The sequence below is a fragment of the Delphinapterus leucas genome, chromosome 10, assembly GCF_059928025.1.
Source record: "Delphinapterus leucas isolate spDelLeu-1000000601 "Yukka" chromosome 10, BTC_Dleu_Yukka2, whole genome shotgun sequence".
Lineage (NCBI taxonomy): Eukaryota > Metazoa > Chordata > Mammalia > Artiodactyla > Monodontidae > Delphinapterus > Delphinapterus leucas.
The window spans coordinates 27196260-27268348 of record NC_143138.1 but is presented as its reverse complement, the minus strand read 5'-3'; the positions used below and the strand labels follow the sequence as shown (position 1 = coordinate 27268348).

The 72089-nt window shown below is 40.9% G+C and overlaps 1 protein-coding gene across 1 annotated transcript; it reads left to right on the top strand.

Annotated features, from left to right (window-relative positions):
* Window positions 1-12248: 12248 nt before the first annotated feature.
* Window positions 12249-66963, top strand: TFAP2D (transcription factor AP-2 delta). The gene is made up of 7 exons (XM_022581465.2): window positions 12249-12838; window positions 16322-16382; window positions 26760-26925; window positions 27103-27221; window positions 40300-40441; window positions 46260-46373; window positions 65131-66963. The coding sequence occupies exons 1-7, from the start codon at window positions 12290-12292 to the stop codon at window positions 65348-65350; spliced, it is 1371 nt and encodes a 456-aa protein (XP_022437173.2). The 5' UTR covers window positions 12249-12289; the 3' UTR covers window positions 65351-66963.
* Window positions 66964-72089: the final 5126 nt, after the last annotated feature.

Here is a 72089-nt window from a genome sequence, read left to right as displayed (position 1 = left end):
TGAGATGGTTTGTGTTCAACCAAACACCAAGATCTGACTGTGAGTGTCAGGCCAGCCTGTAGCAACATCAGGGCCTAACTGATAATACTAGTCCAACTCTTGGACATTGGGCAGGGGGGTGTTGGGGGGGTGGGGGGGGAGGGTCAGTTTGTTTTTTGTTTTTTTATTCTCAGAGTGCCTGTGTTAGTCTGCAAAGTCTGCCACAACAAAATGTCAGTGACTGAGTGGCTTAAAGAACAGAAATTAATTTTCTTACAGTTCTGGAGGCTGGAAGTCCAAGATCAAGGTGTCAGCAGGTTTGGTTTCTCCAGGAGCCTCTCTCCTTGGCATACAGATGGCTGAGTTCTTATCATGTCCTTACACGGCCTTTTCTTTGCAGGTACACATTTCTGGTGTCTCTCCCTCTTCTTATAAGGACATGAGTCATATTGGATTAGGGCTCCATTCTTATGACCTCATTTAACCATTTTTTAAAAAAATATTTATTTACTTACTTGGCTGTGCCGGGTCTTAGTTGTGGCATGTGGGATCTCGTTCCCTGACCAGGGATTGAACCCCGGGCCCCCGGCAGCAGAAACTCAGCATCTTAACCACTGGACCACCAGGGAAATCCCAACCTTAATTACCTCCTTAAAGATGCCATCTTCAAATATAGTCACCTCGGGGGTTAAGTCTTCAATATATGAATTTTGGGGACACAATTCAGTCCATAACAGTGCACAATAGCCACATGTGCCTAGTTATTACTGCATAAGACAGCACAATTATTTCAGACAATCTGAAATTGATTGTGTCTATTTGCTAGAGTCACACTGACTGGAGATATTTCCCAGGAGAATCCAAAAGATTTTGCAAATTTCACTGCTAGTAATGGAGCTCTGGATTTTCTTTGGTCTTTCTTTTTCTTTATGTTTCTTTCCCCTATAATGTAATGTACTGACTTCATGGTAGAGTTCTGTAATCAGGTGTGAAGATGGCCCAATTTTCTGCATTGGTGTGGAGTTGCATGAGTTAAATAAAATGGGTGAAACATCTTTCTGCTTTTTAGCATTTCTTAATGCCCAGTCAATGAATCACTTCTTAAAAATAGATTTTATGGTGTCATAAAACACTAACTCTGTCATTTCAAGTCACCCTACTGACATTCTTTCCAACCAAGTAAGAGTCATAACACAGCCTCGGTCTCATGTTTGATATACCATCTTGGGAAGAGAAAAGATTACCTTTCTACACTTATTTCCTACTAAGCCAGTAGTCTTACTTATCTGTGGAAGTATGAGTTAGGTTCCATGTTCTTTGGGAAAAACACAGATTTTGGAGTTATCTTTGGTTTGCTAATTTTGTAAAGGGAGAAAAAATGTTAGCGTGAATAATTTGAAATCCTAGACTTCTTTAAAACTTGGGTTATTTCGGTCACCATAATCTATACAACAGTGGTAAACAAACATATGGTCAAGGTATACAATTTCTTCATCTCAAGAATTTTGAATTTTGCTGCCAGCTGTATCTGAGATACACTGGACCTCGTCAATGAAAAGTCCATTAAAATGATGTCTCTATAACATCCTGTATTACTACACCTCCTCTACCACCAGAGTCCAGATAATTAATGGAAGAGCTTCTTCCTCTAAGTCAAAACTGAATGTACCAAAGCAGAGAAACTACATGTGCTTAGTTTTGTCACCATCTAAATCTTAGCATTCAAATTGGAACACACTCCTGAAAGACTAATGCTGTTTCAACGTATTTAACTAGGGAAAGAAACCTGTTCTCTTTAACGGCTGGCACATAAATATATGAGAAGTAGATAGTGTTCAGTCATACGAAGAACCGTACACTGTATTATTTATCAGAATGTCTGCATTCATTACAGATATTTCTAATATATGGCACATATTTAATACATCACAGTCTATATGTGTTTCCAGGGTCTTGTACCAGAGAGAAATCTCAATGCTAGGTTTAATCTCTAATTCCTCCAAAAGGGAAGGCTTGAGAGGTGTCATTTTCACATCTGAAGATCACAAAACATTAACCCATACTGTCCCACTTCACTGAACTTCTTAAAATGGACATTCCGTGACATGATCTACTCCCAGCCAGGTTAGCAGGATATCCCTCAGGAGAAAAAGCTCCAAGTGGGCTGTCTTCTTTTCTGTGCTTATTTCTTCCTTCAGTTAAGACTCTCTACCTGAAGACAGAGAGAGAGAAAAGGAGTGAGTGGTTGAGAGAAGAAAAGGAAATTGATGGAGAGAGGATTACCAAGGGCAGGAATGGCGATAGGCTGTTTCTGGGACCGCAATCTCCATCCTTTGCAGAAAACATTAAGAGACAGAGGAGATTTAGTGTGTCTATAGGGCTTCCCTGGTGGCGCAGTGGTCGAGAGTCCTGCGCGTCCAGAGCCTGTGCTCCGCGACGGGAGAGGCCACAACAGTGAGAGGCCCGCGTACCGCAATAAATAAATAAATAGAGTGTGTCTATAGGTTCCCTCAAGGCTTTCTGTGAATCCAGAATGGAGAAGTGTCCCCTTCTGATTCTAGACTTCTAGAACACAGTCTTCTGACATGGAAATCAGTAGCAGTGTAGACATTTCTGTGAAGACAGACAAACCAGAATTTAGTGTTGGAAAGGATGGTCGTGGAAGAGACACAGTACTGCTCATCACGATTAAGGTTGATACAAACCTAATGAGGCAACTTGACCTACAAGCAAGAAGGTTATTTGCAGAAATAAATCATAACCAATCATTTTAAAGCACACTATCAGTTACGACGTGGTTCCATATACACATACCCGCATTTAATGTAACCTGGTTGCGAGAGAGAGCTAAATGGTTAAGTAACTTTTCTGAAGCCACAGAGCTAACCGGTGGCACGATCTACGTATTCTTCATCATCCTCTACTTGCTCAAAGGGAAATCAAAAGAGAGAAATGTATCTTAACAATTCTCCAAGGACCACATGAACCTTGTAACCAGAAAAGACTTTGGAGGAAGGGGCATTACCACAGGCCACCAAAAATGGCAGGGCCCAAGTAGAAAACAAATATTTTTAACGGAACGTCTTGTTGGGTAAGATGTGCAATAAAGTAGAACTGGTACAAATTTCTGGACAATATCCCTGGGCATTCCAGGCAGCAGACAGATAGCTGGGAAAAAAGGAATACGGTAAATATGGGTGGACCTGGAGTTTCAAAACAGAACTATTCAAGGGTAAGTAAAAGACAGACATGAGGTTTAAACAGCATGCACAGAGCGTGGAGATTCGGCAAGATTACATAATGAAGTCGAGAAAGTGTAAAAGCAAACACTAGCGCAGCCAAGTTGAAGAATAAAAGGGCGATTGCACCAGAGATTAAGATAAATAAAATAATAAGGCATTGTTCCAGTACATAAGGAAGAAAAGGTCAATGGAAAAATAAATGGGACCTCTGAGAGGCTGCTGGGGTAATTGACAGAAGAGGAAGACAAAGCTCTTTTAGTTTAAAAAAAAAAAAAAAAAGAGGAGGCCTTGGTTGCCTGATTGCCTCAAAGCTCCCCAAGGCTACTAGGAGGGAGAAGAAGCAGAGGCAGGGGCTTGGGGTCAGCAACCAGGCAGACCCACAGGGGTTGGTTAGAAGGTAGGTGATGTGACATGTGCTAGGGTGACCAGGACTCAAAGTATTGCACATGGAGAAGCACACACGCTCCCCCTCCCTCAACCATGTCACTGAGAAGATGCCCAGGATATTGAGCCAAAGGTGAGACAGAAGCCTTTGAAGATTAGCGGGGAGGGAGCTAAAACAGCAGAATCCCAGGAACGCATATGGGGACCCTGGGGCAAAAGTGGGGGGAGAGGGGGAGGAAGGGGAAGATGAAGAGGGGGGAGAGAGAAAGTGAGAAGAAACAAAATTCAAAAAAATTTAAAGACCAAAATGTTAATTAAGTCAGGAGGAAATACAAATTAGCCATAAAAGAAGCGGGAGGGTGCGGGTAGCGAGTGGTCCATTCCCTGGATCCTGAATGAGGGGCTTTGGACTGAGTGGATGCAAGCGTCTGAGTTCTAGCTCTGGCTCTGGCCTTGTTGCTTGCTTAGTTGTGTGACTTTATACATCATATGTCAGCAAAGGGTAGGATCCTGTGACCTCTGAAGTCCCTCCCAGCCGGGTTTTCTTTGGTGCCATCTGTCCAAGGTCTGCAAAAATGGACCCTAGGGAAGCAAGGATGTCCTACTAATAAAGGCTCTCTTCTGGGGCCTTCTTAACAATCCCCTCCTTCCAAATAATAATACCCAACATTTATTAAATGCTCCCCTCAGTCCAGGCTAATCACAGAGTTGATAGATAGATAGATAGATAGATAATAGATAGGCAATTTTTCCACTTAAGCCTCACAACAGCCAGAGGAGCTGTTAGTAACTTTTTTTTTTTTCCATTTTACAAGTGAGAAAATTAAGTAACTTGCTCAGGTAGAACCCGGGATTAAAGCTCAGGTTCTGTGGTTCCAAATCCAACAGTCCTATTGCCGCATCTCGGTTACGAGGGGGTCCCGGAGGCCAGCAGTGTATCCACAAAGCCACAGCCTCCGTGGGACTGGGAAGCACGTTTAAGAGGAGCCTGCCGGGTACCGCTGGCCGCCCCTGTGGCCTGGCTCCGGGTGTGCGCCGCAGCCTTAGAGCATCCATGCAGAGCCGGCCGGCCTCTGCCACTGTCTACCGGGGATAGAGCCAGAACCCGACCTGCCTGGGTAGGGCGGGCAGACTCTGGAAGCCCCACACGCAGTCCGTCACCAGGAAACTGAGGGGTCAGATCAAGGAGCCTGGATTTGCGGCCAGAGGCGTCAAGATGACCCTCCCTTACTGCAAAAGAAACCTGGGCCGGGCCTCAATGTGGGTACAATGTGGGTATGTTCTGTTAGGCATCTAGAAAGGAATGGAGATGTGGGATAAAAGGAGGAAATTAAAACCTGGAAAAGTTTAGATGCAGTAAAAGCCAGAAGATGTAGTAGGGGAAAAAAAAAATCTGGATTTGATGCCAAAAATCACTGAGTTAAAAGCTCGTGTGACCTAGGCTATCACTGAAACCTCTTTGACCCTCACTTTCACTGCTTGCCTACCTGCTGGGCGAGGGAGGGTCCAGGGCTTCAGGGTCCCCGTTTGCACTCATACCTACCTCATACTGACACTAATACACACTCTGCCTACCCCAGAATACTTAACTCCTAGGCATGCTGTAAGGATACAATGACACCATGCTCGTAAAGAGCTCGGAACGGATCTGACACGTTTAAGTGCTCAGTGTTAGCTGTTGCTGTCACTTTACTGTTATTCTTTGCTCTATAAAAAGAAAGTAATGGGGAGAGGGAGTGTTCTCGGCATCAGAGGAGTCAACGCTTGTAAAAGTGCTTTAGTAAACGAAGACTCCATTTACTGAAACGGCGGCCGGCCGACTTCCCAAAACCTCTAGTGCGCTGCAAGGCTAAACCACCGAGGGAGGAGAGAGCACGCAGCGCGGTCCTTTCCGAACTCATGCATTTCTTAGCTAAAAGAGGCAAGTTTCCCTTGGGAGAGCTAGGCCTCAGCTTCCTGTCACAAAGAGCACAGCCAGCCCAGAGGTCTCCAGGCGCCGCGCCCTCCCGGGCTCGCCCCGCTGCCTGGGGGTGAGCGCCCCCAGACCACGCGGGAACGACAAGGCAGGCGCTGCAGGCGCCCCGGCTGCGCTGCGGGGAGAGGGTGGGAGCCCCGGTCCAACTAGGCGGCTGCTGCAGAAGGGCGAGGAGTCGCCCTCTCGGATGAGGGCCTCCGTTCCAAGTTTCACTGTTATCAAAGGGAAGACTTCAGACGGGAGAGTTCTTCTGTTTAATTTTCGACTAATACGTTCGCGAGGCGTTTTAATTGCTTGCAAATGCATTTTCTCTGTACGATTACGGAATCCATGTTGCCTGTGGGCTGCAAGGCTAAGGCGGAATACAGATCCGCATTAGGCTTTTGACAATCAGCCCAGAGGGCGGGGCGGTAGGGTCCTGCCGGAGGAGGTTTTACCGAGGGGGAAAAAGAAACAAGAAAGAAAGAAAAAGAAAACGGAGTTTAAAAAAATCAATGACAACTCTTAAACTGAAATGACTGGGGAGTCTATCAGAAATGTTAATTTCCCCTAAATATCCCACAGCTCTTTTTAAGACTGGTCTGCCATTTCTCATTTGCAATTAAGGTAACGTTTTTCAAAAAGTGACCCTTCTGTTGTTGAAGGAAGAATGGGGATGCGGGTGGGGAATACCAAGAGGAAGAAGAGTTAGCAAATCCTAACTGGAAAGGAAAGGGGAGGGACCTTTAGAAAGACACCCAGAGTTGGCACCAGCTGAGGCTAACTGAAGTAAGAAAGGCAAGTTATTCATTTTTGGCTGGGGGGGGAGGCGGAGTCTGACCCCGAGCACCTACATACATACCCACGTTGCCATGACTTTTCTCCCTTAATATCCTGGTCCTGTAACTGGGTCAAGTTTTCGATTTCTGCCTCCTGCCCAGAATTTGCCTGATTTGGAGCACTCTTCTCTGTCCACCTTGGCTAATCAGGAAAACTGAATGAACCAGGGATTAGGATACTGCCTGGTGGACCCAGCATGTTTCCCTTTCCACCACCTGAAGGATTGATACCACCCACCCACTCTCCCACGGTTACTACTGGTAAATGCTAGGAGAATCACACCAGAGTAGGTCCTTGAATAAGAAGATGTTGCCAGGTCATTAAAAGCTTGAGTAACTGTGAAACTGGGGCTTCTTGAGCGAGGGCCCCCGAGGGCTCCCTGTGAGGTTGGCTCTTGGAAACCCCAGGCTGAGTTTGTCTTAGAAGACTAACCAGGGTGGAAGTGCTCATGGAGATTCACAAAGAAGTAAGGGCAGATAGAACCAGAATAAACACCACTAAGATAGGACACAGCAGTTGTTTACTTTTTTTTTTTTTTTTGAATCTCTAAAGTCACCTCTGCTCTTTATGTGCATCCGGAATAAGGAGTGAAAGGGGCTTGGAGGCTTGGAAGGGTTAGGAGAAGTACTGATGAACAGATCTACACCTCTTGGTCACTTTGTGGAAAGAACATAGTGGATTTTTCAGTGTTCCACTGTCCTCCTGTACAAGTACCCTTCCGAAGCCAGGGTCTTCGCGATCACAAAAATTGTCTCCTATTGTGCCAACTCATGTCTGGGCTCTGGAACTGTGTGCCCCACTGGAGCAGAACACACTAAATGTCATTCTTAGACAATGTACACACATGCTCTCTTAAGGCATAAGTTTAATGGATTCAATCTCATCTCTACCTTCCTCTAAAGAGGAAGGAAGAAAGAAAAGAAATGAGGAAAAACAGAGGGAGGAAAGGAAGATACTGTGGTTGATGTATGTGTATATCCAAGGAAGTATTTTTGGTTGAAAATGCCCAAATAATTACAGTCCTTAACCACTCTACTTCACTTAGAATTATGCAAGCAATTCTGTAGGAAAAGTCTGTTCAAGCAACAGGAGAACAAAAATCCATAGAAAATCCATTTGGAAGAGCAAAAGAAATCCCAAGTAGGAATAAGAAGAAACAGGAGGAGGAGAAACACATGTTTAATAAAACTAGGGATAGGCACTTGCTTGTTGTTACTTGTCCACAAAACTCAAACACGCCCTGAGTGGCAGATCCTTTCCATGGAGATGCTTGGGACTGGATGAAAACTGGGGTGACCAGTATGGTACCAGCCTAGAAGCCCAGGAAGGGACCTGAGCTTTCTACACCAGAGTCTGAACTGTAGGAAACCATTCAGAAACTCTCTTCTCTAGCTCTGGATCCTAACCAAAACAAACACGTTAGATATAAAGATTTCTCTGCTGATTCCTAAAGTGGCTGTGGTGGAACAATCCCTCCTGGAGTGGAGCGTGGACTCAGAAGGCAGAGCAGAAGCGCTGGGTGCTAAGAGAAACCCTCTCCAGCTTCTAGGGTTCCGGGCTGGCAGGGTTGCTCTGTGCTTTTATGAGCTATCTTGAGTGCACGGGAGCGGGTCCGGCTTCGGGCTCAGGCTGGGATGCTCACTACCGGTTTCCCCAGGGAGGGAGCCCCAGGCGATTGTCACTGTGTCTCCAACTCACCGTGGCCAGTTAATTCAATTACACCTCCCGCTGGAGAATGTGTGGCCAGTCGCTCTCCCGGAAAGGGCCAAAGCAGAGAAAGGGGAATTAGCTTTGCTGAAAAGCCCAGCCTTTGGGTCAAGCAGGATGGCACTTATTAATTGCTCAAGACTATTAATTGGATGGGAAGGGAAGATGGTGGGGGGGACTGTCTGACAGAAACAAACCCCGCGCGCGCTCATCACACACACACAGACACCAAGCACAGCACACACCTGCCTCAATGAGTTTCTTTAGAAAAGGGGCGCGCCAAGCAACCCCAGAGCAGATGGAAGGGAGCTGCTGACCAGTATGTACATATGGCGCTGATGATTTCCCCAACTTCTCTTTCACGGACAAACAGCTTTCTTTCGTTTTCTTTCTTTTTTTTTTTTTTTTTTTTAAGTTGGGATGAGGCGAGAGGGAGCAGTTGGCCAAATGGGGTTTCCCTACAGTTTAGACGCTGGTGTGGGAAGCTGGGGCACTGGGATGGGAGGAGAGCTTTCCAAAGAAGCCATAGGCCCTGGCAAAGTAGAATCCTAAGCTAAAGGAGATGCTGTTTACCCTCCCCGCTTCATCTCCTTTAAATACAAGGTTTTTTTCTCATCCCTCGTGATCTTTACTTTCCTCTAATACCACGGCGTGGGGGGTGGGCGGTCAAGAAGCACAGTAAATGAAGCCTGGACGCCTTTTGTCTTGGTACCTAGAAGTCACTCAGGAAAACCGGGTGGGGTTAGGGAATGGAAGGGAGAGGTACGTTTGTCAGTTCTTCGGTGATGTCCAGAAGGGTTCAGATGGCCGGGACAAATGGAGGTCATTCTGTGGATGTACTCAGCTCCAGGCCAGACCTCATTACCGGGAGTACCAGAAGTGCGGGGGCCGCGTGTGGACCTTCGCCCCAACAGGGCCAAACGCAGAGGCCAAATGCACTGGGACAGCAGTCAGAGCAGGCGGCCAAGACGTCCTGAGCCTCCTGGTCGTTCCCGAGGGAGAGGGTTTTGCGTCTGCTGCCTGGACCTAAGCCGGGCAAAGAAGGTCCCTTCGCCTTCAATGAAGATGTATCTGACAGTAGGGGAGTTGAGGGAGGGGTTTGCGGCTTGTCTGAGAAGGGGCCGTCCTTTCCCATTTGAGCTGGGATTTACTGGGAAACCAACAAGAGCCACCAGGAAAAGCGCGTCTGGCCATTCTCTAGATAACCTGCGGGCCCTGCACATTCTTCTGGGGGGAGGTTTGTACCTCCGCAGGGGCGGGCGTTCTTGGGGTAAGGTGTTGGGGGCAGGCCCCGGCTGCCACGGACGCGTATTTTGTCTGTGGGTGGAATATAGAGGCCTCTCTCCGTCCTGGCAAACAAAAGATTCCACTGCAAGCATTTTGGGAGTCAGCCTCTCAGTGGCAATGGCCTTTATCTTACCCCTCCTACTTAAAGATCAAGTTGGTCATTCTTCCTTTTCATCTTCGTTGAGCTGACTTCATTAGACCAAAATATGGAATTTCAAGAAGTTGGGAGGGGGGCACTTGCGCACCCTGAAAAGGGGAGCAAGTGTTGGCAGCTGATCCTTGCGCAGGACTGAAGCATCACGGATCTCCATTTCAGACAGTGCATTTCAATTCTTGTCGTGTGGCTTTGTCCATTTATATAAAGCAAAGAGTGCTGAGTGACAGCCCCAGTTAGCCTGCATGAGCAGATCCTAATAAACCCTCCCAAACCCCGACCTAAAAAAAAAGAAAAAGAAAAAAAAAAAAAGCCACATGCCTGCCTGTTTGCCTGCGGCTTATTATTAAGACACCTTCTCAGCTTAAACACTCAAAAGCTAACCAAATGAAATGGCAATTAAGACGAAATTACCCCTTCTATCTCTGAGATGAGTCTGGGGCCAGCCGGTTCTTAGGAGGTAGGCAGGGCTGGTGAGCGGACTCAGCAGAGCCTCAGTATTGCGGGCCTGTAGCCACTGCTACCCGCTCTAGGCGCTAGACCACTTGATGCGGGAAGATGAATTTTGAATGAAGTAAAACTCAAATACTGTTTGGAAGTCGAGAAATCCACCGAGGAGACAGAGATAAGTGTGCAGTGCCTCCTTCATGCCCTCTCTTTGTAAAATATTACTTTCAAACATTTAAGGGTTTGGGGGGGGGTAATGGTATTCAAATACCTGGTGCCCCTGCTAAATGGTCCATACAACACAGCCCCCCGCCCCCCATTCAGCAGTCTTTTCGAAAAAGAAGTAGTAAAACACAAAAAGAGGGGGAAAATAGGTTGGGTTGAGGAGTGGAAGACAACGTTTCACCTAAATGTAGAATCTTGTCACAAGTCTTTATTCTCTTATATTTTTCTTAAATATATTGCCAGTTACACTATTTCTTTATGATGGAAACTTGGGACTGTCCATCATGGTTATTTGTTTTAAAGCTGCTGAAAGTGTAAGCTACTGCCAGGTGTTGCCTTTCAAAAAAGGGAAAAGAACCCAAATTCATGTAAATATGGAAAGAGGAGTATTGTTCCCACTTGGGCAAAGGCAGATACCCCCAAGTCTGGGTGAAATTGATTTGGGTACTCGTTGGAAAAAGCAGCTTTCAGCATCCAGGGAGTGGAACCAATAGGCATGAACCCTTACTTGTGTAAAAGGAAGCTTTAATTAATATATATTTCTATCTCTAATATACACACATCGGGGCTAGATCTTTATCTTCACAATAAAATGTGTGCAAATGCTCTCTGCAGAGATGAGTCCCCACCTCAGTCGGTATAGAAAAGCATGATAAAGGTTGGAAAAAATGGATAAAAATGTTGAAAGAACCTCCAGTTCCTTATTAGGCGAAGATACAATATTTATTCCTTGTCTCCTGGGATAAATCTCTTCTGCCTATTGTCCGCCCAGTTCTCAGTGCTGATGCTTAATTTTCAAAACTTCTATATTACCAAGGGACCTACGACATCAGCCAAAGAAATACTCAGCAAGTACAAAATCTGTTCCAGGGAGCTGCTTTTGTGCAGAGGGAAAATTTTGTTCCTACAGGTTTTTAAGTGGGTACGAGGCAAGGAGCTATCTGATCTGGGCAAAGCCATTACAATTTAGATCTCTATCTATAGAACATTTTTTTTTCCTTAAAAAAAATTGGAAAATACAAGAAGTTTGGATTTTTTTTCCCGATTCTTTTTTTGGAGGGGGAAATTGCATCGTAAGCTTTCGGAGAAGCCCAACATGTCAACTACCTTTCCGGGACTAGTCCACGATGCCGAGGTATTATTACTTTTTTTTTTTTTTGAGCGCGCTTGTGTGTGGCGGCGGCGGCGTGGCGGCGGCGGTGGCAGCTTCCCCTGTCTCTAATTTATATCGGACCGTTACGTTTAATTATAATCTGGCTTTCGGGGGAAGTTAAGGAAGGAAAAGGGAAAAAGTTCGTTATGACATCTGTCGCCAGGAAGGGCAACTCTCTACCACGTTAAGAAACATTTGGCATAATGAGGGGAAAACATAATCCTAATAATAAAGAAAGGGAGGAGGGGGTGAGAAAAGAGATAGAGATGGGAAAAAGATACTCAGAAAGGCAAAGAGACTGATGGGGTGGGGGGCGGTAGGTGGACAAGGGGGTGGGGAACACGCACCCCTTTTGGAATGGGCTTATTCTAGGAGACTAAAGCAGAAAGGGGGGAGTCGGATTCCCTGCCCCAAATGGTTAAGAAAATGAGCAAGTTGGGCGATTTGCACAGACTGGATTTTTTTTTTAATATATAGATAAAAGATTTTGAGCAGCTCTGGCAGAACATTCCAGCGTGCACAGCCGCGGCATCTCGTCGTTGGCAGCGGGTTGGAGTGGGGAGGCGCTGCGCCTGTGGACGCTCTCGTTCTGCTGCCCGCAGCCCGGGAGTCAGTGGCAAATCTGGCTCCCGGGTCCGGCTCCCTGTGCAAGTTGGGCAGGGGCTGTGTGTGTGTGTGTGTGTGTGCGCGCGCGCGCGTGTGTGTGTGTCACCCGCACCTATATAGGGTGGGGGATATTTTTCCGAGCTCTCGGCTGTGAGGACGAGGCCGCCCACCCCCAGTCCGCCTGCTCGCACAGGCTCCCCGGCGAAGGCGCGCAGCCCGGCTGCGGCTCGTCACGAGCCCTGCGCGCTCGCGCCCCTCGGAGAGCCGGAGAAAAGCTCCCGGCTCCGGGACAGCCGCGCCTCGGTTGCAAAATGACAAACCTCAAGTTTTTCTGCTCTCCCTTTTCCCCCTCTTCCTTCCAGATACGTCACGACGGATCAAACAGCTACCGTTTGATGCAGCTTGGCTGTCTGGAGTCCGTAGCCAATTCCACTGTCGCCTATTCCTCCTCTTCCCCTCTAACTTACTCCACCACCGGCACCGAGTTTGCGTCCCCCTACTTCTCCACTAACCACCAATACACCCCGCTCCACCACCAGTCCTTCCATTACGAGTTTCAGCACAGCCACCCGGCCGTCACTCCCGACGCCTACTCTCTGAACTCGCTCCACCACTCGCAACAGTACTACCAGCAGATCCACCACGGGGAGCCCACCGACTTTATTAACCTGCACAATGCGCGAGCGCTCAAGTCGTCCTGCCTGGACGAGCAGAGGCGGGAGCTGGGCTGCCTCGATGCCTACCGCCGCCACGACCTGTCCCTCATGAGCCATGGCTCTCAGTATGGAATGCACCCAGATCAAAGACTCCTGCCAGGGCCCAGCCTGGGGCTGGCCGCCGCGGGAGCCGACGACTTGCAGGTAAATAAGCATGCGGCGAATTTGCGCCCTCCCCTCCTCTCCTCCCCCTCCCGCGCCGTTAATAATCCGACTGTAAGCCGTCTCCCCGCGCCACCTCTCTCTCTCTCTCTCACACACACACACACACACTCACTCACACACACGCACACACACACACCACTTAGGGAAAGTTATCAAAACAATTAAAGGAGGCGTGTGCCACTCTGTCCCTCTCATTGGAGCAGGCATTTCACCTGCACGCTCGGGAGTCCAGCTAGCTGCGGGCCCCCCACTTTCCGGCGTTCTGCACTGAGATCTTTTGTGAATCCACATTTCTGTCCCTGAGGCATGGGGTGGGGGAGATCACGTAGGCTGGGGTTGAGCCAACTGGACTCAGAGTAAGACCCGATGAGTTGATGACCAATCGTACCCTCAGTCTCGGAGCTTTGCTGCGTCTACCCGCGTGTTCCAGGCATTTGTCCCAGACTGAGCTTGTGGGGCGCATACTATGAATTGGGGGGGCTGGTTTGTTCTCAGAACATTTGGGGGACCCTGAGCGCCAGCGAAAATTTCACCAAATATCCTAGATCGTTGTGGACAGTAAAGAATCGCAAATGTAAGCCTCAAAAATTTACCCTAATGAAAGGCTCTGCACAGTGCACTTGGCCGGGGTGTGGGCTTGAGCCTGGTACTCGCTGCCCGAGGAGCACCCAATCCCGTCACCTGGCTGAACGATTCACAACTTTGTTTTCACTCTCCAAGCCATTAAGTTTTACAAAAGATGCAACTCCTTAGAAAGAAGGAAAGGAAACAAGGGAAGAGACAGGGTGAGAGAAAATGAATAGGAAGGGAGGAAGAAAGGAGAAAAGATAGGGAGGGAGCGAGGGAGAAAGTAATAAAGGGAGAAAGAGGAAGGAAGGAAAGAAGGAAGGAAGGAAGGAAGGAATTCAGATATGGTGAAGGCCATGACTCAATCAAATGATCTCTCCTACTTTCTTAATGTATTTTTGCACATTGTTTGCCAACAATAGAATATATGATTATGCAGACATACTGTCACAGCCACATTTCAAACAAATAAGTCCACACATGTCCCAAACAGAACCCAGAAGACACGAATTTGTGCATTCTTTTGGCTGAAAGTACAGCTCTGCCTGCGAGTCCACACGAAGGTGGCCACTTTCTCCAAGGTCCCCAAAATGAAAGGAGAGATACTGGAAGAGCACGAGTTGGAGACATAAGAGATCCCTCGTTGCGCACAGAAAATCTTTCCCCCTCACTTACCTCTGAGCAAGGGATTATTTAAAAATTAAAGTGAAAGCCCTTACAGTCCCAACAAAGAGCCCAAGCCACAAAATCCGTGCACGAGAAAAAAGGTTTGGCTCCATAAACCTTGCTTTCTACATTTACATTCACAAAATAATTTTATACGCTCAGGGCATTTTTACATTTTTCACAAGGATCTCCTTATGTCTCAAGAGGGAAAAAAATCTGCCATTCAATGCTTAGCTCAACTAAAACCTATTTACTCCTTTTAATAGCCACGTCTGCCGCTGATTTTTTTGTATCTGTACAAATTTTTTTCCTGTGCTAGGCACAAAGCCGGGCATTTTTCAAAAGAGGGGATTAGAACATTTGCAAGCACGAGACAAAGAGCGAATCCCGTGCAAAAGAACACCGTAGTTTATCCAATTTTCGACTTAGTGCCATTCAGCTGGTCATTTATGCAATGTCATCCGACCAAACAACATGTTTTACTTATGAGGGGGAAAAGTTTGTTAAGTGAAGAGACAAAGATTCATTTCCTCTAAGAAAATAAACATCTTAACGGTGCGCCAGAGACAGGGAGGGAAAGTGATTCACTTCCTTGGAGAACTTCCGGCCTCTACCTTTTCCATTTCAGATATTTTGAAAACTTTACTTTCACCCTATGTCTTTTAACATTCTTAACCTCCTTTTTGCCATTTTTTGCTCATAGTGAGGGAAAATTCATCATGAGAGAAACACTCCAAGACACTAGAAGAAATAGAGGAGAATGGTATATATTTATGCATCTATGTCTACAGAAGGGTGTATATACATTTTTGATATAGATATAGAAGCAAGTTGTAAGCCTGGCAAGTTATTTTCTTCCACTCCTCCTGGACTTAGTTGTCCGAATGAAAAAGAAAAAGAAAAAAAGTCATAGCTACTTTTAAAAAGAGAAATGGGGAGGGGATGTGTGGGAGAAACCCGTCTCTCTCCTTTTATTTCTTCCTTTTTAAAACATTCATCAGCATATGCCTCATTTCAAATGCAACAAATGTAAATATACTTTTCCCTGCACAGAATTTTAAGTGAAAGTCCAATGGTTTGGAGGGCGGTCTAAGTCTGCCTAACAGATGCAAACAGTCTTGTGGCTTCAGTTCCATCTTTGAGTCCCCTAAAAAGATTTGCTATGGCCAACAAAGGAAACTGTCACACCTTTTCCCATCACCGCTTTAATTTATGCTCAGTCTCCAACTTTTTTTTTTCATATTGATTTGATAATCACTTTAAGGCAGAACAGTTAAAATAAGAAAGAACTCGTGAGTAGGTTGAAAAGGGGGGTCTTACAGGCCTGCCTCAATATGGTGAAAATGGGGAAGCGAAAGGGAGCCAGGGCTGTAAAGGTTGTTTTGTAAAGTGGGTTTTTATTATGCACCGACTCTCTCCGCATTTACTTAACTCTTCACGGGCTGTTGGGTAGGTTAACACCCTTCAAGGCCTCTTTCAAGTCCAATACCTCGTTTGTTTGTAAAGGAAAATGAGCCTTTAACACATTTCGGCTCAGAAAAAAGAAAGAAGACAGAGAAAGAGAAATTTTTATTTTTCTTAATCAAAAATCAGCAGACCTTTTCCTCCTTCCCAGCTGGAATGATTCCTCAATCCATTAGGAGGCTGAAGATCTACAGTGAGTGACACTGAAGGTGTTTCCTCCATAAGACACACTTTGGGTAGCGTGATAGGATGCTCCTACATCTGGGGTAAAACAGAATCCTCATAAGATATCTTGAATCCTGCACTTGAAATAGCTCCTATGAGCTCCCAAGAAACCCACAGTGCCAGACTTGAAACTTCTGGTGTAATTTGCTCCACGCAGGAAGTGCCGTGGAAACTGTCTATATATATGCTGTGTGCCTTGATGGAGACTCAAAGGGTTTCTCATTCTCTTATGCCAGGATAAAAGGCACTCCTGTGCTTTGAAGTGTAATATTGTATGGTGCTGTAAAATGCATACCTTAAAATTTATACAACTTTTAGATTGTGGTTTTTCTGGCACTTTTTCCCCTTAAAATTGTGTGTGCTTCCAAACTTGCTTCAGCTCAGTGGTTGCATTTAAATGGGGTTATGCATTTAAATGGGGTTATGCATTTAAATGGGGTTATGGGGAGATGGGGTTCGGGGTGGGACAGGTTGAAAGACTTAACTAATGTATCTATTAGTATCTATATGAGTGATTTTCTTTCTTTTTCTTTTATTAAGGGCTCTGTGGAAGCCCAGTGTGGGCTCGTTCTCAATGGTCAAGGTGGAGTGATAAGAAGAGGTAAGTAACAACATATTAAAACTAAACATTCTTCTCTCATCTGTTACTTTGTCTTGAAAGTCCAGTGATGCTTTTAAACATCAGATCCCCATCTGATGATAGAGGAAACAATGACTCTTGGTCAATTACTCTTGTCCCACACAGGCATACCCACATTAAAAAGTTTCCCTTCCTCTACTGAGGCTTGAACCAGCCTGTGTCCAAAAGGCTGTGATAGAAGAGATTTGCTCTTCCTCAATGGAGCAGTGACAGAACCAAAGTTAGAGGCAAAAAAAAAAAAAAAAAAGGGAAAAAATCCTTCTCATACTCCCTTTTCCCATCACCACATCCTCGAGCAGAATTTCTGGTCTCTTTTAGCCCTAAATGTGCCAGCCACAGCCTGGGTGTTTGAGGTAATGGTGTTAGCTTGAGGCTTTGAAAGGTTAAATTCATTGGGCTTCAGGGAAGGCTAATGAAACACCAATATTGTAGCTGCCCTCATTTTTCTAAGTGTCCAGAACATTTCTTTCTTTAAGGGAGGGTGAGAGGAGGAGGTGGTGTTAACTGTACCGGATAAAGCTTTCTTGTTCCCATCTGTTGAGGGAAACATCTGAATCCAGAGTTACCCATGGAATTGGAAGGTGGGGGGTAGGCAAGAGTGGAGAGCTGTTGATTTTGGCTCAGACACTGATGGGAGCTGCATCTCAAATATTCCATTTTGACAAAAGGTTTTGAACTATGACATTTTAAGGGCCTCAAGGCAGTGCCAATTTTGCTGGCTTCCCCACTTCACTGTACCCAGAGCCTCTGAAGCTTATTTTCCTAGCAAGCTGAGTAACCCGAGGAGCACACAAGGCAAGGCGGACCAGCTGTTATCCCAACTTCATACGAATTAATAAGATGTGGCCTATTCACTAGGACTAATTCCAGCTCCAGGGCCGCAGTTGTCTCTAGTAACCGAACCACTAAAAACTGAGTCATTTCTGATGGCACCAAATAAATGTCCTTCAGTCCCTCTCCACCCCTTTCAAAGCTTGTTAAAAGACTCCAGTGTTTTTCCAAAGAAAAAAATGCATCTATAGGAAGCAACGGATTATTTCATGTTTAAACTGCAGGTTTTACAACCCAATGTCCAATGTGAAACTCCGTTTAAATTGAGGTGGGAAGAAAACAGAGTTTTCCTTTGGGAAACTGACTATTGTCAGAGTGGATATTTGGAACTTCCATTAAATGGAAAATGGCTATTTAAATCTGTTGTTTCACCCCATGGCGATTTGAAAATTATTATTTTTTAAACTACTACTGTTGCTCCACAGAGATTTTTAAAAATGAGCCGTATTAAGCTTGTCAGTCAGGCCAATACTCAGCCATTTTGAAATGACATGAAATAGGCTCAGACTAGTGAAAATTGAAATAAAATATACATATTATTGGAGAGAGGGATTAAAATACACAGTGAAAGAGGGACCAGGTGACGTGCTGATCCGGGTCCGTTGGGGTGTTCACACTAAAGGTGAGGCCAAGTACTCAGGGCGCACGGAGATGTCAGTGGTGCTGAAGGACAGCGCCACTAATTAGAGCCCGGAGCTGTCTCCTCCCAGAGCCCGGCTCGCTCTACTGCGTTTTTGCGTTCAGTTCCGCAGTTGCTCCAACATCACCTTCTCAAATGCTTGGCAATTACATCCGATCGTACAATAGCTGGCAGGGGGTGAGAATTATGAGGCCGAGGCGGACAGCTGGAAGGGAGGCGGCTGTGCAATCAGTTGAATTTTCGTTAAGAGATTTAGGGGATAGCCCTCACCACCCGCCCAAGAAAGGCCAAAGCTCTCCAGTCACTACAAGATGGAAACTGCGTTCCTGTCCTCTCAGGGCCATGGAAATGGTCTTCCTTAGGTAACGTTTGATTGCTCTTGTAGAATTCGGTGTCATTCACCTAAAAATAGGAGCCGAATTTATTTTAAACCAAACATTGATCTTTTAGAAGAACGGCGTGGCTCCAAGGAGAGAGGGGAGGTAACTTGGGGTTTACGTCTGTATTGTTTGACTAAAGCCTAATCCTTCCCCCCTCCATGCAAAGGCATTCAGAATTTAGCTGCTGAGTTTATTCCATTTCCATGTGTCTTAGAGAAAGGCCAATTAATTTAGTTGAGCCTCGGAGACCAGGGTTCGTGTCTCTGTGTGTCTGTTTACTGTGAAAGGATCAATGTTCATGACAATTTGCAAATGGATAGCAAGGAAGTCTTGCATTAAAAGGTGATGTTTGTCCTGCCGCCTGCCCAGCTCTTTCATCTCAGGACTCCCCGTTTTTGAAGAAACGCTAAGGAAGTCCCTTCTCTCTATTGTCACTGGTAGCACACAGGATTCTAACATCAATAGCTCGAGTCACCTTTGTTCATCGAAAATCCGGAGGGCTTTAACTCAAGCACTCTGCTATGTCGCCATGTTGTGCAATAGCTCAGATGGAAAGGTCTGTTTCTCTTCTAATCCATGCTTTACACGTGACTCACCATATGAAACATGATTTCTTGAAAAGCAAAACTTTTTGCCATTTTTCCTCTCCTGCTGAGCTCTTGGATGAACTTACATTTCTAATGATTTCCAGAATTTACTGTGGGAGGAAAAAAATAGATTTCACTTCTCAAGACCCCTGGATGCTCTTTTAGAAAAAAAGACAGTGCCTTAAATGCCCTACACGAATTCACCAGGGAGAGGCTGTCCTGTTTGCAGCGTGGTATGTGTGCTTGTCGGGGGGAGGTGTGTGTCTCAGTTCTTTAAATTTGGCCACTTCTGTTTGCAAAGAACAAAATACCATTTCCCTGACTCACTCTGGTAAGTGGCAGTTACACTGTTTTTGCCTATAATGAAGCCCTATAGCCAAAGAACGCGGAAGAGGGTCAGCGGCGAGGTAATTACCACCTAGATAAAATATTTGCCACCGCGTCGGAGGTGCAGCTCCCCCAGCGCTTACTCTCGGTTAATGGTGTGCGCGATTTTGCCCGTAGCTCCGCCACTCCAACCATCAGAACCAATAATCTTTACTTTACCCTGTGCTCGCGTATCGATAGCTTCTCTCGCCTCCGGCACTGGCTTTGATATGTTAATATTTCTGAGTAGCAAATTCTGCAGAGATCATATTAATGTTGTACGTACAGAGTGGAGCTTTGCCTTCGTTGAATATTCAGATACTGGGTTTCAAAAGGCATCTCTTGAAGAAATGAGGCTTCTATTTACAGGAGTCGTCTGTGTTTTTAATCATTAAAAAAAAAAAAGAAGGAGAAGAAGAAGAAAAAGAAAGGAAAACCCACTCTTCTTTTCCCCTTGAATCTTCCGAGGCTCCCTTATGGCCCCTTCCCCTTTGTCAGATGCTCATCCCTTTCATTTCTCGCTCTGAGAATTTAATAGTAGGACAACAATGTTGATGACGACGATGATGGTGATGATGCAACTAATAATGAGAGGATCCAGATTGGAAATGCAGGAGTAGGGGTTCAGTTGGCCCATGGCTTTCAGAAGAGGATGGAGATGAGATGAGAAGACCCAGCTTTTTCATATTTGGGTGGAAAGGGACATTTTGGCCCTGGTCTTTTTTTTGTGAAATCGGGATGGCAAACTCAAAAAAAAAAAGGAAGAAAAAAAAAAAAAGTGAAGAGGGGAAGCGCCCTTGTTTCGCTTTGTGATCACTCTGCCTTGCAGCCCCAGGCTAATTTCAGAAGCTTAAATACCGCCATAGCCTCTGGGCCACGCGGAGAGGGAGCGGACCCGGCCACGGGAAGGAAGGAGCGCTTACTGGATTGCCCGTGGCTACACAAAATACAAACTACTTTGAATCAAAACATTTTGGGGGAATTAATATGATCTGAACTGTGCACGTTTTAAGAGAGCTGGAGTGCGTCAGATCGCTTAGAGGTGACTGGCACGCCAGCGGAGGCATTTACGCTGCGGTGCAAACACTGTCAGCTCTGATTTAATTAAAAAAAAAAAATGCTTCCGTGAAAGGGGGCTTACCGTCAGTCGCCCAGTCTGCCATTAACCGGGTGGATGGACCCGACCACTCTTCGCGTCTGCAGCCTTCACGGCTGCCCACAGGCGGCTTGAGCAGAAGGATGAGATTTCCTTTGTTTTTTCGGGTTTCGCGAGGGCCCTGGGCTTTGGAACTGGAGTTAGAGAGAGACTTTGACTCTTTCAGCAGCTCCTGGAAGGAGTAAGATTAAAGGGGTGTGTGTGAGTGTGTGTGTGTGTGTGTGAGAAGCCCTATTCCTCTTCTTTTGTCAGAGCCCCTGGAATCTTTGTTTACTCAAATCACCAAAACTCATCCCTGTGGCTCATCCACTGTGAAAATATTGTCAGAAATACACCTGGGGCTTCGCCTGCCGTCTTAGTGCCCAAACACAGATGCTGCAGATGCAGAATTCAGTCTCCTTTATATGAAGTATAAAATTCATGTACCAAAGGATCTAGAGGCATGGTTTGTTGGAAATCTATTTTAGGGGGAGGGGGAGCTACTTTTCCATAGCCTACTGATGTCTCTCTAATTTCTTTATTGCTTTGGACATCACCAAAAGCCAAAGCATTCTCTGCACACACGTTACACACCGACCACTACCTTAAACCAGTAGGTCTCTCCGTGCAGACCTCCCTTTCTTTTGTTCTGCGTGGAATCTCGACCCGGATAAGCGCATTCAGACTTGGTAACCCAGGAATACCTGTAACGACATATCCTTCCCCCAAACAGTGCAACTAGCTGCGGATGCGGCGTCCGAGGCCTATTTGATTGCAGTTAGGCCCCTTGTCCCTTCACTGTTTGATTACAATTAACATCTGCTTTGCGTGGAGGGAGGGGATTACGTGGGGCGAGGGGTGGGTAACTGGGACTGAGAAGGGCGAGAGGCTAGAGAGAAAGCAGCCGAGAATGCTCCTACCCTACCCCGTTTACACGCGCACCTCACAGAAATGCAGCCGCAGAACAAACGGACAGGAAACTCCTGTAATCACTTACACATTTTTTAATGTGTCAGAAAAAAACGAGCGATCACTGGAGATGAAGAAGGGGAGAAAAAAAAAATCCCTGCCATTTGTATTTCTTTCATTTGAATTGTAAACATCTGTTTGGCTGTAAGGCGGACAGAGCATTTATTTTGCTCTCCAGATTTGGTCTAATGATGTCAACACCGAGACGGCGGCGAGTGGGGCGGCGCTGCGGCTTTGGAGAGGCTGCGCGCACGGGCCCGCGCCCGGAAGCCCGCGGGAAGTATTGATCGCACCTGCGTAGCGTGCGGGGCCTCTAGCCGTCCTCAGCTCTGCTCCGAGGCGGGAAGGCACCCGGAGGGGAAGAGTAGCTTAGAGGCAGCTTTAGGGGTTCCAGGGGAGCCAAAGTTCCTGAGAGAGGGCCCGGATTCTTACCTCTGCCTTAATTGCCTGGAAGGAGAAGAGGAAAAGAGGACCCAGGCATAGGCGCCTGGCTTTCCGATTCCGTAGCTGCGTAAAAAGTGGGCGGGTCTTGTCGCGCTCTGCAGCTTGCGCCCAGCGCCGCGGCGGTTGTTCAACACAATGGTAAGGTTGAGTGGCCTTAACTCGGGTTAAGGAGCACGCGTGCGTCCGTTTTCCGTTGTACCTCCTCACAATAAATAAGGGAAATAAATGGAGCTGGTGTGAGCATCCCCATTTTTGAGATGGGCAGACTGAGGCCCAGAATTACCCGCCTAAGGTCGCATGGGTCACTAGTTGGCCAACCTTTTACCTCTTTCCCTCCCCCACATCGTCCCCAGCACGCCAAGGCGGGTGCAGCCCCATCCCCGTGCTTTTTTGGCCTCACGGGATCTGACAAAGTCTGGCCGCTGGAGGATCTGCATCTCTGTATTTTGTGCTGGTTTTGTTCCCCACACAGGCTTTGGTTGACTTTTCACTGTAGTTGTGGCAAAGTTATCCCTTTTATGATAGCCACGTCCTAACAAGTGACCTTGAGTAGATGATTTCTTATGCTGTTACTATAGCTACCCATCTGCGTTTGCAGCATCGCTGGAAGTAGGAAGCTGTATCTCCAAATGCCGATTTTTAAAATAGTAAATCCCATGGAAGTATTGCGTCTGTGCACTATGAATGGAAAAGGGGTGTACTCTAGAGAAGTTCGGCATGAGGACCCTAGCTATGGCACCAGAGACACCCCTAACTGGAGTGCTGGGTCTAGAATGAATATTGCATAATTTCAATAAGAGCTGACATGCAACATAGGCACCAGGAGGAACTTCAGCTAGTGACACTGGGGAGGAACACTCTAAATGGCTTGACATAGTTGACCCTTTCATGACTTTCCTTTTCTGAAATCTCATCATTGCCATCTGTAGTCTGGAGCCCCTTAGAGATGTCCCACCTTCATTCCAAATGCAAAACTCTGGTTATGTTGACCTATTACTCTTTTCTTTCTCCTTAAAAAATAAACCACTGGGAAGAAAGACATCAGGTTCCCCACATGCTGCTGTAAACTCTACAAGTTGCCAAATCTTTAACCAGGACAAGAGAGTTCCCCAAGGCTGCAGCAATGCCAAGTATCAAAGTAACAGAAATTCCCTTTAAAGATGCTGTGACATAAAAAATAAAAGACTCTAGAGTTGATGGCTAATGCTGAATACAAAATAAATCCTCCAGGCGATTTGTGTGTGCATAAAGCATATTCTTAATATGCAGCCTGTGTGACTTACCTAATAAATGCTTATTTGAGCATAAGCCAGAAGGCTAACCTGGATGCAGGAGAGAAGACCCAGGGCCCAGAGAGTTCTCTCTTGGCTAGCTGGCAGACTCAGTGACTTCCCTGAGAGCAGCTGGCTTTCAGCACAGGGGGTTCACTTTGCCCAAAGGGGGCAGTTTTCCAGTTGGAGAAAGCCCAATATAACTCCTTCTTTTACAAAAATTATAATCTTCTGCAACTCCCTAAATTTGATTTTTAACCTACCGCAGATTAACAAAGATAGGAAAGTTCTAAAATTGTGCCCTTTCCTTTCCTGGAAAACAACACGTACACTGATAATGAACTTGAGACGGGTTGGGTGAGATTCTTGTGTTCTCCACTGTGTGTGTGCTGGCTAGCATGCAAGAGAGGAAGATTTATGTAAGAATATAAATTTGCTGATGATTCATAGTGACCATAGTTGAAAGCCCATTTTCAGGAGAAAATGTGTAAATTTTGAGTAAAAACATTATTACTTGTTTCCTTTCTTTTCTTTCTTTCTTTCTTTTTTTTTTTTGTTTTTTTTTTGTTTTTTGGCTGTGCGTGCAGCTTGTAGGAACTTAGTTCTGTGACCAGGAGTTGAAGCCGGGCCCCCAGCAGTGGAAACTCAGAGTCCTAACCACTGGGCCACCAGGGAACTCCCTTATTTTCTTAATATTTTTGCTTCAGATGACCTCACTATTGCCTAAGTCCTAAAGCTAACAGGGTCATGATTCTTACAACACAACAATAAAACCCAGATTCACTGATATCTAGCTTACTTTCCTGTGCATCTCAACTTTTGACAGGTCACTTGAGTTTACTTTTAAAATACATTTTGCATCTAGAGGTAAAAAGTGAGAGTATCAGTGAAAGTATAGTGGTAGTTTCTAGACCAGAAATCTGCAGAAATTATTATTATTATTATTTGTTTAAAAATTCTCTCTGAGAATGTGAGGTGGGGAAGCACAGTTGAATTTGTTTTTCCAGCTCCTGAGGCAGGCATTTGTATATTTTTTCACTATGTTGGCCACAAGTTTAACTGCCAAGAAGGATTTCAATTCGATCATTGAGACTATGACCTTTCAGGCTTCAAACTGAGGGCAGGTTTCCAGACACCAGCATTGGGAATTTAGCCAAGTGTACAGGACTCGTCTTCCAGCCTGTAGAGCGCTGGCTACTTGGATGTTCTCAATATCCGGTCCTGTGTTTTGGAGTAGGGGGCATTCAGGGTGATCTCCAGCCTCGGAATGCTTAGGGAGAAAGACCCGGGTCCTAGCACTTTCAGGGGAATCTTGGATAACTGTAGGACAGCAGAAGGAATTCCAGAAAGCACAGGAGTAGAAACACTTTAAGAGTGGGGCAAAGTTAGCCTGTTCTCTGCACCCAGGTCCAGGGCCCCTTTGTCCTTTTAAACATCCTCCCAGATTCCTTAGCCCTGGTGCCTAGAAAACACACCTGAATCTGAATGCCACAGACCTGATGGACATAACATTCCATCTGAGCTGCTCACTCAAGGAAGGGAAGGCAGGTGGTGACTCCTACACCAGTGCTTCTCAAAGCGTAATGAGCAAAACTACAAATAGAACTACCATACGACCCAGCAATCCCACTACTGGGCATATACCCTGAGAAAACCATAATTCAAAAAGAGTCATGTACCAAAATGTTCATTGCAGCTCTATTTACAATAGCCCGGAGATGGAAACAACCTAAGTGTCCATCATCGGATGAATGGATAAAGAAGATGTGGCACATATATACAATGGAATATTACTCAGCCATAAAAAGAAACGAAATTGAGCTATTTGTAATGAGGTGGATAGACCTAGAGTCTGTCATACAGAGTGAAGTAAGTCAGAAAGAGAGAGACAAATATCGTATGCTAACACATATATATGAAATTTAAGAAAAAAAATGTCATGAAGAACCTAGGGGTAAGACAGGAATAAAGACACAGACCTGCTAGAGAATGAACTTGAGGATATGGGGAGGGGGGAGGGTAGGCTGTGACAAAGCGAGAGAGAGGCATGGGCATATATACACTACCAAACGTAAGGTAGATAGCTAGTGGGAAGCAGCCGCATAGCACAGGGAGATCAGCTCGGTGCTTTGTGACCGCCTGGAGGGGTGGGATAGGGAGGGTGGGAGGGAGGGAGACGCAAGAGGGAAGAGATATGGGAACATATGTATATGTATAACTGATTCACTTTGTTATAAAGCAGAAACTAACACACCATTGTAAAGCAATTATACTCCAATAAAGATGTTATAAAAAAAAGTAATGAGCACATGAATCACCTGAGGGACTCATTCAAATGCAGACTCTGACTCAGAAGGTCTGTGGTTGGGCCTGAGATTCTGCATTTCTAACAAGCTGCCAAGGAGATGCCAATGCTGCCAGTTGAGAACTACCCTTTGAGTAAAAATATTGGACAACACTCTCTTGCCCATTTTTCTTCCTCCACCTACTTTTTTCTCATTTCCCTCATAGAACGTGACCGTTTTCTGGAGATGGGTCTTAAGATTACCCATAACTGAAGAAATACAATGTATGCTCAGAAAAGCACCCTTTGAATTTGAACTTGCCACTGAACCTCCAAAGCTCTGCCCTCAGATTATTCAGGGCACAGGGAGGAGCCTTGGATCCTGAGGCTGTACAGCCACTGCATTAGCAGTGTGGACACTGGCTCAGGATTTTTGCGTTAAGGGAGGATCCGGCAGTAGGAAACCCTCCCCACTGATGATCACTTTGGGTCCTCAAGTCTACTTCAGCTGCCTGAGGTTAGGGGATGTTCTCTGTTATTCCTGGAGGAGAGAAAAGCTCCAGGGGGCTTTCTGGACCTTGGAGACAGAAGGCTTCTGCTCCAGGAGCCCCAGCAGGGCGAAATTGCTTTAGTGATTTTGCTAACAGCAGTTAACTTTGCTTTGTTCTCTACTAGTAATAACGATAATAACAAATACAGTAACATTATTGGCCATTAACATTTAATGTGTTACTGTTACTATGTTCTAAGTCTGGTGCTGTGTTTGATTGTGTGTGCTGATCCTGACGGCTGACATATGTAGAGAAATTTGACCAATTATCCACTCACATGGGTTGGGAGTTTCTGGCAATGGGCACATGATTTTTAGTGGTACCTGGGGATTGAATGACTCTGGTGCCTATAGTTGTTAGATGATCAAGGGGAGAGAGATGGCACTTCTCAAACATTTTAGAAAAGAGCTTCAAAACTTTTGTCTATATAGTAAGTCATGGATTTAAAAAAAAAAATCTATCCATTGTGTATATGCGTGCACATACAAAAACACACACACACAGAGCCATGGATATATAATATCTACCCTTTGTGGGTATTTACCTAATTGAAGTGTTTCTTGTTGTGGATGATGTCAAAATTAAATTTGGTGGGCCAGCCAACACTCCATAGGATGCTAATTTTGGCTAAAATATTTTAATTTTTATACCCTCACAAATATTTTCTGTGTGATATTTGAAAGACAAACCTTGAGTGTTATTTGAAAGGACATCTTCAGAGCAGCTTTCTGAGATGATCCAGGTGATATATGTATAAGGAAAATTGTGCCAGGTGTTTCCAAATCCTATGTAGTGTTGTGATAGTAAGTTTATCACATGTGTTTTATGTTGTTATCTGCTCACACAGTCACTAATATATAATATACATTTCCCTCCAAAGGTGGCACCTGCGTGGTCAACCCCACAGACTTGTTTTGCTCTGTCCCTGGTCGTTTGTCCCTTCTCAGTTCTACTTCCAAATACAAGGTGACCATTGCTGAGGTGAAGAGACGCCTCTCACCACCTGAATGCCTCAATGCTTCACTCTTGGGAGGCATTTTGAGAAGGTAAGAAAAAGGTGTTTTCTGGCACTGCGGTCTTCTAACTGTACTGGCACCACGCTCCCCAACCCTCAGCCCTTACATTTTCTGTCCCATGTTGAATACCCCATGTGGTCAAGTCTTCTCATCATTTTACTCCGAATGTCAACCTTCAAAACCTAGCTTTTGTTTGTTTTCGGACAGAGCAAAATCCAAGAATGGGGGTCGCTGCCTGAGGGAGAAACTGGATAGGCTTGGCCTGAACTTGCCAGCCGGAAGACGGAAAGCAGCCAATGTTACCCTCCTCACTTCCTTAGTTGAAGGTATGACTTTTTAGCTCCGCAAGGTAATGATGGAAGGTTAGCAATTCTTTGAAATTCACATTTGTTTGATTATGCTGTTTCATTTTTGTCTATACTGTTACGATAGTTACTGGTGAATTTCCCAACTAATCATGATAATGAAGATTAAATTAGACTTAATATAAGGCTTAGATATTGATTCATAAACTGTCATCTGATTTACTAATCTTGGCAGTAATAGGAAAGAAGATAACAATAGAAGATTTAGGTACTTAGACAAGTATTCCCCACATAACAGCAACAAAAAAACTCTGCAATTGTCATTTTTATTATTGTTTATTTTAGTGTTCAGATAAATCTGGTTTGACTCATTGTTATTCAGTGCAACATGATCTACAGGATAAATAATAATCCTTTATAGAGAGTTCACAGGACTCAAGGCATGGCACCAAGCCTGAGAGCACATTGTATTAATCCGATAGACATCTCTTAAAGTACAGTGAAGTTCCACGGCTTTATGTGTGGGTAAGCTGACTCACAGAAAGGTTAAGGTTAGCCAGTGGGGTAGACGCAGACGTGGAAACATACTCCCAGAAGTTTTTGTTTTTGTTTTCCAATTTACCTTTTCCCTTGTGTTTCTTCTGTAAGAACTAAACTTTACATATTCTCATTCAGTCTTCTAAGAAGAGGTATTATTGGAGACCTTTTAAACTTTGTGGAGGAGCTTTTGAATTCAAAGGAGAGTTCTTCCATAACCTAGAATGCTATTGTTTCAAATATGAACAAAGAAGCCTTTTTGCCAAGCCTTATCTGAACACACCTATGACACTTTTCTTGCATTGGTTTCTCACTTGACCATAAGACACTGTAGGAAGTAAAAGGTAAGTGAAACATACAAACAAACATCTTGCCTTTTTCCAGATTATCAACAGACAGTACTTACTGAACAAGTCTGTGAAGTAGTGCGTTCTTGACCTTGGTCTTGGCAAAATTGCTTTGGTGATTTTGGTATTTTTTTTAAAAATATTTATTTATTTATTTAGGCTGCACCAGGTCTCAGTTGTGACACATGGGATCTTTAGTTGCGGCATGTATGTGGGACCTAGTTCCCTGACCAGGGATCAAACCCGGGCCCTCTGCATTGGGAGTGCAGAGTCTTACCCACTGGGCCACCAGGGAAGTCCCTGATTTTGCTATTAACAGGTATCTTTGCTTTACTCCCTAATTGTAATAATGATAACAACCACAATAGTATTATTGGTCATGAACATTTAATAAGTGTTAACTGTTACTATGTTATATATCTTGTGCTGTTTGCTGTGTGCATGAATACTAAGAGCTGGCATATGGTAAAGGGAGTTGACCCATAATCCATCCATGGGGGCTGGGCGTACTAAAGGAAGAGCAAAGTAGAAAAAAATGACTCATGGATTGATTCTAAAGAGAGACAGATTCCTGCTTAATTTAAGTGAAAACATCATGAAAATTATAGCTATCTAACAAAAGAACAAAATATGTTCAAAATATAAGAGTGGATTCAAGAATCATATGAATCGTAGAACATGATTGGTTCTCAAACCCAATTCCACAGTAAAATCATGGGCCTGGGCCCCATTCCCAAACCACTTGAAATGCAATCTCCGGGGGTATGGCATAGGTATCTACATTTTCAAAAACACCCCCTGATGTATAATGAGGTTTAAGGATCATTGACTTAAATGTTCCTTGAGATACTTTTCATGTAACTGGTGTGAAAAGTAAAGGCCCTAAGAGAGACCTTTATCCAAGGTGTCTGTGAATGTCTATCCAGTAAAACCTGAAGAACCCTAAAAGGGTATATTCAGAATTCTTCTTATTGATTTTTACGTTAGCCCAAAACACCAGAGCACCCTGTGTGGGAATCATTGATGGATGCTCACAGAGGTGTCACATCAGCCTTGGCTGATGGAACTTAAGACTGTATCCTTCTCAGATACATCTCACTTTAACTGGATGCTTTTGAAATGTCCCAAATATTCATGGTGTAGAGAAATAAATATTTTATTGTTGAATTCCAGGCATTCTGATGGAACTGAGGAAATGAGATTTAGGGGCAAAGGGACCTTTTGCATTCCTCAACTCCCCACATGTTACATTATGACCCTCAAATGTGTGCATTCTCTCTCTCTCACACACACACATACACACACACACATGCATCTTAAGTTTCACTACTATGTACTATGTTCTCTGGTATTGTTATTCTATTCCATATTTTTGTATTCTTTTAAAATGCTGATTGTAAACCCACTAAATTTATTTCAAGACTCATTGTTGAGTCATGGGTCATGACCCATGGTTTGAAAAACTACAAGTGGTCTTAGGACAAGAGGAGAACCTAATATGTGTGACCTTTGTCCTCTTTGTGCTAACATGGATTTGATTCAGTTATTTCAAGCTTGTTTTGCTTATACCGTTTTAGCTGGTAAATTAAAACTTTACCATGGTTACTGGTTGGTATTCATAGACCTTGAATCGACCATGTCTTTGGTAATATTTTTGCCCCTCAATCAAACATTTTTGTGGGAGCCAGTAACATTTTAGATTAATTTTTTCCAGAAATTCTAAAATGAGATTTCCAATTGTCAAAAATGGTCCATCAGCTTTCTTATAAACCTAAGGTTCTGTAGGAAAGAATACTAATTTTTTTCATCATTTAGAAACTTTTTATCTTCCTGATGACCCAAGACATTGCTGGGGTTCAGTCCAGCAATGGTTCAATCCTTCCCCATTTTGGTACAGCACTTGAGAACAAGATAATTCTGACTGGCTTTATTCCTCCTCGACCACACTTGGAAATAAATCTCCTTAAGGTCGACCTTCTGCGACTTTTTAGTACTTGTCTCGGCCCCTTTGTGGGGATGCTTTGAATACAGCCTTGCCATTGATGCTCTTTTGATAAAAATCCCAAAGAAAGAGTAGTGTATGGGGACCCTGCTAGACTCTCCATGCAGACATGATTTACCTTTTGTCAAGATTCAATCAGTGAATAGTAAGGTACCTTATAACAGGGAATGAAATTAGCAAATGAAGGTATGGTTTTCAAAAACTACCCTTGTCACTAACCTCACAGTGGTTTCATCGTGATATTCCTAGGCTTCTACATTTGCCTTGGGTTTTCAATCATTTTGTTTTTAATTATTTTATAATCATTTCCCCCTGTATTTCTTTTAAGTGGAGTCACTCTACTAATAGTGCCATTCTAGCATCGTTGTCAAATCGACATATTAGAGTCATTATTTTAGGGACTATTTTAGGAATTTATGAGAGGGCTATTTCATGCAAATTTATAATATTTAAATTATTCACAACATTTCTGTTACAAATAGCATTGCGCCTAATAACCAGTGGGATGAAGAACTCAAGACTGACTAGCTTTTTTCACCAGATAAAGTTGTTTGAAAAGTGAACATTTTAGTAAGGCACATATTTAGAGTGGGGATTTTTTTTTGGTCCATGTAGCACAGATATATTTGACCTACAATGAGATATGAGTATTTGAATTCAGAGTCCACTGAATGTAATACTAGATCATATTCCTTTTTTACCCATATGTCTTCATTTAATGGGGTTTAGATATACAACTAATGGTTGGTACAACTTCTTGTACACACTGTATCATAAGCCTGGAGTTCTTTTTATTTTCCCTTGTTAATCACATTGCTATGACTTCTCCTTTGTCCACTCTGGTATCTATAACATTAGAGAGTTGTCATTTCCTGGAAAATTCAGGGGATTAGAATTGCTTAACTGATTCGCTGATCTTCCTGAGATCTTGGGATAATCCCAGACTCTTCCAGAGTGGAAGAAATTCTATATCTGGAAAACACTCAAAGAGTTTGGCCAATATTATTGTTTTAGCTCTAATACTCTTGCTATATATTTATTATTTATGAATCACCAATTAGCTGCTTCCTCTATATTTTATTCCAGAACAATCTTTGCAACGTTGGTGGTTGTTAAAACAAGTATAAGGGGTCAATTATGGCAGGAATGAGGAGTCATTCCTGTCTATCTCTCCCACCTCACTTGAGGTTTTCCAAGATGGCCAAAGTTATGGAGTGTTGCTGGAGGGAAGTTTTGTTCACTTGAGCGGGGTGCTTTCCTGGGACTTGCAAAGGCTCATAGAGCATTCTCAGGCAGCACCAGGAGTTCCAAAAGCCTAGTTAAGTCCTTAAACATAAATGCCTTGGCTTTCAGTTTGTCGTGACCAGATATCAAGTTCTGTTTATATGTATATTTAAAAAACAGTTTGGGGCAGTGAAGGGTATAAATATGCATCAGCAAAAGAAAGGGGACCATTTACGCATATTGTGTGTGGCATCTATTCACTCTTTTCAAATCTAAACCTTTTGTCCCTTTTGCCTCCTTCTTTAGTTTTCCCTCCTTCCTTCCTTCCTTCCTCCCTCCCCGCTCCCTCCCTCCCTCCCTCCCTCCCTCTCTCTCTCTCTCCTTCCTTCCTTCCTTCCTTCCTTCCTTCCTTCCTTCCTTCCTTCCTTCTTTCTTTCTTTCTTTCTTTCTTTTTCTTTCTTTCTTTCTTTCTTCCTTTCTTTCTTTCTTTCTTTCTTTCCTTTCTTTCTTTCTTTCTTTCTTTCCTTTCTTTTTAAAGTAAGCTCCCAGCCCCTGTCCTGCACATCTCACCTCATCCCTTGGCCTAGTACCTCCAACTCTGCCCCCAGTAATAACACTTTTGCCATTTGGCTGACTTTGGGCAGGTTGCTTAACCTGACTGAGCTTCATTTTCCTAATTTACAGATAAGGATCACACTATCTGGGATGTTTAGGGTAATGCTAGCTGTTATAACAGTTAATTTCCAAATTTTCAGTGGCTTAACACAATAGAAGCTTATTTCTCGCTCTTCACAGATGATGTGGGTGTTTCTCCCCCCCAGGCCCTTCCTTCCTCTTAGTCTCATTCAGGGACCAGAGTACTTCCACCTCTAGCTATGCCCTCCTCTAGGTCCTGGGAGCCCTATGCATTCAGCTCACAATAAGGAAAGACACGATGGTGAAAGGACACAGCTTCCAACCCACTTGGCCGGGAATTGGCCCACGTTGCTACCGTATACATTCCATGACAACTAGTCCCATGGCTATGCCTAATTCCAGAGGCATGAGATATACCAGAAAATGTAGTGTCTAGCTGGGCAGAATCTTCTCAGCAACAACTCTATAGTATAAAAGAAAGGACAAGTCTTGGACGGTCCAGCTCCCATTTCTGCCACATCTGCCTTGTGTGTCTTTTGTAGAATTAAATACATTCGCTACATTAAACACTTGACACAGTGGGGCAAAGAGACACTTAATAAAAATTAGTACCTGTTCTCTTGTCTCTTTCTCCCTAAACAATAGTGTTACTTAATAGCAGAATTTACTCAGGATCATAAAACTTTAACCCTGGAGGGAAATGGAAGATTGAGTAGTCTAAGGCAGTGGGACATAGCACACATGGTTAAAGAGTATGCTTCTGGAGCCAAATAACCTTGTTTGAACCCACTTCTGCCACTTACTAGCTGTGTGCTCTAGGGAAAGACTCACAACCTCTCTGAGCATCAGTGTCCTTACCTATAAAGGGGTGTTAATAATAGTACCCTCCTCATAAGGTTGTTGCCAGAGTGAAATCAGAATGTTTATAAAGCAGTTCACAGGGTGCCCAGCAAAAAGTTGGTGTCGATAAATTTTAGTTATCTTTATTCTCAAATGAGAAAACTAAGGTGCAGTGAGATTAACCATTTTGCACGGGATCACGGGAGCAGCAAGGAGGAGAACCCAGGTCTTCTGGTTTGCAACATCACCATGTGTTTTCCACTCGGATTTATGTTCGTGGCGTGGATTCTGAACAGTTGCATTGCTGAACTACTTCTGAATTTAACTATGTATTTATAGTTAGAGTTACAACAGTTATAACAATATAACTAAGGAATAGAAAGAAGTTATCAATTCCTGAGCCTGTTTCTCACCATGGATTGGACATCCGTGCTGCTAGGAATCCTGGGCAAGCTTGTGGGGCTTTTTTGCATCCAATAGTACAAGCTGTTTTTAACATCCTGTTGCACCATCTGCTGCCACTTAATCCCCCAAAGTTAGGATGACGTTAAATCTTGGTTCTTTCTGTTTTTCTGGAATAATTATCAATAGTGTCTCTTGTACTTTCAAAAGGGTGCCAATCTAGTTAGTTAGGAGACTATCCTACAAAACCTTTTCCTTCCACTTCAGCCAAATCAACCTAAGGTAGGAGACAGGAATGCAATCACTTGGTGCTATTTCCTCTTTGTCTTTAATCCTGAGCCTATATGATTGCATTTCCAAGAAACCAGGGAAAAGAACGATCAACTTGACAATGAACGCTTTCCTATAAACGAGATATTAGGGAGCAAGTTTTCTTCGTACGATTAGTCCATGGCTTTTTAATTTAGGAAGAGGTATTGTTCACTACTTGAGGCTTGTAGGATTCAAACGCCAAAATCCTTTTGCCAAGTATCAGTGATAATACACGCACAGGGCACACTCAGCATTATTTGCTCTTCTCACGGAATTTAGGACAAAGGTGCTATTCCCCTTGTCTTCACACAGGTACCAGAGTGGGTTTCTCTGGGTGTGTGGAGCTTAGGGCTAATCTCTGAGGACGCACAGCATGGCTGTAGGTCTGAAAGGACCATCATCCCAACATAACTCCTTCACCAGCCATTCCAGACATCACATTTCCACCTAAGTCCCTCCTCTGGGATAAAGGTTTCCAGCTTTCTTCTAAAACTGTATGTGATATTAAAAGGGTAATACATTGACCCCTTGTTATATTGTTATAATAGTTCTAACTGGTGCTCACTTTAGTCACACGATGACCTGGAAGAGCCTAATCAATAGGGGACCCTGGTGTCCCCTTTTGCACACAAACACTCTAGCATTGACAATGTCTTCTCGGGCACAGCTTTGCATTTCAGAGCTGCCAGTGGAATTGGACTCAATAAGTAAATGCTAGTGCAGTCTATGTTAGTCATTTTAAGGTCTTTCTTGGAAAATGCCTTTTTTTTTTCAGACTTATAGGTATTATCTGTAAATTTCTTATTCTAAGTCATGGAATGGTTTCTATCGAGAGACCCTGCTTTGATAATTGATCATTAGGTAACAATTCAATATTGTTGTCTAATATCTGAGAACTCATGTCTATCAGAATTTTCAATAATTGATCTCAGTATCTTACAATATTATGGATAAATAGACATCATCTCAGAGGAATCTTCTTAAATCATTCGCTTACTTCCTAATAGTGCTCCCCTGACCTGTATCTTATGGTTTCATTCATTTTCAGGGAGAAACGTGTTTACATGTAGAGGGAAGAGGAAATAGGCTATTGCACATATGCCCTTGTGTCTGACTGTGTGCTTGTGGTGTGCTTGGATTCCTACTCCTATTCTGGCACAAAAAAACAAATGTATCCAAGCCTGTTCGACTCAGTCCTGCCTTTGCCCCTTTGGTCTAGCATGCTACTCACTCCTACAAATCACGAAGCTTCCTCAGAAGCACGTCTCTGCATTACTTGCCTAGGTTTTTTCTTTTTTCTACTATTCTCTCTTTCAAAGTTCATGCCAACTAATGCACTTCTCAAAACTCAGTTTCTGCTTTTCTCCATTGTTTACATTTGTCAAAATTCGTAGGTGTTCTAATAAAATGGTAGATTGTAATTATTCCTAATGATGTCTAACTCCTACTGAATAGTAATGAAAGTTTTGGAATTGCTTAGGTTTTAATTTACAAGTATTTGAGTTTAGATGAAATCTTTCTAAGAACTGAGAGAGTAGTTTTGCTTTTTAATTAATATAATTTTAAGTAGGTAATTCGTTAGATGGTAAAAATTCAAAAGTTACAAAGGGTGTATAGTGAAATGTCTCCTTTTCACTCTATTCCCCATTTAGATCCCCTCCTGGAAGAAACAAATGTTACTGGTTTCTCTATTTCCTTCCAAGTATATATATGTGTATGCATAGTTTTGGTTTTTATTTTAAAAATTATATCACTCTATACACACTGTTCTACACATTTTTTCACACATTATCTTAGTTTTATTTTCAGTTTTTACAAGTTGTTCATTCTTTTAAACATGCACAGTATTCCGTTGTTTGAGTGCATCATAATCTATTTAACCAGTGACCTACTAAATATCATATAGGTGCTTTTAATCTTTGGCTATTACTAATAATGCTACAATAAGCAACCTCACACTTACATAAATAATTCTTCAGATAGGCAAGTATATCTATTCAATAAATTCCTAAGAATGTGTTGCAGGGTCAAAAGATATTTGCATTTGTAATTTTAAAAGATTACTGGAAGATTGCTCTTTACTGTGGTTGTAAATTTATAATTCTATCAGTGATGGGGGTAAGAAGCATTGATATGTTAGTACTTCCCTATACTCTAGCCCAAGCAGGGTGCTATCAATTTTTTGATCTTTGCTAATTTGAGTGGAAAAAAAAATAAACTACCTCTGTTATGAAGGAGGTTGAGTATATTCTTAGGAGAATTTTATGAGCTTTTTTGTCTGTTCACTTACTTTGTACCAATAGGGTAATGTTTTACATTTTTCTCATTCATTTGTAAGTGCTCATTGTATATAAGGAAAATGGGCTGTGTGCCTCTGATATGAGTTGCAAAGCCTCTCCACCCCTGGCTCTGGTTTGTCTGTTTACTATTATGAGTTTTTTGTTTGGTTGCTTATTTGTTCAGATCTGTCATGCAGAACTTTTTTATATTGATATAATCATATTTCTCATATATTTTATTCCATGGCCTTTCATTTTTATTGTAATATTTTGAAAGTCCTTTTTTATCCCAAGATTATAAAATATTTCTCCCATGTTACCTTCTAATTACTTTGTGGATCTATATTTTATGTTTAAATCTTTGATCCATCTGGACTTTTTTTGTTGTTGGATGTATGATATAGATCTAATTTTACTTGTTTTTTTTCCCCGGATGGCCAGCCAGTTGTCCCAACATCTTTTATTGATAATCCATTTTCCCCTACTGTTATGAAAAGCAAGTTTCATCTTACACTAAATCTCCTTAAACAAATATACTTTTTTAATCGACTGATGACTTTGTTCCCCTAACAGTGTCTCTCCTTTACCCCACCACATAGCCACTTTTGTTTCTAGAGTGTGTATTATATCAGCCAAATAAGGCAGAACTCAGTATGCAAGAACCCAGATAGACAGAGGTCTTTACAGTTTAATATTAACTCCATGGTAACTGGGGTTTTTTTGCGGTACGCGGGCCTCTCACTGTTGTGACCTCTCCCGTTGTGGAGCACAGGCTCCGGACGTGCAGGCTCAGTGGCCACGGCTCACGGGCCCAGCCGCTCCGCGGCATATGGGATCTTCCCGGACCGGGGCACGACCCTGTGTCCCCTGCATCGGCAGGCGGACTCTTAACCACTGCGCCACCAGGGAAGCCCTGTTTTCTTTTTTATTGATATAAGCCACAGAATCCTTGTTTTGGGGGAAGGTGTATATTTCATCCCCACATAATGCTTTCCCTTCACCTTAGGACAACCTTGGCTTGAGATGAGGTCAGGAGCTTACAAAAAATGCAGATGCCCTGGCTCCAGAGATTGAATGACAGGGGGTGAAACCCTGGTGTGTGTGTGTGTGTGTGTATGCACACATGCTTGTATACACACATATTAAACAAACTCCCAGGTTATGGGAATAGCAAGGATTGAAAAACACTGTCTTCAAGCATAATCTATTTTATTAAATGGCTCCACTGATACAATGATATACTCAACGGGTTTTTTATATATTTCATTCTTTCTAGCAATTCTCTTTTGCTCTAGTTTTTCATTTATATTCTTTGGAAGGGGTGCCTCGCAAGATTATTGTTATAATTAACCAATAAAATATTTGAAAGCTTTTCCATTTAACAAATGTTTACTAAGTACCTATTATGAATTGGGTACTGTAGTAAGCACAGAGTATGGAATGGGGAACAAAACTATCACTTTGAGGAACAAAGTGTTGGTATTTAAACAAAATCCTCGTTAAATAGGGAAACTACCACATTATAAGGCACTTACCTATAGTGTAGATTATATGATATATAGTGTTACAGAGTGCACTCCTTTTAGAACCTTTCTGGAAGCCTGTAACAGGTATATTAAACCTGTCCTTCAGCTCTACGGTTTACTGAAGCTTGATATTTTTTTTATAACTTTTTAAATATCTCATCCAGATTTGAAAATATTCTCAAATTTGCTATCTAATAGGTGCTTCTCAGAATAATCCCAGAAATAGATTTGAACGTGCTATTTTCCATACATGTAATTAAAATTGAAATCACAGATATGTGACTGGAATTTAACAAATATGAATTGTTGCTTTCATTTAATAATATTGGGTATTACAATAAGAAGTTAAACCTAAATTCTTTCTAAGGCAATGAATTTAGTGACAGTTGGTGAGAATTGTCTAGCGAATAACAACGTAAAAGTATCCTTTAGTACAAATTAGTTTTAGATATTGATTTACAGTTGTCTAAAGTACATTTTCTTCTAAAATACAATAATTCTAAAAGGAGAAAAAATCCTTAATGACCGGATAAAATGTTGAAATTAGGTGTGTTCATTTCTATTTTAAAAATGCATTTAGACCTGTTTCAGGTAAAATAATGTGGGAACCCGGAATCTCAGTAAAATGATCAATCCACTTTCCTCAGAAAACATTTTTTCCACTAACTTTCCATTTCTGGGCTTCAACAATAATTGCCATGTAAGTGTTTCCTAATATTTACCTTTAGTTTTTTACCTTTTGCTTTTGAGTGTGAAAAATGAATGCCCTGCAAAAGAGCAAATTCTCTTTTTATGCTCTTCCCGTATTCTGTAACTTTGCTTGTGTTGGTTCTTTGAGAGAGAGGTCCTCAACATGAGTCATTAACTGCTGCTGTTACTATTGAAAAATGCTTAGTGTTTTCCCCTTTTTTGGAAGGGGGGTATCACTACTTGGCATAGAGAGCCTAAAGCCTTGCACTTAGAATATTCTGTCCAAGCTCTCAAACTATCCCCCATGTATCCTACTTCTAAAACAGTAATTTTTGGAATGACATGAAGTACAATGGACGTATTTGCCAAAGTTACTGTGTTGCTTCAGTGGTGTAAAGAAGCAGAGGTGGGGTGGTCCTGGTTTGTCAGGTGACACAGTGCATTGAAATAAAGGAAGAGCTTAAATCCTCTCTGGAAAACAGCCACCACGGGGCATCCCACCTCATCGTGCACAGAAATGAGACAGCAGCTGCCATGTTTGCTATATGGGATCTAGCCCTCCAGGGATCACTCTGTCACCCCAGATTACTGCACCTACTTGTTCACGTGGGTACTTCGTCTCCCCACAGAGACAGAGAAGCTCGTAGTTCTTTATTTTCACAAATCAGTCAAATCCCCTAGAGTCTTATTCACATGCTTTTCTGCTCCAAGATTTTCTATTTTTCTTAAACCCGTTGACTCTAAGATATCTGTGGTACAGGATTGAACTGTAGATTTGTCATTGTTCCTGAATGTCATGTGTCTTTTAATCCATGGATCCATTAATTAATTCATTCTTGGGTCCTCACACACAAAGCTTTTGTGGCATTTTAACCACACATCAGAGTGTCTTCACTTGCCACTTCTTTTGATGTAGCATCGCTATACATCCAGTAACAATGTTACGTCGCAAGCAGGAGAAAGCAGTAAACAGAGCTAAGGGAAGGAAGGATCTGGCTGTCAGTGTAAATGTAAATAGCAGCTGTTCCATTCAAACTGTTTTTAAAACTACCACACGGTGAGGTTTGCCTAAAATGGGCCAGATCCTCAAGAATCAGGTTTTAACACAAAATTTAAGAGGCACGCTGCCATCCTCCTGTTTGCACTGTTTCACTTCTCCTACTATTGCACAAACAGTAGAGGGAAAAAAATATATATATATATACACACGTATATGTGTTGATATTATATATCAACACATATATTGATATATAATATCAATATAATGTCAATGAACACGTACAGACTATAGATAATGCTTATGTAGATGCATCTAACTTATAAAGTGCTACTAAGGTGTTTCTGGATTTGTTGTTGTTGTGACTACTATCATTGATACGACTGTCATCTTCCTAGAAACAGGGACAATCTTTGGTGCCCTTTTATCCTTTACTCCTCCCTAGCACTTTGCCTTGAATGAAGTAGGGGCTCAATATATATGTAGTGAGAGCTTGCTTTTTTAAAGTTTTAATGGTCAAGTAAGTATTGGCTTGATTGAGCTTTAAAAATACTGTTGTTTTCCAAACTGGAGTCCATGGCCAAATCTTGCCTTGCCAATAAGTCATTTTTACCCATTTCTTTCAGATTTTGTGAAAGAACAAAAGTTATTTATCATTATACTGTACTTAAGAAGCACTGTATTTTTTATAAGGTACTGAAGAAGTACTATACATAGTACTAAAAGGTACTGAGGCTCACCATAAAGCCTGATAACGCTAGTACTGTAATTGGGCAGTATAATCTCTTTAGCAACATAATGTTGTGAAATTGATATAATTCAATTATTTCCCTTTCCAAAGTGTTCCCACTTCTTTGAAAATGTATGTGGACCTTTTGCCAGTGTTTTGATAGGTCTCCTGGAAAATATACCTGAATATTTAGGATACATTGAGAATAGGTTGTAGGTTGGGCAGCAACAAAATGACATGCCCATAGAGCTTTTCCCCCAGGGCATTCATGTGTAAGATCTCAGATGTCCATCTGGTCTAATGGTCAGAGCCTCCAGGGGAATCAAAACTCCTAGACTGTGCTTCTGATTTTCCCCCTCAAATTCCCACATACCCCTGCCTGGTAAGTAGCTTCTGTTTCTCCATGTTTCTTAACCCCACCCCACCCCCAAAGCTCCTTTCCCTTGGATTATTTAGAATGAATAGGAAAAATGATCCACATGACCACAACCAGGAATAAGGCTTGAGGAAAGAGAATGTGTTCCTCTTGTTGAATTTGGACATTAGTGAGAAACTGACTTTTATTGTCTGCCAACAGGGGAGGCGTTACACTTGGCTAGAGATTTTGGCTACACTTGTGAAACAGAGTTTCCAGCCAAAGCAGTAGGAGAACATCTTGCCAGACAACATATGGAACAGAAAGAACAGACAGCAAGAAAAAAGATGATCCTAGCGACCAAGTAAGCAGAATGGGGAAGACTCTGTGTGCGTTCATCCTGTTTTTTTTTTTTTTTTTCATTTTCTTTGAATGAGGGAAACAGTTTAGAAAGCACCTGGTCTCTAAGGGGGGTCTCACACACCAGCAGCTAGCTGTATTAAACAAGGACTTCCCCAACATTGCACCCATAGCAAGATTTGCAAACTGTATAGTGATGGAGCTACCACCGAGACACTGACAAAAGTTCTTAGAAAACCTCTTCGGAATAGTAGGAATGCCTAACATGTTTAGGAGATGTAGATTCCAGGCAAATATGCTGATTGGTTGCTATGCAATTCGGTCTAAGCCACTCACTGTGCCTTAATAAATGAGGAGAAAGATCTTAAAACACTATAAGTTCTCAGAGAATGTGAAAAATTGAGGACCCAGATGCATCAGAGATAACAGAGAGACCTCTGGGATCAAGGATTGGCATCAGTGCCCCCATTTTTTCTTGTATATAATTAAGCAAATAATCCCTGAACTGCCCCAGCCCCTGTAGTGATATTGTCAAAAAGAAAAGATAGAATGTGTGAGAAAGCTCCTGAAAATTGTAAAAAGTTCAATTAAAATGTGAATTAAAATAATGAGGGAAATGATGTGGAAAAGGGGAAGCTTTCATAAGATAACTTCAAACTCCCTCAAACTTGAAAGTTCTTTGATAATTAATGAAAGAACTACCATTTACTGTGTGAAAACCCAACAGAACCTTAAGTACTACTCAAATCACGTTCAAATTTTTAGAAGAGGACTTCTAAAAACAGTGCATGTTGGGACTCCATGCTTCCACTGCAGGGGTTGTGGGTTCAATCCCTGGTCGGGGAACTAAGATCCCGCATGCTGTGCTGCATGGACAAAAAAAAATTTAGATGAAAATCTTTCAAGTGGTAGCGAATTCTTGCTCTCTTCTCTTTACTAAAACAAGTTGTTGCTACAGATAAACCATTAATAATCTTATTTAATTTCCTAACTCTATATTCAGATTTTAGAACTAAGACTTCCAGGTGGTTAAATTATCATTTATAAATTAGTTTCTTATTTGGGGAAAACTTGTAAAGAGAAAGTATGTGGTAGATCGTGTTAGAAACATTGCTTCTTAGAAACTGATTTTTTAAAATGACTTTACGATATGTTGGCTAAAATGTAAATGTCTCAAAATGCACAAAACCAAAAATAAATATTCCTCCTTCTACTACATCTAAAGTAACATGGATCTTCTTACAAATTTAAGGTTTTGTGTGGCATACCTACCACCCACCAGGCTTTTGCCCAGGAAACGTTAAGTCCGTTATTTGGGGTTTGTGCTGCTTGTGGCTGTCACTGTTTGGGTTTCAGATATATTTATTCATTGCTCTTATGAGAGTACTAGATAATTCTCTCACCTTGCCCCAAAGAAAAGGGAAATGAAAGGTGGTGGCAAAAGAAGAGAAAAGACAAAACAAGGAGATAAAGGGGAAAGGAATAGCAGAAAGACAGAAGTAAGACTAAGAGTTAGAGAAAGAACATTATGAGGGATGTAACACTTGGATTTAAAATTTTGAGAGGAGCTTTGTGCTAGGGAAGCTGCTGAACACTTGCTAGTAGAAAGACCTAAACCTAGATTTTTTGTGCAGTTTATCTCCCTGGGGGGGGGGGCGGGGGGTGGTCTTCACTTCTACTTTGCTTCTACTTTTTCCCTCTTCCAAACAGTTTTTGACCCAGAGGGGTCTTCATCCTCCATATTTCAGTTTTACCAGAAGGAACTGAAAGTACATGTAGTTTGTTCGTTTGTATCCTTAATGTAATCTCAGGAGACTCTAACAAATTATTACAGATCAGGAGAAATAGACAGTGCTAGAAGTTAGGTAGTATCTCCTAGGTGTTCCCAAAGCATATCATTCTAGCTGGTAGGATTTTACAAATTTCCCAACATGCATACCCATGTGATACCTCTGAATGATACTATTATCCCCAAATACTAATTATCCAAGAGAAAACACCTTCATGTTTCCTACCTCAAAATTACTCGGTTGTGGTTTTATCATGCATTTTCTAAGACTTTCACCCCCTGATCTAGAGAAATCCTTCTTGTCTTCCTTCCTCCAGGCTCTAGAACTGTTCATTCCCACCATCCACAGCAAGGCCACCATTAAATTTCCAAACACAAGCTCCCATTTTCTTGGGAATTCCCATCACTCTGTCTAAGTGTTTGGGAGTCAGTGCATTCAATCTGATGTTGAGATTTTGTTTTCACAGAAGTAAATGTTAGAAGAACTTGGGAGAAGTACTTTCATATTTGTCAAAGTTGTATGGAGACATCTATTTTATAGTAGTGGATTCAACTAGGGAGTACTATTTCCCTTTTACATGGGATCTAAGTAATGTATATGATTTTAGGTGATATTTTGAACTTTGATTTCATGAAACATTTCAAGAACATGTAATTCTCTTTGATCCCTCTTCCCGTAGCTGGACATTTGCAGACCATTAAATGTCAAGCAAGAATTGAATTCACTAATTCCAATTACCTTACTTTAAGTAAGAGTAAATAGGCTATAAACATCTAGAAATTAGGAGACAGACTAAATGTTTTGTTTTTGTGGTTATTTATATCCATTCCATCTTCTTATTAGATCATGTGAAACAAGAATTGAAGAATCGGAGACTATGCAGTCATAGCAAACATACTCAATACAAGTAGTCATCAATATAAGTAGATAAATTAAGGGGGTGTGGGAATAAATGCCTTTCAGCAACATATTAATGGATCCAACATATGTTCTGAGTAGTTTCTAAATTTTCCAATGGTAAAGCATTGGCTGTTTTCGATTAAAATGCTCAGTTTTGAAATTAAGTAATCTACATGGATATTCGTTACATTCTAATCAGTTTACCTTTCTTTGTTCACAAGACTGTGACAATTGTATCAAAAATATATACAAAATTCAAAATTCTTTAGATGAGAGATCCAATTGCTGATCCGCATGGGCACAATGGCTTACATATTTCTTTTTTACCTCTATGAATAACAGATTCTGTTGTATTTAATTATATTGCCGAGTATACAATTGTAAGAAAGGCTCATTGATTAAGTGCCGTTACCCTCCTAATTCCTCTTTATTCCCAGTGCTTTGTTGATTAACCAAACATTTTCGTGTAATTAGATAATTATTTAAGGGGAGTAATAGAAACTGAGTTAGACAGTTTTTGAAATCTAAAAATGTACTGGACAAAACATTTATTTGATTTATGAAAAACACATTTAAACCTCTTCATTGAATTTAGAACTAAATATGATTAACACTTGATCTGCATTAGGGTAAAGCGGAATAGTTAGCGAGTTTTAATTTTTACCATAACATTAATAGTCAAAAGGAGAAACAGAACTTTAAATTCAGACATCAGCTAAAAAATTATATCCTTAAGGACAATGACGTAAGTGATAAAGTTAGAATTTATGATTCATCGAAGATCATCTTGTGTTATGTAATTCATAATGTGACATTTTGTTTGGAGAAATAAGAGTATTTCTTACTATAGCTTCATAAATAAAAATTTAAATAAGAATAAAACTAAGCATAAAAATAATAACTCTGTAACTGTCATAATGTGATGATGATAATTGCCTAAAGGAAATCTACAAAATTGTCATCTGTTTTTAAGTCTGGAGGCTGTCCAAAGTCAGTGAGTTAAGCAGAAGAATCAAATATCAAGGTTGAAAATTCTGAAACTTCTCCTGATACAGCTTCATGTGTGGAGTAGTTGAATTGCTCAGCATAAGTTAAATTTTTCCACACTTGCCTTTTCCTCATTTCTTCCTCAACTTTAAGTTTATTGTAACTTGCTCTGTTGTTTAAACAGTAAAGAAGTTGATTTGCCAACTTTAAATTAGTTTATTCAATTATCCAAGAAATTCCCATATCATAACACACGAACTAAAGCAATGTTTTAACGTCCATTTAAATTTTTAATACATTTTAATCTGATAGAAAATTAAGAGACCAGTCGTTAAACAACTCCAATATTCCTTTGTAATAATGCATCATACTGATGACCTACCACGTAGTAATTCACATTGCTAGTCTGAAAAGTGATAGCAAGAGTCTGTATTTTAAAATTTAGTAAGACATTTTCTAAAAACAAAGATAACAATATATCTAACTCTATGAAATAACATGAAGCGCAACAGATAACGATGCCCCACCAAATGTCATCATTTGATGCCAACAAATAATATCAACATTTAATTTAAGTTGTTACTCGTTAATTAAAAATAGGCAATACACCTGAAAGTCAGCCAACTGAGTCTAACTCAGAACAGAAAAAGTGAGAAGTTCAGATAAAATATTTTCAGTGGAAGTACACACATGCACTGTTAAAACATGCATTTAGATGCTGCATCTGAGACTCAACCAAACATTAACAGGTGGTATGGAGGATCCTGTTTGATTTAGAACAGTAAAGACTTATCTGTTGTTTGGCTTTTCCTTTCCGTATATCCCTCTTTTACTTTCACCTCTGTTCAAAATGAGTAAGGCAAATTCTGTGAAATGATGATATTTGAACACTGGCATTAAAACTGAGACTCATTGCTTGTTAAAAAAAAAAAGGTCTCAAATGATCTCCAGAAGAATTCGGTAAATATGGGGTACCTTATAGTAAACAAGCCTCCTCTGATTTTAACTCAATGGTACGTTATTTGGGCTTCAAGACATTTTGTCAGTTTGTAGTAGTTTTTTGCTTAATGACACAAATGCTTTGGAGAGGACTTAGTGGCTGGGCCCATGCAGTGACTTTCACTTGGAATAATTGGACCCTTCTGTACTTGATTTTGGCTCCATAGGTAATTATAGTCAGGGCTACATTATTACATTTTGTGATTGCCCATTGTAAATCCAGACAAAGAACCTAATCACTGTCATATTATGCCTTGAATATGGGGTGGTTTCACTTAGTTGATGGATCCTTTTGAGCAATTCCTCGGCAGTCTTTTACTTCACTCTTCAGCTTCTGCATTACTCTAGTGTTTTGTTGTTAAAAAACACACACACACACACACACACGGTTCCTTCATATGTTTGCTTCTTCAGAATTATATCTTTTGGACTATGTATCACAGGGCTTTACTGTTATCGGACAATCATGGTAATATGAAACCAATGATCAGAAATCATAATCACTTAAATTAAGAAAAGCAGCAGAAAAATGCCCTTGCTGATACTTTTTTGCAAGAAACTATCTTACGTGGAGCACAATGTAATCATTTTTCTGAGACAGAATGAGGCTAGTAGACTAAATTTGGGTGATTGTCTACTTCAAATATTAAAAACGCAAATTTAGTCCAGAAGAGTCTGAATTATAATGAAATATTGGGGAAAGGGATTTCCCAAAGTCTACTTGAATCATGGCTCTGAAATAAGCCTATAGCTTGATTTAAACTTGTTTACAGACATGATACCCCACCCCCAGAATCACATTTTAATTTTTTTAAAGGAATTATTAATTGTGATCCTGTTGTATAGATTCTTCCCTTATACTGAGGTTAATCTATGAATATTCACCTTAAAAATGAACATTGGTTTTGTCAATGTTCCTGGACTGTTACTCACTTGAAAGGTTTCATGATCATCTTGAGAGCATAGTTGCTATTGTAACTCATTGTAACCTCATCTGTATGTTGTAGATGGAACTTCAGAGGTTGCTTTATGGTATTTACCTAGTCCTCTTTTAAAAGAGAAAACAAGCCTTTGGAAAAATATCATGGGATGAAATTAAAGCCCCGTCTCAAGAGTTCAACTTTAATTTTGAATCTTTTATTTTAGACAAATTTGTAAAGAATTTCAAGACCTCTTGAGCCAAGATAGATCACCGCTGGGATCCTCCAGACCCACTCCAATTCTAGACCTTGACATCCAGAGACACTTAACACATTTCAGGTAAGAATCGTTTTTCAATTTGTTCAGACTCTCTTTTAAATTGTTAAAACCATCTTTATTAACCCAGACATGTTTGTAGTCCTATCACAGTTCCATTTAGAGATAAAACATATATATATATGGTGACTGCCTGAAATTTTTGAAATTCCAAGCACCTAAGATCAAATTGTAAAAATAGTTAAAGCATGAAGCATTTTGGATCAGAAAATTTATATCTTTGTGTGATTTCAAAGAACCTGTGACTGTGAGCACTATTATTTCAAACAATAGCACTTTTAGATCAGGATCCTGAAATCCTTTAAACAGTTCTTTACCTTGATTAGGTGAATCGTTGAATGGGCAGACGATGTGATAGAAACTAATGGGACATCCTAGACTGATTTTCCAGGAGTACGCTAATGATTTCTCTGCAGTTAGAAACTGCGCATGGTTCTTAAGTTAGATCACACAAGCATATTTTAAAGAACCCAGGATGTATTATTGAAAGTATATCTTAAATTTCATTTTCTGAAATTCTTTGGAAGAGAATAGACTATTTTCCTTGGTTAATTTATGCCCTGGTTGCAATGTGGAAATGAACATGATAATTTTTCAGGTGCCTTCCAAATGTTAAACTCTAGAATTCTAATGCCTACATGACATTTCTCATCAATAAAAAATTTTATTTATCCTCTTTTTATTATTATCATTTAGTTTAAAAAATCAATGCTAAGGAAAGACCAACATAATTAAATTTCAAAATGCTTTCAATACCTCTCAATGATTATAATGCTTTTGAGGAAGATATTCCGTTATACAAAATAATGGATATTTAAGTAAGTTGGAATTTTATCTGCAACATCAGAGACTTTTAAATAAAATACTTAATTTTTCATCATGTCACAATACTCCTCAAGGTGTAATAGACACCTCTCTGAAGATTAAAGGATTTGTCTTCTAAAAATGCACCAAATGTGGGATAAGTTCCCAGGACTTTTCTTCTACCATTCAATTGGGTTAGTGAAGGTGAGTGTACTAAAACTGGGAGAAAGCGTAGTGCTCAAAAGTTAAGAGCAAAAGGCTTTGGAGTCAAGAGAATGGTCTTCAAATCCAGACCCTTAATACATCTGAGCTGGGTTATTTGGGGTAATGTATGTACTCTTCTCAAGCTTTTCTTTCCCTAGCTTTTAATGGAATAAGAACCGCTCCATTACATGGTGGTAGTGAGCTAAAATGAGAAAATGAATACAGAGTAAGCATTCAATAAATGATATACTGTTTACTGTACCACTGATCCAAGTTTAAAAAGTACAAACTGCTCTACTATCATATCTGTACAAATTTTTTCCACATTTTTATTTGTATACATACTTAAGAGATTAATAGTTTTTACAGAAGTTCAGTTCACAGCTTAATAATTTTTATACAAGTTCAGTTCTGGATTTAAGGAAGTTTGTTGAATTACAGATTTACTCCAAGAAGGAACTTACTGTTGGAATACAGAGAACTGGGGCTCTCTGTCATGTCTGCTAGGTCATTTCCAATCACAGAGGTCGCAGTCTTTATTGGACAGTGAGCTGTCCTTTTTCAGCCTCAAAACAGACTACGGCATCAATGGGTAAATTGGATATCAGCTACAGTGTAAAATAAATAGGCAAACTATTTGTCTGTTTAGCGTACGCACAGTCTGCTAATTTGTTGATACCTGAGTCATCTGCCAACTTAATGCCACAGAACTCTTTAGAGAAAACTTGAGCTGAATGTTTCCTACATGTGCTTTATATGCTCTTTGGTTCCTCCCCATGCAAAATATAGTAACAAGCTAGTCTAGAATTACCCAGAGAAGCTAGTCTGATGTTTCCTAGAGAAAAGCTAAATATATGGTAAATTGTTCCTCCTCATTCTCTGTAAAAAAGAGAGATTACATTTTGGGTATAAAACTCTCGAGAAGATATATGGCTGCAGATTCTCAGTCACAACAATTTGAAATGTACAGCCATATCTTAACACATTTAACATTACATGGTATATCTACTTATAAATGTATCACCTATAAAACTTTGGTATTATTATTGATATGTTGAGTAGTTTGCTATCAGAAAGTTACGACTCCCATTTATTATGCTTTTGTAATGTTTGTCAGATTTTTTCATATATTTTGCTTTAACTACATTCTGATTATTTATTTAGATGAAATCTTCTGGATTTCACAATGGCGGGTAGTATGACGTTACAAATCACTTAACCAAAATTCACTTTACAGCAAATTTCCTTAATTATATCTTTTTAAAAAATTGTGGTTAAAAAAACACAACACAGCATTTACCATCTTAATCATTTCTAAGTGTTCAGTTCAGTAATGTTAAGTATATTCACATTGTTGGGCAACCAGTCTCCACGATTTTTTTCATTTTGCAAATCTGAAACTCTATAGCCATTAAACAACAAATTTCCCCTTCCCCCCAGCCCTTGGCAACCACCATTCTACTTTCTGTCCCTATGAATTTGACTAAATACTTCAAATAAGTAAACTCATACAGTATTTGTCTTTTTGTGATTGACTTATTTCACTTAGCATAATGTTTTCAAGGTTCATCTATGTTGTAGCACATGTTAAATTTCCTTTCCTCTAAGACTGAATAATATTCTATTGTACATGTATACCACATCTCGCTTATCCAGTCATCCATTAGTGGATACTTGGGTTGCTTCTACCTCTTGGCTATTGTGAATAGTGCTGCTCTGAACATGGGTGTGCAAATATCTTTTGAAGATCCTGCTTTCAATTTTTTTGGATATATGTCCATAAGTAGAATCACTATGTCTATGGTCATTCTATTTTTAATTTTTGAGAAAATGTCATATTGTTTTCCAATGTGCCTGCACCATTTTACATTCCCACCAACAGGGCACAGGGTTCTAATACCTCTACCTCTTGTTATTTATTGTTGTGATTTTATTTGCGGGGCAGATAGTAGCTATCCTAATGAGTGTGAGGTGATATCTCATTGAAGTTTTGATTTGCATTTCCTTAATGATTATGATGTTAAGCATCTTTTAATATGCTTCTTGGCCATTTCTATGGCATCTTTGAAGAGCTCTTTATTCACATCCTTTGCCCATTTGTAAATCTGGTTATTTGCTTTTTGTTGTTGAGTTGTAGGAGTTCTTTATATATTCTGGATATTAACCCCATATTAGATATACAATTTGTAAATATTTTCTCCCACTCTGTAGGTTGACTTTTTATTCTGTTGTGTTCTTTGATGCACAGAGGTTTTTGATGTAGTTCAATTTGCCTATTTTTATTTTTGTTGCCTGTGTTTTTGGTGTTATATCCAGGAAATCCTTGCTATATCTAGTGTCATGAAGCTTTCCCCCAACTGTGTTTTCTTCTAAGAGTTTTAGGTCTTATGTTTAGATCTTTGATCCATTTTGAGTTAATTTTTGTATATGGTGTAAGATGTGTCCAACTTTTTTTGCATGTCTTAAACAATGTTCCTTTAAACAAAAGTTTTAAACATGGTTGACATTTCCAATTAAAATCCAAATTTAAGTCTCCTGATGTAAACCGAATTTAAATGTGTGGTTTTTTTGGTTTTTGCTATGCATTTATTAAAAGTAGCCTCAATAAAATATCTTAATAGGACTGTAAAATCAACTTGTTGCCTGACCTTGGAAAAATACCTCACACTTTAGAATTGTAGCTCTTAAACCTGGGTTCATAGTGCAATTTCCCTTAGAGCTTTTTAAAAGTCTTGAGGCCAAAAAAAAAGAAAAAAAAAGCCAAAAAAAGTAGACAAAAGGGAATTCCCTGGCTGTCCAGTGGCTAGGATTCTGTGATTTCACTGCCGAGGGCATGGGTTCGATCCCTGGTTGGGGAACTAAGATCCTGCAAGCTGCATGGCGTTGCCAAAAAAAAAAAAATCTTGAGGCCTGAAGTACACATTTAAAGATCTGATTCAATAGGTCAAGTGAAGAAAAACATTTCTAATTCTTTTTTTTTTTTTTTTTTTTGCGGCACGCGGGCCTCTCACTGTTGTGGCCTCTCCCGTTGCGGAGCACAGGCTCCGGACGCGCAGGCTCAGTGGTCGTGGCTCACGGGCCCAGCCGCGGATGGGATCTTCCCGGACCGGGGCACGAACCCATGTCCCCTCCATCGGCAGGCGGACTCTCAACCACTGCGCCACCAGGGAAGCCCTCTAATTCATTTTTAAAGTGACACTGAGAATTATGTAAAGTTCTGTCTTATACTCTAATGAATTAAAGAACTTCTACATCTATTATCCTGCTAATAATCTGGGTAACAATGTGTTAGCATGGAAGATGTCTCTTTCATAATTTCCTACTGACGGTGGTAACTTTAATTTGATAGAAGCATCAGCTCAAGAGAAAAATGTGTTAGAAAGGAAACATATCACATCTGACGTTGAAAACAGTCCATTAGCAGAGTCTGATTTTCCACTGTTTTTGCTGAGTGCTGTCTGGGAAAGAAGTAAGGAGAGAGTGTGACTGGATAAGCGTAGAGACGACTCTGATTAGTAGCATCAACTCGTGCTACTATTTTATTTCGTCAGAATCTCCTTCCCACTGCAAACCACTTGAATTACATCTTCCAGGGTGGCTGATTTGGTACCTGGAGAACGATGGCTTACTTTCAGCAGATTGAACATGTCTAGGTAGAGCTAGGGAATGATCTGGCCTTGTAAAGCCCAGATAACTACTTCCAGTTTTCTGTGGTAACTGACATATCAGGGTGCTCTGGGAAACTGTGGGGAGAGTAGTGACCCTTCTCGTGATTGACTCACAGCCTGGAAAGCTGCTCGTTTCTATCAAAATGACAGGAGGCAGGTTTATCCATTATTTATAATTTACTGAGTACCATCCAAAGTGTATATTGCTTTAGAGGACAGAGCAGACACCACAGCATCTACTGGAAAGGGGAAGACGATTGATTGAAATCTGCGGAAGTCCCCACAGACACAGTTCCCTGGAATGGCAATGGCAATTAGACCAAGGTGGCGTGGGGCTTCATGGACAGAACAGACTCAGCTCAGATGAAACCAGAGCCCTAATTTTCTGAAATGTTAGGAATTCCCTTCTTTGAGCTCTCAAGAAATCTTAATAACTTTGCCCTTCTTTGTGTCTTATGGTCTCATAATATCCTTGAATCTAACGTCAAGCAAAAGCACGAGCACGTTGAACAACGTAAATAAGGGGAGGAAGCTAGACTATTTTTAATGCTCAGTTCAGAGAAAACAACCTGTTGGAAAAATGAGGTTGTTTTCTTTCTCAATACCCACCTTGGGAGCATGATATTTTACTGTTTCTTGTATTTTACTATGCTAAGGGCAGGTGGTGCAAAGATGGCCAAAGGATTGTCCCATCTTTAAGTACTTCTGAAGTGGAAGACAGTTACATACAAAGACTTAAAATATAACATAGAGAGACTATAAGAGTGTTAAGTAGAGTGCAGGTAATTACCTGGGATAATTGGGAAAGGATTTCCCCCTTTTTTTTTTACTGTAAATATTTTTTTATTGAAATATAGTTGATTTACAATACCGTGTCAGTTTCAGGTGTACAGCACAGTGATTCAGTTTTACATACATATGTATCTTTTTTTTTTCAGATTCTTTTCCCTTATAGGTTATTGCAAAATATTGAGTATAGTTCCCTGTGTTATACAGTAGGTCCTTGTAGGATTTCCTCTGTCTATCCACAGTACTTAGCACATAGTATGTGCCCAGTACCTATATGTTACTAAATGTAGAATACGATACTAACTCTGTTTTGTCTTGGATATATTCTCCTCTGCTTCATTCCCAGGGCCTTGGTGTTTTCATTGGACCATGGGCTGGGGAAGTGAAATGTTCAATGTGCTTAAATTCTTCTATTTGAGTCACAAAGTATACTGACATCACATCTTCTTAGAAATAGACCCTCCTACAACTCCCGTAACGCTTTGGAAGTAAGAAATGCATAGGCTGTCCCCGATGTCTGTGTTTGCTGGTGATTACATTCTCCTCATTGATTCTCAGTGTTGGAAGGCCCCTTAAGTTCCCCACTCTCCTCCAACATTTGAATCTTCCCTCCAACATCCCTGTCAAGTTGTCACCCATTCCAGGCTCTATAACTTCCAGTGATAGGCTGCTCTTTTCGTGCCTCGGCATCCCTTCTATCTCTGACAACTCTATTAGCAATGCCTTCCCTCCGTTGGGGCAAGATCTGTCTCCCTAACATTCCCACTCCTTGGGGGCCCTGTAGAGTCAGTTTAATCCTGTTTCCCTCCCAGTTTCTAGAGGCAGCGCTCATGTCTCTCTGAATTTTCTCTTCTTAGGCCGTTCATCCCCCTTCTCTTTGTGTTCTACGTATGACATGCATTCCAGTCAACTCAACTAGAATCTTCTGAGTGCTATGTGCTTGACAACACACTGAAGATAGGATGTGTATCTCTATTTAAATGTGAGCACGTCTTCTCCAAGGAGCCTAAGATGTGTATAGTTTTTGTTTTTTGTTTTTATTTTTTCATTTTCTTGGGATGGGAAAATGGTGGGGAAGGTAACCAGGAGTGGAGGATTTTATTAATCTTGTGAAAGCATTTTTAGTGTCAGAAGAGAAATGAAGAAATTTCAATTAAATCTCTAATCCCAAAAGAAAACATCATAAAATAAATTACATGCCTAGGCTTAGGTTTAAGAAACAGAATTATTGACTCCTTCAGGATGTTCTGCCAGTTCAAGGGGACTTCGAAGACCATTTTATTTAAGAATGTTGGAAATAATAGGCCTGAATTGTGAAGGAAAAAAAATCCTATGTTTTCCACACTGAAGCTCCTTTATGTAAGGCTGAAATTAAACTTTAAAACTTTAACCTAGACTCCAAAAGTGCACTTACATTCTCAACTGCAAAGAAAAACATACCTGTAAGTGGTCTTATTCACTACTTAAATAAAAAAGGACAGCCTGTATTTACATAAGAGAAAAAATCCTCTTTCCCTTGAAGTAAAACTTTCAATAGAAAAAAATGTAGACTATAAAATAAAACAGGCAACAGTTTTCACTTCCTTAGCAGATAAGTGGAACCATGATGCCCTTCTTGCACGAATCTACGTTAAATTACCTACCTTTACTTAACGTTAAGCAGGAAATTAAAGTGTAAATCAGTTGCCAGTATTTATTGTCCTTCACAAAGTGCGTGGCCCCGAACCAAATGCTGCAGGAGTTATGAACATAAAAACATCTATTGCAGGTCATTTGATGACATTTTAATGGATTTTTAGGTTCAGCACATAGGAGACTGGTAATTCAAACAAGAGAAACCAGAAGCAACTGTTTCTAATGAAAATTTGCAAACATTGTCCCCTAAGAATTACATGTGAATAATTTGGTAAATTTGTATTTAAATAATTTCTATCTTTGTTGATCTGTGGGTTGGGGGAGAGACAGCACGAAATCATGGGCAATACTCAGAATGGATGTCAGGGCGTCTAGCTCAGTCTCCTCTCGGTTTCCGGCTGGAAGTGTGGATTTAGAGCAGACATTTACCAGTCTGGCCTCTGCAGGTTCATCTGTAAATTGACAACAGTTAACCTGGATGATCTTGAAGGCTCCTTCTAAGCTTCTTTATTCCATTCTCCATTTACTGCTCAATCAATCATTTATGCTGTGTTTCCATGTGATCTCACTTCCTCTCTCTGTTTTAGCAACTTGTTCATTTAAAAAAGTCAACAGCTGATGGAAACCATATATTTGGTGGTGAGCACACTGTTGTATATACAGAAGTAGAAATATAATGTGCACATGAAACTTACGTAATGTTATAAACCAAGGTTACTTCAATAAAAAAAATTCCCCAGAAGTCAACAGTTGACTAAATTCATCTAAGAGAGCACGAGTCCTCAGCTTAGCATTTTCCTTCCCCTATTCTACAAAGAAAATATGGATTGTCTGATAGGGAGAAATATAAGGACATGGTTAATTTATCCCCCAAAGCTCTATTTCCATATGTAAAAAATAGGGTGGAGATATCAAAAAAAAATGTCTTTACCTTCAAAAAATTGACTTGGATGTGATTGACTTTGGTCTCTCCTAATGTGTGTGCAATGATTATACCCTTAGCTTCCTTTGCTAATGAGATGGAGTGAAGTAAAATGGAATCACAAAGACTCAATCCCTTTGGGACCTCAGAGTAAGTGGCTGAGAAAAACAGGAGAAATGTGACCTTAGAGTGGTGGATAGGCAATCACGTCTCCCAACCTGGCAGAGGTTCAGGACAGTCATAAATGCACTTCTCCAAAGTGAGTTTCATAGTCCCATGAGCTGCTCCTTGAAAGTGTGTCATGGTCAAGTGTTTTTTTTTGGCTCAAGAAACCCTGACTACCATACTCCTCTAGAGGTGCGCCAACAAAATTGGCATATTATAAGCTCCCCAAACTGTTTTTGAATGGAAGGAATGCTTAGCTTCCTGTCTCCAAAACTTGATCACAGAAACTGTTTTTTTCTCAGAATACCTATTAACATTCCATGGAACTTAGGCTCTGCAGAAGTTCTTGGGGGAAATGCTGGAAAAGTTCATCTTCCTCTTTTACCTAGGGAGGTTAGCCAACCCGGTATTTAGGTGTCATTTCTTGGCTCTAAGGGAACACGCCTAACTCCCTAGCTACACTTAAACTATTCAGTACTGTTTCTAAAATACTGATGTTTGGACGCATCCCAAACCAATTAAATCAGGATCTCTGGGGTGGGACTCGCACATTGGCGTTTTAAAAAATAAACTCCCTGGGTGATTCTTGCATGTATCTAAGGTTGAGAACCACCAGCTAAAGAAACCATAGAACATTTGTGGGTGCTGACAAGGCCTTGCTAACAAGTGGGCTGCTACTCACTGCCAGAGAACCATATACCTTAATCATGCACCTCAATTAAACTCCATTTTAAAAGCCCTGGGGGCTAGGGGATAATATAATTTATGTAGAAAATAAGCACAATCAGTCAGTTTCCTTTTTCTCTGCTTCCTCAACCAGTTTGGCTAGAAAGGATAGATGCCATCAAGTTCTGGGTGCCTAAGACCCAGCTGCTTTCCTCAGGCTGAGGTCTCTTCCCATGACCTATATTCAGGAGTTGTGCCACTTCAGAGAGATGAAGCATCTTCCCCTCATGGTTCTGAAAAGAACTAAGGTTTTGCAGAGAAGCCCCACAATCCTTTGCTGGTGTTCTCCAGGGTCTGTCTCCCAGCCTCCTGCCCTCATGGCTGTTCTCATGAGTGGAAGAAGGCATTTTTCCATCTGCCACCTAAAAGTAGTGAGGAGTACAGACTGAGCCTCAGGCTACAGTTGGACCTAAACCTGCAGTCTCTGAATAATCCAGGAGAGAAGGAAAAGGAGGCTTGTCTTCCCTTTAAATCTTGCTGCCTGCGTGCCTCCCAGAGGCCGGAAAGCAGAAATGAGGTTGATAACAGTGGCATCTCTATGCTGTTCGGAAAATCAAAGGTACGTGAGACCAAACACCCACTGGAATGATGCAACATAACAAAATAATAGGAACAGTAGCCCAAACTATTTCAGCCTTTACACACACCAGAAACTTTTCCAGATAGAAAGTTGACAAAAAAAAAAATCAGCTTTTGCTTTAATTATCTAAATGACGATGGTAGAGTATTTTCTCTTGATTTTCAGTCTTCTAGCTTGTAGTATAATAGTATCTACTACTTCCAGCTTTTTGTATCCCAAAAGAAAGCTAGAAGAATCCGTCCTTAGTTGTCAGACACAACTGAGTGAGGCAGTCCTCAGTGGCAAATAGGAATGAGACTTTTATTTTCCTTTTAATCCTGTTAAATCAGTGTTCCCTTAGTAGGTGGAAAGGATGTGTTTGAGCCCAGGCCCAACTCTTTTTTTTAAATTCAAGTACAGTTGACTTACAATATTATATTAGTTTCACGTGTACAGCACAGTGATTCAGTATTTTTACAGATTATACTTTATTAAATGTTATTATAAGATAATGACTGTAATTCCCTGTGCTCTACAGTATATCCTTGTTGCTTATCTATTTTATACAAAGTAGTTTTATCTCTTAATCCTATAACCCTAACTTGGCCCTCCCCCCTTCCCTGTACCCTCTGGTAACCACTAGTTTGATTTCTGTATCCGTGAGTCTGTTTCTGTTTTGCTATAGTCATTCATTTGTATTATTTTTTTAGATTCCACATATAAGTGATTTCATACAGTATTTGTCTTTCTCTATCTGACTTATTTCACTAAGCATGATATTCTCTAGGTTCATCCACATTGCTGCAAATGGGAGGTTTTAATTTTGTGTGTGTGGCTAATACATACCACATCTTCTTGGTCCATTTATCTGTTGATGGACAGTTGGGTTGCTTGCATATGTTGGCAATTATAAATAATGATGCTCTGAACATTGGGGTACATGTATCTTTTTGCACTAGTGCTCTCGTTTTTTTTTTTCTGGATATATACCCAGGAGTGGAATTGCTGGATCATACTGATAGCTCTATTTTTAGTTTTTTGAGAAACCTCCATATGGTTTTCCACCAATTTACATTCCCATCAATAGTGTATAAGGGTTTCCTTTTCTCCACATCATCACCAGCATTTGTTATTTGCAGACTTTTTGATGATAGCCATTCTGACAGGTGTGGGGTGATGTCTCATTGTTGTTTTGATTTGAATTGCTCTAATAATTAGCAATGTTGAGCATCTTTTCATGTGCCAGGCCCAAATCTTGCCAAGATAGGAAGAATTCAGGGGAAGATTCCATAGGAATTTGCTTTAGGCTATGTTTTAGAAAATTGCCTGAGTGGTTTAATTTGAATTCGTTTAGACAAATCAATTAAAGTAATGATAAAACATTTCCGAAGGACAATTAGAGCAATATGGAAACAGCTTTGTACCATGTCTCTAGCGGACAAGAAAGCTGGTGAAATGTAAACCATATTTACTTAGATTAAGGAAAGTTAAGCAGCTCTTGTTCCTCTGGTATATGTTCATTCAGAATCCTATATTAACCTATATTCCAAGTAAGCACTGAAGCTTTGGAGAGTCTAAAGATAAATATGTAAGGCCTTGTCCACAAGCAAAAGAAATTCATTTAGCCAGAGATCACAGGGAGTTTGTGAAATTTCTATTATAATTATAATTCCTCATCATTAATGTCAAATAGTTTGTAAGTATAAATACTGTTGGAGTTAAAGATGGGTTGTTAATAACACCTTATTCGCAAAATTACACAGGGAAAAAGGAGAAAGGATTATAATTTATTCTTTTTCAAATAACAATCTCTTTTCTACCATCCTCTATTTCCTCTTTCATTTCTGTCTCAATTTCTTCACTTTTAATCCCACTGATAGAGAATACATTTTGAACTGTTGCAGTATATTTTCCTTTAAAAAGTTAAAATCTATATCTATAGCACGTATTCAGGTTAATAAAAAGTGTTAAGTCAACAGCATGTACATGTGCACGCACACTCAAACAAACACCGTCTCCCTAGAAAGGGTGGTTCTACCCTGTGGTATCTCTCCAGCTGCTGAGATGTGAACACACTTTAACACTTAGGGGGAAAGTCAAAAGTAGAGCTTCACCTCTGGATCCAGCAAACAGCCAATTTGAAGAGATGGTTTATGTGGAAGAAAGATGCTCTAAAGAATGTTAATTAGGAAGTCTAGCAAAATAGGAGTTTTTAAAATCATGAATAAAATTAAGAAGATGACTTAAATATAAGTTACATTTTCTAGAACATCAGGTGCATAAACTTCAACAGTCTGGCTTTTCTCAGCAGGTGTCTGTCAGAACCCTGCTCCTCAGGGTGAAATAGGAAAATTAAATCAATGAGCTGGAATCTGCTTAGACAGAGAGAGAATAGTTCAGGGTAAATGGAGTTCTAAGCCTGACTAGCTATGATCTGAAGCTCACATTTTGATCCTCCCTTTATGGTTTAGACTTACTGATTTGGTGTGCCTTTTCCCTAAGAATTGCTTGAGTCAACTCTCTCCCTCTCTCAATATACTGCAAACAGATATGTTTTCCTTAATCTTTCCTAAATTTCACATCATTGATTTAGCCCACCAACTAAGCTTTTTACCAGATGAAGGTATTTCAGCACTTCGGTTCTGCTAACCAGTGCAGGAATTTTTCTCTCTGTTTTAATACCAGCCATTAAGTTACAAATCCATGACGCTGTCAATCACATTGTCAATTAAGATGTGGAGGAGAGTGGGATTAATGGGAAAGTCTTGCAGCACTCCACTGGAAACTGAGGACCCTTTAGCCCTTGTTAACTCAATTATTACTGAAGCCATGCAGCATTTCAGCGATCACTTCTATTTCTTAAATATTAGCCCTTAAATTAGTAATAACCCATTACATGAACAAATTGCAATAATCCCATTCAATGGAATACCTACCAGCAATAAAAAGAAATAATCTATTGATAAACACCAAAACATGGATGAATCTCAAAATTATTAGGCAAAGTGAAAACAGACAGTCATAAAAGTCTATAGACTTCATGATTCAATTTATACGACATTCGGGGGAAAAAGTAAAAACTATAGAGATAGAAATTAGAACACTGATTCCAAAGATCTGGGGGCGGGGAAAGTGCATTGACCGAAAGGGATCACGAGAAAATGTTTTGGGTAATGGTGGTCATTACACAACTGTATGGGTTTGTCAAAATTCAACGAACTATATACCTAAAAGGGCTAATATTATCGTATGTAAATTTAAAGTCGGTATACCTGATTTTTTAATATATCCCATTTTAAGAAATTCGTTAAGGACTAATTAAATGTAGCTTAATAACCTAGAATTTCTAAAATCTGTCTCTTTTCTCCTGCTTTAATTATTAAGGCATGTTACTCTGTTCCATTTCACTACTTCCTCCCCATTTTCCATGATTTTTCAAAGGTTACCTAACCACTCAAGTGTCTCAGAAACACATGCCTCTGTTTTCTTTATCCTGAAATAGGAGTTTCCTATACTTGAAAAAAAAAGTTGCAGTTCCATTAATACCATTGCCAGTTTTAAAGATTAAACTCTTTGAAAAGAAAGCGAAGTTTCTTAATTACCATTGAATCTTTCACTTGCTAAGGTAGCACTCTCTCCCCCAGGCCTCTCTCTGCATTGTTCCTCTTCCTCATTCTTGGAACAGAACTTCAAACTAAATCCTATAGGCCTGGGCAACAGAGTCTTCTGAATGAAACCGAGGAAACTTTAGTCTTTGCTAAGTCAATTATTCCATACACGGGAGTCCCACCTCTTCTTCCTCAAGGCTGCTGCCTCCTGGAAATGATAAATGCCCAGATGCTGGCAGCAGACGATGTCAGGTAGAGTGTAGGTTGACAGTAGGAGCGCGCTACCTCAGTCCTGTTTGTTTTAGTTGTTGCTGTTGCCTGGTGGTTTGGTTTTATTTTGTAACAACCCTTCGTATTTTTCTTTTGTTAAGATTAGACTCTAACTTTCTTTTAAAATTTAATTTCATTTATTTATATTTTATTTTTGCCTGTGTTGGGTCTTCGTTGCTGTGCGTGGGCTTTTCTCTAGTTGTGGCGAGGGGGGGCTGCTCTTTGATGCGGTGTGCCGGCTTCTTACTGCGGTGGCTTCTCTTGTTGTGGATCATGGGCTCCAGACACACGGGCTTCAGTAGTTGTAGCACGCGGCCTCAGTAGTTGTGGCACTTGGATTCTAGGGCGCGTGGGCTCAGTAGTTGTGGTGCACGGGCTTAGTTGCTCCGTGGCATGTGGGATCTTCCCAGACCAGGGATCAAATCCATGTCCCCTGCATTGGCAGGCGGATTCTTAACCACTGTGCCACCAGGGAAGTCCAAGACTCTTAACTTTTGATTACCAGTTTATGGTAAGAACTCAAGCCACAGATTGTCGGGGATACATATAACATCTTATTTGCCACTTATGTTAAAATCTAGGATACTTCGATGATCACTTATGCTCTAAGTGATATGGCTGCATATAGCTCCCACTTTGATGATGAGATCTTACCCTCACTTATTTTCTTCCCATTGTCTTCTCTGGGCTCTAGTTTTACGTTTTTGGTGGGGAATGTTATTCCTTTCTCCTCAGAATTCTATTTAAGTTTTCTCATCACTTTGGCAAGTTTCTATCCTTTGGCAGGAGCTCATCTTTTTCAATATCTTAATCAAGGGAACAGGAAGCTAACTCCTTTTTTTCCAATATCATCCAAGGTACTTTGAAGGTTGAGTGGTTTTTATATTGGCTGAAAAAAAAAGAGGGAGGACAAACAAAGGTACACAAGCAGGAATGACCATCGTAGGTTTGAGGATAGAGAAGAGATAAGCCTTTCAAAAATAAAATAATAGAACATATGATTATAAAGGGTGAAGGAAGGAGAGCTGGAAAATGCAAATACACTAAGAAATCTGATACAACATTTGTATTGTCTGCCACTGTTCAGCAAAATGTTTTAAACGTGGCATGAAGATGATACACCTAGAGCAATGCTGATTGTCTCTCTAGCTTGTCTACTTGAGGACAAACTTTTAGATGAATTTAAATTTAGAAGGACTTCTATATTTTGACAACCTACTTCAAACCATCATGGCTGCTGTTTAGCCCAGGTAATATTTACTTGTGAAATGCTCTCTGATATTAATCTGATGAAAATAGATGCAAATGCCAAATATAACATAAAGATTAAATCTGTGGCTAAAAAATAATACTTTCTAAGGGCAAAAAAATGACGTTATCAAAGATTTTAGAGATTTGACTATAGTGTGTTACCTTACAGATAGATGACCTTAGTTTATTTTCTGTCTAGGACTGAAAATCAGCCTCTTCTTTCTGTTTTTCTCTTATTTTTCTGTAGACTCTACATTATCCCTTTTCTCCTTTTCGTATGTCACTGTGAATGAGATATATACCTATTTTTCTGGAATGGCTGGGGCTAAAAGAAAAACATGACATTCCCAGAAATTCTTTTAATCATTCTGTGATTTCACATTTTGTTCTGTGTTGTTCTCATATAATATTAGATTAATTATTTAGATTCATAAACCTTACTGAAAACTGCTAGAACAGAGGCTATACCTTGCTTTTAGCATCATCCTATGTAGTGTTCCATGCATAATTTTGATGTGCAGGTAATGTGAAGTCAAGGACATTAACAACATTTGCATAGTGTTTTTTATGCTGAATGATAACACTTCGAGTCCTTACTTTTCTTTTTTTTTTTTTTGCGGTACGCGGGCCTCTCACTGTTGTGGCCTCTCCCGTTGCGGAGCACAGGCTCCGGACGCGCAGGCTCAGCGGCCATGGCTCACGGGCCCAGCCGCTCCGCGGCATGTGGGATCTTCCCGGACCGGGGCACGAACCCGTGTTTCCTGCATCGGCAGGCGGACTCTCAACCACTGCGCCACCAGGGAAGCCCAAGTCCTTACTTTTCTTATGTTGACTATTTCACAGTTTGAGACTTATCTGTTGAGATAAGTGGTTTTTCAACATCTATAACCTTCTGTCATGTCCTTGGTTTTAAGAAGTGTGCCATAAGCATTATAGCAGTGAATTGAAGCTTAGTGCCGGAAAGAAACTTGCAGATGTTTTCATCAGACTGTTGTTGTCTTACAAGGCTACATAACTTCCCACAAATCACACAGTGCCCAAGGTTGAAGGCAGTGTGAAGAACTCTGCACAAGGAGGTCTCAATCCAGGGCAAAGGTGACAGTGCAGTTTACTAAAGACCAGGTACATATTTTAGAAGTAAGGAAGGCCATCAGTCAAGAAGGGATGCCAGCCTGAGAATTTTTCATTATGGCAACCACTCTTCTCAACATGGAAAAGTAAAACATTTACACAGACCCACCTACTTTGTATCTGGCCTTTTAGAACCCTGGTCTTAGACAGGAAAGTGAGGAGGAATGATCTTCCAGGTCTACAAGTCTGCCCATAGAACAAAGTTAAGTTAGAGAAGCTGAGCTAAAACTGCCAACAGAATGCGATTTCTCACAGAGAAGGTGTAAAACGCACCCACAGCCTGAGCGGAGCATAGATAAGCACAGAGGCAGTACGGAATTTCTCAGGCAGATTATTCAACATTTCTGGATATCAGTTTCTTCACCTGTAAAATGGAAATAATAATACTTACTTCTTACAGTTGTTGACAGGATTATGTGAGGGGGTACAGAATAAAGCAGTTAGAACAGGGCCTGGCATGTGGTCAGGACTCAAATATTGGCTATTAACCTTAATGTTTACCCAAGTGGAACTAAATTCTGTATATTCAGCCTAGATGAAAAGGGGAGTCACAACTGAGAGAACACGGCAATAGAGAGGAAAAACAAATTATCTAATGGTACGAGGAGCCCTGAACAGGAGTGAAACAAGAGAAAAGAGGCAGTTTTTGCCCAGGGCCAAGCATCTAGACACTAATAGATGGCTTCATTTGGTTCTTTTTTGCAGGTGCCGCCATGATTAGTTCTTCTAGCACTTCAGTTAATTCCATTTATGTCCTTCCTCCCTGATTAAGTCCTAAAACATTTGGATTCCCCTCTACTTATATCATTGGAGAAATAGAGCTGAAGTCAGTTTTCCTGCTCAGCAATGCAACGTATGCATATGCTTGAATTATGATGATGCCTTATATTACAAACTTTGGTATACATAGTTGGCAAAACATTGACCAGTCTTGTTTTCTAAATAATTGGAGACTGAAATCTCTTTTTCTTTTTAACATACGTTAATTATGACTTAGGCATAGGGCAGGCTTTGTAAAATGTCTGGATGAAAGATGGTGGCAACCTATAAAATATAAAGGACATGCGGAAAAATTTACTCTCACTGTGAACGTTCCACAGCCAACAATAGTTACCATTTATTGGAGCACTTCCTAAAAGTCTGGCATCGTCTTGAGTCTTATGTGTGTATTAACAGAGCAACAACTCCATGTGCTAATCTTTTTATTATCACCACTGAGGCATATCAATAGGCTGCCTGAGATCCTAAATCCCTCATCTGCAATATTTTAAGATCTTGTAATTTTTGCCCCTAAAGATTACATACCCTGGGCTTCCCTGGTGGCGCAGTGGTTGAGAGTCCGCCTGCCGATGCAGGAAACACGGGTTCGTGCCCCGGTCTGGGAAGATCCCACATGCCGCGGAGCGGCTGGGCCCGTGAGCCATGGCCGCTGAGCCTGCGCGTCCGGAGCCTGTGCTCCGCAACGGGATAGGCCACAACAGTGAGAGGCCTGCGTACCGCAAAAAAAAAAAAAAAAAAAAAGATTACATACCCTCAGAAGGATAACTAGCTAGTTAACAGATTGTGAAGGATGGTACTATTTGATTTTAAAACTGCTAATGGGACTTCCCTGGTGGCGCAGTGGTCAAGAATCTGCCTGCCAATGCAGGGGACACGGGTTTGATCCCTAAGCCTGTGCGCCACAACTACTGAGCCCACTCCCCCTAGAACCCAAGTGCCACAACTACTGAAGCCTGCTTGCCTAGAGCCGGTGATCCACAACAAGAGAAGCCACCACAATGAGAAGCCCATGCACCGTAACAAAGAGTAACCCCTGCTTGCCACAGCTAGAGAAAGCCCGCACACAGCAACAAAGACTCAATGCAGCCAAAATAAATAAATAAAAATTAATTAGTTAATTTTAAAAACTGCTAATATCACAATAACTGTAACAACCTTGGGCTTGTAAGCAATTAATGGCTTCATATATTGAATATACAATATATATGCCATGCTATTTATAGATAGATACAATATATGCATGATATATGTCAGTCATGTTTTTCTATATTTTACAAGATATGAGTTATGGGGAGAACCTGGCAGTGTCACTTCAGAAGCAATGGACGCAAATGAACCATCTGGGTGGGTTTTGTTCACAGAAAGAATGAATCTACACTTACGTATTTGTTCAGCTAGAGATGATATTTGTTGTGGTTGGAAGGGCTACCGATGCTGAAGTTGCTCCAACCCTCCCTATGCTGGCTCACTAGTTATGATTATTAATGAATTAGTCAGCTGCGGAAACCCCCAAAAAGAGTGGCTTCCATTAGATAGAATTTTATTTTTCTCTCATTTAGGAGACTGGAGGTGAGTAGGTTCCTGCCATCTTGTATTGTCCTCAGCTGCACAGCTCCATAGCTATTTTGAGAGGAAATAGAAGGCACACCCTTTCCTTTTAAGCAGGTGGGAATTGCAAACGTCACTTCCTCTGTGGTCTATAGTGGAAGGATTAGCTCTGTGTCTAAACTTAGCGGCAAGGAAAGCTTGGGAATGTTATCTCCAGCAGGATGGCCTTGTGCCCAGATAGAGCTCCATAACCTTGAAGAAGAGAAGAATGAAGTTAGAGGAGCAGCTAAACACCAGGCACACTCAGCCAATTTTGATCTCTTCTCGTGTGATATATGCTTATATAAGCATATGTGCCATTCTTAAAAACGAGATGATTCCCACACTATAGAAAGTTGTATTTTCTGGCTTTCTTAATGAGATCGAGACTCAGAGTCAAGTCGTGCGTTAAACACTCAGAGCTGCTAATAATTAGTGCCTATCAAGTCTATCAGTGACGTTTTCTTCCAGATAGTCCCTGAATTTCTTATTGTTCAGAGCAATACATTGACTTGCGTCTGCCTTCCACAATGCTTGGCGCCGTTTCGGATCACAATAAATGCCTGTTTAATGGACTGTTCTGGATTAAATGGGGGGATCTGTTGCCCCATATCATACTGCAAATTGCTCATCTCTTTTTCCTACCGCTTCTCATTTCCAGTTTGATCACTCATGGCTTTGGGACCCCAGCAATATGCGCAGCCCTAAGCACTTTCCAAACAGTCCTCAGTGAAATGCTAAACTACTTGGAAAAACACACTACTCACAAAAATGGCGGAGCGGCGGATTCTGGCCAAGGACATGGCACCTCGGAGAAAGCCCCCCTGCGGAAAACTTCAGAGGCTGCTGTGAAAGAGGGCAAAACAGAAAAGACAGACTAGCTACATCAAACAGAATCTATTTCCAGAGAGTCTTGCTGCTGATATTTTTTCTAATATATATATCATTGAGGGTGATTAATCTTCCGTGGACCAAATCTCTGCCCTCCCCCAACCCTCCATAAAAAACAAAAACGGAAATGAAAACTGAAACAAAAAAGGACAAAACCAAAAAAAAAAAAAAGACACAAAAAAAGGAAAAGAGCAGTGTAACTGTGTGATGAAATTGTCACCTTTTAATTTTATGTTATGATAAACTCCTTTTGTGCACGTAATTTATTGTTCCGAATTATATACATCACAGTTTTTAAGCACTTCTGGACTTTGGAGAGGAAGCACATGCTTTTTCACATCTAACTGATGCACTTTCTTATCCAACTCTGTAGTTAGGGATCAGAAAGCATGACCAAACTGGACTCCACCACCAGCGCATACAGCGCCAGTCTTTCTTGACTTAATCCCCTATAACAAAACAGTGCCTCTTTCCATTAAATAGACCAATCTGGCAATCAATCCATCAATACATGCTTTGGGAACTGAAAAGGGCAGTCATGAATCTTTGTCCTGTGAATTAACAGCAATTTAAAAATTTCGGTCACCGCTAACCCACTTAACTACCAGTGCCTTGGTGGTATTTAAAAATTCCAGAAAACTCTTTCCCCTCTTTGTGTGACTATTCCACCCCACCCTAGGTCCATTTTTTAAAGAAGAGACTCAGCAGAATATTGAAGAGAAAAAAGATGACCTCTCCTATCCATTCTCCTCACTTCCCCAACCTAACTGTTCAAGGAAACAGACTGCATATACTGGGTCAGGGCAGGCTGGATATAGGAAAGGGTAGCTTTGCCACTTGGGGTCCTGACGGAAAGCTGTGGTATTGTCTTGCCTGGAAAAGCAAGGGAATAGGAACAGCGATCTTTCCAGGAAGCCCTGCCCCTCAGAGACAGAAGAGGAGCCCAGGGAACTAGTGGAGGCCCCTCAAAGTGTTAGCGGCCAATGATTGTATGGTTAAAATGACAGCCGTTATTCTTTTTCTACTTTGTGATTCTGCTACCTGCCCGATAGCTGTGTTCTGAACCGTTAGAGGCACAGAAGCATTCAGGTCTGTGTTCAATAAAGAAAACAAAAACAGAATGATCAGAGAAGGCTTTTGCTTTTAAGATGCTTCCTTTTTTCATGGCTTGTTCTTAAGCTTTATTGTCCTGTAGTTATAATACTGAAAACAAGAGGTTCCTGGCTGCAAAGGCCAAGGGCTAATTGAATGAAAGTTCAGACCATTAAAACTTGAATGTGTCAAGAAACCTGACTGGTACCACATAGTACTAACCTTTCTACTGTTAACAGTTTTCAAAGTTCTAAGCAAATAAAGATGTAGGCCATCGTCTATGAAAAAAATCATTTAAAAAATATGTGGACTCCAGACATCGTTTAGCATGAAAATATTCTCCTCTCGTTAACATATATCAATTACTTTCAGAATGTCTCTGCCACATTATAACCCCATGAGGAATATTATTATTTTTTTAATTGAGAGAAAATTGCTTAAGAATTTTCATCAAGAGATCACAGAAAATATTTTTACCTAACAATAATTCTTAAAATGATTCGACTTTTATCTTCAATCTTATACAGAAAAGAGGAACATAATCAATGAATATCCAAATTTTCTAGACTAAATTCAGTTAACAAAACACACTAGTAAGGAATTCTATAATAAAGGGGTTTTATAGTTACACAGTAGAAGAATTTAAAATAAAGAAAATGTAAAAGTAATGAATTGTGACTTCATGAGTTTATCTAGTTCCATTTTTTAAATTTTACCGTTATTCATGGCTTTAAATTTTTTTGAAATAAAATAGAATAAAGCTGAGATTCTGCTGCAGTTCCAAATTTCATCACAAAATAAATTATTTCCATTTACATGAAAATTCTCATACTGTAAAATATACATGTGAAACAAAAATGATGAATATTTCAGTTTAATAAGTAGTAGGAAAGCTATATACACATAATGTGGGCTACTAATATTTCCTTAATGAAATTTCCACATTGACTTTTATTCCTTTTATTATTAACAATACATATGTATTTAATATGGCATTTTCATATGCATATCTGCTAAGTACTTAATGTAGTTATATACCATGTCAAATGTTTACCCATAATCATAAAAAATTAGATCTGGCTTATAGTACCAGCTTACTTCTCAACCCATAGTTGTGACTAGTTGGGGTTCTTAACACCTCAATGGGGTGTTATTATTTATTAGCCTTGGAAACAGAAGTATAACTATAACTACAGTGCATATTATTTACCAGGATTTTGGGTGTCTTCAGAGCCTTAAATGGACAGCACCCATCATTTAACTTAACCAGCCATTAGGACATAAGTGAATTAATGGACTGGTCATGTTTAGAGTAATTATTTATTATCATATTTAATAGACATTGTTAACATACCTACTTTTGCCTTGTATATAAGGTACTCAACACTTTTTAAATAAATGAGTAAATGAATGTGTGTGTGTTCTTTGTCCGAAGTGGGCCAAAGGACTTTTTACTTTTGATTTTTTTTTTTTTTTGATACCCATTGCTTCAATCTGGCTGGCTTCTTCCATGGTAATTTATGGATAACACATTTTAATGAACAGGGAAATATTTCCACTCTATCAGTTAGTTGCAACTAGATGCATTTAATATAAAACAATAAAAACAAGTAGGTAAGTATCATAATTTCAACAAAAGTAAAGTTATAATTGTTATCAGTATCATAGTTTATAGTTAAGGAAGGTAGGTCACCAAAATCTGATTTTCAGTGTTACAGTCAATAATAAAGCAATGAAAAAGCTTTCCAGATTAACTACCACTGGCCAAGACAATTTGTCCAAACCTCTCATACTTACTCAAAATTAATATACTTAAACTTAGGACAAATGGAGTCAAACTCCTATAAAAAGAAATGTTCATTTTAAGGCTGTTTCAATAACCAATTTAAATGCCACTTCTATGGTTATTTCACTAGAGTTACCATTTGACTTAAGTTTGGTGGTTCTCGAAAAAAGGAAAACTCTGAATTATTCTATATCTTCTTCTCTGGAAAGATCAGATTCCTGGGAAGATGCCTAGTCTATTCTCCTGCACCCTTCTTTTCAGGTGCTTTAAAAATGGGTAATTCTTTCTGGCTTTGCAGTTCCTTTTTCCTTTCCCTTCTTTGAGGGTGAGTTTTCTTCACTGTCTAAGACAGAACATGACCCTCTAGCACCTATGAGCATCCTGACCCTAGTGTGACAGTGATAAGAATTTGACTTTTGTCACCTGGTGCTGAAAGTAAATGTGTCAATGAATTATCCTTGTTAAAATGAGTAAAACAATATAATTTCATTACACTATACTTTCTTCCTTTTGGGCTTCTTTGGAGGCATTTTTGACCAGTGCAATTTTTTAAATGTATCAGCATCCTTTACACAATGAATATGCCATCTCCCTACAAAGGCCAAGTCAATATATGAGAGGTGACCTGACATAGTGACTAAAAGCGTAGACTCTAAAGCCAAATAACCTGGGTTCAAATCATGGATCTTTCGTTTGCTTCTGTGTGGCCTTGGGAAAATTGCTGAACCTCTCTGGGTCTCCATTTCCCCAACTGTAAAATAAGGATAAGAATAGATACCTACTCACAGAACTACTGTCAGAATCAGAGTTAATATATATAAATTGCTAAGAGCAGAATAGGGGCATGGTTAGTGCTATGTGAGTGTTAGCTATTGTCATTAATACTTAGAGTTGGGACAAACCATATTTTTTATCTAGATATCAGTTTCTCCTCAGTTTGTTGAATCCTTCCTATATGTCAGGCTCTGTCTTAGAGACTGAAGATAAAGCGAGGAATAAAGCATTTTTCTTATGAGTTTCTCGCAGTCTCCTAGGAAGATCCCAGCCATCATAATATGGTAAGTGCCCTGATGTAAATGTGCACGAGTTATCCCAACACAAACCAGACCCAGGTCCTGGGAACTGAGGGGAGGAGAGGGGAGAGGGAGAAATCAAAGGAGGGGTTGTAACGGTGGAAGGGAAGGGAAAGGTGGAAACCAGGAAGAGGAGACTTTACGGTTCTGGGCGAATTAAAAATATTTGGGGCAGGATGTGATTTTGAAAACTAACCAATGCCATTTATATTTCTGGTTATTCCTATACCTCCGCTCCATTTTCGAGGGCACCTAACATTTTGTCCATACTGCCTCAGGGAAGGAACTTGACCCAAGGGAATGCAGGCTACAAAGGAACTGAACTTTTATACAAGTTTTCAGTTTCAAAATCCTAGGCCTTAAGGAGGACTTGAGGTTTAAAAGTATATCAGTCCGGACCTTTTTCCTTCCTCCGCAGAGACACACACACACACACACACACATACACACACACACACACACACACACACACACACACGGAGACACAGACACAGACACATTGGAGCCCATAAAACAGTTCCCAGTTTGGTGAAAGGAGGAGAGGATTAAAGAAGAATTGAAGAAAGGGTAGCTATCGTTGCATCTCTCTGAGAAGGGGCCATATCCTGGGGGTGCGCCTGGTGATAGAGGGAACCATGTCTTCACCCCAGAGGAAGATCCAGGGAGGAAGACCACCCAGTATCATGCAGAAGCAGAGGTGCTGTCTATGTGGGGTGTGTCTAGGCAGATGGCTCTCAGACAACCTCACAGGGTTTCTCCCAAGAAGATTCTCTCAACATGGCCTGGAGAGACCAGGATGATGTGTGTGGGAGCAGAAAACAAAGAAGCAGCTATTCCTGCAACCCATAGAGATACAGCAAAAAAAAGGATATTTCAGGCCCACCCAGAAGCAACCCAGGTAGCGGGCAAGCAATGCAGGTTGGACCCACGTACACACAGGAGGAACATGACACACATGTCAATCAAAGACCAGATGGGATATTCAGATGTACCACTTGGAGTCCAGTCAGGAGAACAAAAACCTTTTTAGGGATTTCAAAGAGAGAGGATTTAGTAATGATAACAGGTGAAACAGGTGTTAGAAAGTTGAAAGAGGAGAAAATGAGACACTGAATCACCAAAATACTAGTAATTTGAAAAAGTAGTGACCACCCTATAGATGCGCGAACAAAAGGAAAGAGGTGAGGTTACCTGAATCTGGGAGCTTGGAAGAGGGCATCCCCCTCCCCACAGTTGTTGCTTGAATGTCTGAGATTAATGCTGGTGGTACCTCTGGGGGGGTAGAGTTTGGCTAATGCTGGGATTGCAAAGAAGCTGGAGGCTAGAGCCATAACCTTCCTATTCTGCTGGAGGGTTGGGGACAGGAATCGGAAATACCTGGAGCATCTTTCTGTCTCCTCTTCCTTCGAATTCTGACCAGTATCTCCCATTGTCAGAACCTAATTAGAAGCTTGCTGGCAAAGGGTTATGAGAAAGATAGTTTCAGAAAGGCAATACAGAAAGGTGGGCATCTCTGCAGCTGCCAGCATCCACAGATGGCGATCCAGGCCACATGGTCCCCCACACAGTTTGCTGGTACATAAACCCTCTCCACCCAGTTCTGGGACACAGATGCAAACCAAGAGGACCCTGAATGGACTGAGATAAAATTTCTGCCACGTTTAAAATGAAGGCTCAAATATATATAAAATAAAGTGACATTTCTCATATATCCAAACTGACACAAAGACATTCATACCTACTACTTTTAAAAACTGTATTTCAGCTACTTCCCATGTGCATCGCAGAGGATTCAAAAGGACCAAGACACTTAAGAAAATTTGAAATAACCCCCCATAAAAGGCAGAAAAAAATAAAAATAAATAGGGCTTCCCTGGTGGCGCAGTGGTTGAGAGTCCGCCTGCCGATGCAGGGGACACGGGTTCGTGCCCCGGTCCAGGAAGATCCCACATGCCGGGGAGTGGCTGGGCCCGTGAGCCATGGCCACTGGGCCTGCGTGTCCGGAGCCTGTGCTCCGCAACGGGAGAGGCCACAACAGTGAGAGGCCTGCGTACCGAAAAAAAAAAAAAAAGCTAACTGTATGCATAAATATTAGTATCATTTATCTTCCTAACACACCCATTCTCCCTGGGCAATATCTTCTTGTATAATTTCAACTATCATGTCTTTTCTTGTGGCAAAGGCCAATAGCCATCTGATGAAAGTCCATTGGACATTTGTCCTGGGTGTTTACCTATGCCGAGGGTTGGCAAACTTTCTCTGTAAAGGGCCAGATAGTAAATATTCTAGGCTACACAGGCCATATGATCTCTGTTGCAACTACTCTGCCATTGTAGCATGAAAGTAGCCACAGACAATATGTAAGCAAATGGCCATGACTGTTCCAATAAATCTTTATTTACAAAAATAGGCATTGGGATGGATTGGAGCACGCATTCCTGTAGTTTGATAGCCTCTAACCTAGATTAAATTTCTCAGCATTTCCTGCTGTTTGTAGCTATATGATTAAGTTCTCTCCATTGGAGGAATAGAAGTGATATTTGCCATGTCCAGATTTTACCAGTAAAAACCAGCCCTGTCCTTACTTTCCTTCATGTTATGTCCTCTTCTTCCTGCTGCATGAGATGACAATGAGGCCCTAGGGCAAGAATTCTCAACCTTGGCTCTACTGGACCTTCATTGTGAGGGGCTGTCCTGTGTGTTGTAGGATGTTTAACGGATCCTTGGCTTCTATGTACTAGATGCCAGTAACATCTCTCCTAATTGTGACAATCAAAA

Coding starts and splice junctions, on each gene's coding strand:
- TFAP2D (XM_022581465.2), top strand. CDS start 12,290: ATGACAAACCTCAAGTTTTTCTGCTCTCCCTTTTCCCCCTCTTCCTTC. Junction 26,926..27,102: donor TTGGGAGGCATTTTGAGAAG/GTAAGAAAAAGG, acceptor GTTTTCGGACAG/AGCAAAATCCAAGAATGGGG. Junction 40,442..46,259: donor AAGATGATCCTAGCGACCAA/GTAAGCAGAATG, acceptor CTTTTATTTTAG/ACAAATTTGTAAAGAATTTC.